Genomic DNA, 72,089 nt, shown 5'->3' on the forward strand with positions numbered 1-72,089 from the left:
GGGCGCTGGAGGGCTCCGTTAAATGCCGAGGTAAAAAGCAATGTTGTTGAGCAGACTGTCACGTGTGTATGTGTGTGCGTGTGTGTGTGTATTTTGTGTTTGTTTTTTTTCTAATTCATAGAATTTTGTTGTCTTCTTGGACTTGAATGGTTGAGAAAATCTGAAATACAGCGAGAGAGCAAAGAAGATATAACATTTCCCACCAAAGTGAAGCCAGAAGTGATATGAATTTTTGAAAATCTCTTTCAAATTGGTTCCATGTCAGCCCCGTAAATGACTAAATGGATCACAGCACCATCCCCACATGTTCTCCTCATCTGCGCTAATTGGCAGAGGAGAGGGATCATGTGAAGATGTGCTTTGGCAGCAGAGAATCCAGAGACCATGTTTATTTGATGAGCACTCGTAGCTCACCCACTCAGCTGTGGGCTCACCCGCAAGCTGTTTTTTTTGTTTTCATCTGTGTGATGAACACTGCAAAATTATCTATTAGGCAGGTTTCGAGGAGTCAGTCCCAAAACCTTTTCGCTCTCTTCCCGCTGATCGATAAAACAACTGTAAAGCAGGTTTAGCATACTCGCATGCTGTGAGGCCATCAAACTATTATTTCCTTCTCTTCTTCTCCAAAGATGAGGATGAATGTTTAACCGGGGCTCACCGGTGCAGCCGCCATGCTCGTTGCTTCAACACCGATGGTTCCTACACCTGTCTGTGTTTGGAGGGATTCTTCGGCAACGGACGCACCTGCCAACCCAGGAGAGCCCCGCAGTCCAAGGCTCTCATGTACTTCAACTACAAACTCAGCAAAAGGACCAGACTCCTGCCACCTGCATCTTAGCTCAACTTCCTGCAAACTACATGGGTCAAATAAAAAAGGGCATGCAACATTAAGGAATGATTTAATAAGCAAAAACAACAACATCACCAACAAAAAAACCACACGCACAACTGTAAAAATAGGCGGGAACACTTTGAGCCGACTTGTTTGTTTTTGTTAAGAATTTTCAGCTCAGCTGGAAACTTTTTTTGCATTTTCTTTTTTTTTTTTTGGAAAATATTCACAGCACCATCGGCTGCCTGTTTAGTATCAAGTAGACAAACCCTTCATTTAACAAGTGCACTGCAAAAGGACTGCAATGTGTATACTTTAATAGTATGTTTGAGCCCAAATAACCAGCAGGAGGCTTTAGTGCCGTGACTCATCTCAGAACCTCAGACACACGCCCCTGTTTGTACAACACAGCAAAGCAAAATCATTCATATATCGGGTCTGCATCACTAGTAATTTATAGATTTTTACCCCCTTTTAATGTAAATTTTCTCATGAAAAAAAGCGGTTTTGTGAGGCTTCAGATTTTGCTAATAAAAGGCTGACCTCTGGTGGATAGATAAGGGAAGATGCTGGATTTGTCCTACCTTCACTGTGAACTCTGAAGAATGCCAGTGAAACAAAATGCTACCAAAGGATGTGTACTTTGTAAGTCTACCATGTGATTATGGATTAATGCGATGTTATTTTTTTTTCTTAATTTCTAATTTAAAAAAAAACCTGTCCAAACAGATGGTATATAAACGTGATGGACTCGCTTTGGAAGCAGCTAAAGCACAGACTGATGTTTTCCTACCTCACTGTTTATCTTCTGCCCCTTTCCCTCTGTTATGCCACAGGGAATGTTTTTCAGACCCACTAAGTCACACGTGGGGCAGACTACCACACAGCAAGAGAGCACAGACAGGTCAGACCAACCAAATACCAGGAATCCTTGTCTGTCAGCAGCTGTCTGGAAACCTCTTCCTGCTTTCAGAGAGCGCACGAATGGAAATTGAAGTTTGCTTTTTGATGTTTTTCTCAGGTCAATTTCAAGTTTCCTTCCGAATGATTAAGATCGTGACCCTGGGAGAGGGGGTGGGCGGGAGGATTGCAATAGTTGAGGATAATAACTGTAATGATAGGAGATGGTGGTAGAGGGCACTGTGTGTTGTGTCAGGGCCCTCGGTTGTAGTCCCCGAGGCTTTGATGCTCACGGGGAGTCGGGTTTGTAGTGAGAACAAGCAGCTGCTGCCTGCTGAAGGGCCCTGCCACTGACCCTATTCATCCCAACAGCAGGTGTCACGTCGAGTCCCCGCCTCAGCCTCGCGCGCACACATTCACACATGTGCCTCCCCTGCGCACACGCGTACGCCCATGTGCAAAATCACAGAGCTTTGTGCGCATTTACGCACACACAGACGAGTGTGTGTGTGTGAGAGAGAGAGAGAGTGAGGGGGGGCCTGGAACTACTTACAGAGAACAAAGAGGGAAATCAGGAAAAAATGCAGCCTCTTAGAATAAATCTCACCACAATGCTGAGAAAAATCCCCAACCTCACCCCCAGAAACGCAAGAAAAACCTGGTTTCTCTCTTTCAAAGCACTCAAAAGTGTCTTACAAAAGCAGAAATAGAAAACATTTTAGATAAAAGGATCCAGGCCCCTTTTACTGAAAAGGACCTCACACCAAGTTGTGTGTAATTCCTACCAGAAACTGGTTTATTTACCAAAAAAATAATAAGATTTAATGCCAAGGCACTTAGGCTACAAATAAAGGACAACAAGTAGTGGGTACACTGAAAGGGGAGGGAGGTGAGGGGACGCCGGGGTGGAAATTTTCCTTTTTTCTCGTGCTTGTTATTTTCTGGTCCTCTGTTTACACGACACACAAGATTTCTCATGGAGGGGCAGCAAAAAAAAAAAGGGGGGGTGGGGGGGTGAGCCGTGCAGTATGACCTCGGTGAAATAAAAGGCAACAATAAACACGTCAGAGGAATTTGGACGTGTCTGCGGTGACACAAGCTCTCACAAAACGAGCCCGATTTCACGTACGACTCTGAGGAGCTGCTGCTTGCTGCCTGGCCTCGCCTTATATAAAGCAAAATCAACATTGTTGTCCCGAGAAAGTGAGCAATGATGCTGACAAGTGCACGGAGCCAATGACAATACATTAACGGAGATGCTAGGAACAACCGTGCCACCCAAGTTGCTGAAAGGCCTTTCAAACAGCACCACTGAAGTGTAAAACCACTAAAAACCCCTGTCCTTCCCCTTACTGTCCTTTTCACTTTCGTTTGGAACGAGCCAGTGTTTTCTTATTTTTTTCCTCCACAGCTAAAACTCGCATTGTGTTCCGATTGGACCCATCTCCTCTTACACACACTCGCTGTGAGGAAGAACATAAGGTGGCGTTTCCATGAATGAATTAAAGAACGAAATGCTGACCAATCCCACTCGGGGGTAGAACAAGCCAAAAAGCTTGAACCCTTGGCGTAAAATTATAAATCTTGTTAGGAAGACTTTTCTCGTTTCTTGCCTCTGCCTACAGAAATCCACCCCGGAGTGGAGAAAGTGTGACGGCTCACTGCCTGTGGTAACCTCCCCGGGTTTCTTTCTTTCTTTCTTTCTTTCTTTCTTTTTATGAATTTGACTGAAATGAGCTGAATATATATTGAGAAAAACGAACGGCTCATTTGTTTCAGTCACATCACAGCAGCCTAACTAACCCATTTAGCCCAGTTTTGACATGGTGATAATTAAAGCTTCCTGTTATCTTAAAGGCAGCAGTGTCCTCTCAGTCACTTTTAAATCACATTATGTGGAGTAAATACTCTCCACTGTGTGACCCCCAGAAGGGCTTTCTTGTCATTCCCATTCATACTAACACAGTCCTGATGAATGTTTTGCTATGTGGTGGGTAATGTGTGTGTGTTTGTGTGTGTGTGTGTGTGCATGTGAGGCTGAAGGAAAACCTGATGTGGAAATATCGCCAAGACCTCAAACGTCTTTTAAGTTAACTCCCAGGCACCCTTCATTCTGCACACACCCACACTTCCTCTTTTCTTTGAAATGGATGGAGCTGTAGTGTAACAGTGACCCTAATTCATGTTACAAATCCACATGATGACTTTGAACTCAGTTTTCCTCTCCTTTCTTCTGTCAGCTCCCATTCTCTCCACAGAGTATGTAGGAGAACTGAAACAGCCACATCATAACATTAAAGCAGTCTCAACCTGACCGGAATTCGCTGTGCCTAAATCATTCTTGATATGAGAGCCGAGCAGCCTTGTTCGGAGGATTATCCTCAGTAGAACAGGAAAGATTTCCAGCTAATCTATATTGGAATGCCCACTCTGGAGAAGGTGAGGGGAAGTGGCTGGGACCAGAGGTTTCTTGGAAGCCAACACACTGGGTAGCGAGTGCCCAGCCACTAAGGAAAGCAGTGTACTTCTGTTCAGCTGCAGCCTGCGTGTCCTCCAGCAGGAGGAAAGCGTTTGTTTTGTTCTGCTGCAGAAGTGATTTGCTCTAATTAATTTAATTATCAACAATTCTGACCATCGTTTAATTCTGTGTTATTCATCAAGCAAACATTGGCCGCTTCCAGCTGCTCATGTGGTATGATCCATTGCTCAACTCTCTTTTGCATCATTGCGATGGTCTGGGGAAAAAAATGTGAGGGTTTGTTTTTTATCATTTTATCACAGTTTGTTGGCTATGCTAGCTGTGTTAGCTCTTGACAACAAATATGTACAGATTAATCAGTCACAAAAATAATACTTTATTTTGTTTCACGTTTTCATTTCAATGAAAGCGCTCTGGTTTTAAAAGGTGGACCTAGTAACCACAGCGTTATCCATGTCATTCACTGGTTTGTGAACTAGCTTTGTCTTTAACAATGTGGTCATCACCATCTTGCTTTTAAAGCCAGAAGTAACCATATTGTGTTTTAACAAATATTTGGGGGGCCTTTATAATGAGCCTGTTGCTGTGTAGGGGAGCACAGAGCCACAGGCTCAAACCTCGACTGTTCCAATAGCCTTGTGGCACAAAGGGTCACCAGTTCAACCTGTACCCGAGTTGGACTTCTATAGATCAGCAAAGCTAGCTAGCTTGGTTAGCAGATGTGGTTAGCAGATAACTATATGAGTGGATCATGCACACACCTGATAAAAAACTGGAGCATAGTGTTTTTAAACATGCTGTCAGAGCAATTGACTACACGACAAGCTATTTTTAATTGCCATATATTTAAATTAAAGATGCCGCTAAAGCAGCAATTCCTAAAGTCAAGAGTGCTGCGGTCCGCTTAACAACCAATCCCAATGGGGCCCACACAATTGTAAATTTTCACTCTAATAAAAATACAAAAGAATGTGACATAACAAACCTTGATATTTTTATTCAAAAAGCATAAACAGCACAGGCTGTTGGCTGTAAATTGCTAATGCTACCCAATCATATGCTAAGTGTTAAGCCAAATGTGTGACCCGAAGACCATTGGGACACAAACTTCAATACAAGAGTGGTAAATTTAAGTCAAAGTAAAGAGTAATATATCTATAAGCTAACCACCTCTTGTTTCCAGATTTAATTCACTTCTTATGTAAATAAATAGATGCATATAAATGTGTAACTTTAGAGTAATTTCAAACTCAATTTCTGTTATTACTGCAGCCCTCCTGCAGTACCTTTGCAGCACACAAGGGGGCCCCCTGCCAACAGTTGGGAAATCACCGACCTAAAGGAAGCGATATCACAGTTGAGAAAATCCAGTTCTGCGATACATTTTGATCCAGAACTAATGATATTTGATGCAAATATGGCTAATACAAATATTTAATAATGTGGGTGTGGTCACAAAAAGGGTGTCTTCTTTCTTTTATATACAGTCTATCTTTTAACCTGGGGAACCAAAGGGATTAACTCATTTTGGGAGCAAGGAATGAAGAATTTTTCATCACTATTTTGTTTTGTTTTTATAACAGGCAAGTCTGACAAAACAGATACATAACTAACAATGACAGGAGAGAAAAACAGTGAAAGTAAAGTAGGAAGGATGACAAGTCACAATCGCATTAGACAAGTTTGATCCAGTACTGCAATACTCCTAATTTTTTAATCTTCTTCACGCTTTTTGTTTACCTTTTATATCCCACATCTTCCAGGCATGCTTTACTCTCAACTACAAACTTGAAACAAACTGGTAATATGCTGTGAGGGGGCAAAGACTGTGTAGATTTGGGGATGCCATATGAGTCTGAGAGAGCATTTTTCTGATTGCATGTGCCCTAAATGTATGTGTAAAACGAAAGTTCTGGCAAGCGGAGGGATGGGCACAGTTTTAATTAGTGCTGTGCTGGAAGGCTGAACAGTGGAATCGTTGTGAGAAAGGCCACAACAGCTGCAGTGGCTGTTTGCTGGCTATTGAACCGAGCTCTCTCCCCCACCGTGCTATCCCTGTTTTCTCCCCTGTTTTCCCCCCTCTTCTCCTGTGCTAGTTCAGGTGTCTGGGATAGCTAAGGAAGCTCTGTGTGGCACACACCCAGACTTGCCGAGCTGGCAGCGGCCACTCTGTTGAGAAATGCATGAGAGGGTAGCTGGCAAGCTCGCTGCCTGGCAGGTTGTCCCACTGGGGAATCACTCAGTGAGAGCAGACTGCAGCCAATTCCCTGTCAGTGGTCAATGATCTCACAAGGGCAGAAGTCGGGGAGCATAGATGTAGACGCGGAGACGGGCTCTAGTCACGCTGTGTAATACCTTCCCATTCATTGTGCTCGCAGTGACCCCACCCTGCCCACGGGGACGCACTCTAAATTTTCAGAGTTGAATTGGGAAATTGAAACAGCGTGTTCTGCGAAAAACTTCAATGGATGGAAATTGTTTTATTACCGCAGTGCTCAAATTGCATGTTTATACACTTGATTTGATGTCCAAATTAGCTGTTTTGACATGCAAAACCAGAGCACAGAACAGGGTGCTTTCTGTGTTTACACTACTTAGACACACGCAGCCCGTTTTTGATATGTTGTTAAGTGATGTCCTGTCCATCTTTTCACAATTTGAAATACTTGCATGGTGCTCAAGAAGTTCCCCCATTTCCTGCTCCATTTCTAAACCCATACAAATGAGAGCAAACCTCAATGTCCACTTAAGCTAAACTTGAGGTCGAACTGGCAAACCCCAAAAACCTCACCTCAGCCTGACCGCACTGCAACCACAGCTGGCAGTCGATCTGAGATGTTATAAACGATCGCTCGAGATATTGTTTTACTTTAGGCTTTACTCTGTCTATTTTGGCATCAAAGAAATCAACACTGGCCTCCATGCTAGCGCTATGAATTACTGGCAAACCATTTCAGTTTAAAAGGCTTCTCAAAAAAATGTAGTCTATTTTGACGGAAAAGTTTAAATAATTTGACGTGGAATGTTTCTTGAAGCCCGAGTTACAGTCTCATTTTCCATCCAAATGTTCCAGTGTTTAGCTGTGAGTCAGGTGCTGCCAAGAGACTCTCAAAGGCGCCTTTGAGGCAACACTTTGGGACACGCTAACCGTTAGTAGTACAACACTGACATCTCATGGATGACCAGAGGATGTGCATCCATAAATATCCCCATACAGACATGACACATAATGACATACACATACATATACTACATATAATTCAGGCTCTATTGTCTCTGTCCAAACAGAACAGAGGGGGGAAGAGCTATTAAAGCTAATAACTCACTGAGGGTGACTTTTGTGCTTCAGTTATTATAGCATCATACTTTATATGAAAAATAGTAAGAATAATTTAATTTACAAACTTTAATAGTACCAAACTGGACTTGCCTGATTCACAGAATGTGTCTTTTTTTAATACATATGAATGCCTCTCTAAATCTGCTTTAAACAGTCTCTCGTGTGTTTATGGGCAGTTTACAGTTATTTGCTTTATTGTGGGTTATAATATTCATCATCATTTGATTAAGCTGTTTTAAAGAAGTGTTGATTAAACTTCATGGCCACATCTCTGTGAGGAACACAATGATTCAGCCCAGGAATCTGACTCACGCCACTCACAGTTTACAAAGACTAAAAGCCTGCTCACTTTGAAGGCTAAGCCTGTGAGCCTGTGTTTACATGATTGTCCTGGCAAAAGAATCCACTTTAATTATATTATTGGATATTACAATAAAAAAAATGTAAACAACTAAAAAAAATTCCTTTTTTTAGGATATTTTCTAGGATACACTTGATCATTTTTATTGATACTAGTAGGTTTATAGAAGCTTTCCTAAGGTTGTCCCCTGTGTTAGTTTTACTGATTTATTTTGAGCCTTTGGCTGTGTGTTAGAATGACTGTTAGTCCAAAACATTTCATCCAATTTTTTTCTGTAAATCTCTTTCAGCCACATACATAACCACTGAGGTGGCTTACAGAGGCAAAACTACAAAAACATCAAAAATTGTGTCATTGTCCAACAAATTACCGACCTAGATGTATCTTCTTTTTTGAGGTGCACTCCCAGGGATCAAGGATTCTGGAGCTGGAGAGTCTGAGTTTTATCCTTCATTCCTTTTCTATTATATTCACCCCATGACATTTAGAAATGACAGGAAACCAGAAAATGTCTGTGGGTATAATAATAAACAGGCAAATGGGCCAAAACAGACACCACAACAGAAAGTAACAAACAAAGGCCAAACACATACATATGTACAGCAACTTTACACTAAGGAAAACACTGGAGAAGGCCAGGCAATTAATACAAAAACTATATTCAAAGAACTGGAATCAGAATACTTAATAAAACACACAAAAAACAAAGGTCAGCTAAGCAATAACAGTAAAAACTAAGACCATGAAAACAACAACAACAAAAAAAGAAGCTCTAATTAATCACAAAATCCAAAATAACCAACCAAGCAAATGCTTAAAAACCTTGAGACCACGACGCCGGGCTGTGTGCCTTTACCTCATTAGTATCACTGCTTTGTTTTTGATTGATTGATTCTTTTTTCTTTTTTTGCTTTTTAAATATCCTTAAAGGATGTTTTTTTAAATTGTAAACACATTTTGTGTGTTCATGTTTTTGAGCTACTCACCAGACACCTGAAAAGCTTTTTTTTTTCTTTTTTACTGACCACTCTTTACCACCAGGTGGTGCACTGAATCTACTTTTAGATGAATTGTTTGGCGTAGAGCTCTGTTTATAGGATACTTTCAAGTTAATTCTACTTATTTTATGGCTTTATTTATAAATAGAGCCATAAAATCAGGACTTTAACCCTCTTCATCTGGTCGCAGACTCACTTGTTGTGCAATTTGATGCTGGGTGAAATTTGTATTATGAAAATGTGTGTGTTGCCCCACTTTGGTTTATTTATTGGTGTATGTGGAGTATTGTGCATCTAATGATTAAAGGGGGTTTGTGTGAAAAATAAATGGGGACCTTAATAGGTGATTGAAGAAGATTGGTTTTCTATTTTTATCTGTGTAAATAAAGTAAAACTGATTTAAATTTGGCTTAGTGCTTTTGAATAAAATCATTATTCAAATGTTAACTATTTTGTGTATCTCCTGTTTAGATCATCACGTAAGCTTTAGTCTGATTTGATAAAAACAGAAAATGACGTAAGTGACTAAGTGCGGATACCATATTAAAGATTTATTGTGGCTTCATAAAGCACAGTAGTGGTAAAAACTGTTGCACTGGTGTCCTATAGCAAAACTGTTGTAAATGCCCCCTAACCCCCAAGGGTGAGCCAAGCCTTTAAACTGATGATAGGCGATGGAGAGAGAAGCTGGGTGGTGCACTTAGCCAGCTGAACACATGACACCTCACTACAGCCTCTGTGAGTTTACTCGGGAATGAGCTAAGTGAAAGTTGAGATGGAGGTTTATGTAATAACATTGTAAAGCCATTTTTTCTAGAAAGCCCTGATTATATTATATATGATTATGTATGATTATAATTTAATTTATGAAGCTGATTTAACATGGATATCCACATCTGTCTCAGTCACATGACAGCTGCAACCACAGGGATCAATTAAAGATTGGTGACATCATCTCAGTGTCTGGGTATGGTTTCTGTCTCAGGGTGCAAATGAAGAGTGAATTCCCACGTCGCCCGTGTCTGTATTTAGTTCACTCGTGGCTCCTTCACCCACTGTAGCTTGAGCTTCCAGTGTTAAACTCCACTGACATTTTTAGTTGAAATAAAGTGTCAGGATTCAATCACTATTGCTGTGACAATGCTTAAGAAGATGAAACGACCCAGTCACTTAGACAAGCTCATTATCCTATTCTTATGCAGATATCTTCATTCAGTAGGGAACTGGTGATTACAGCTGGGGGGGTTTAATAATCACATATTTCTAAATATTTCAACAAATACACAATGTTCAAAAGCGCGACCTAAATAAGCACGACCCAGCAGATTAAGACTAAGACTAAGAGCAGCTCTGTGAGGCTGTGACACAGCTGTCTTTACCCAACAATTTGTGTGCAGTGTGTACTCAAAATTTAGAGGAAACTGGACAAGTGTGGAAAAAGGAAGAAATGACAAGCCTAAAAAGTTGTCAGCAGCAGATGAACAGTACCTGAAAGTATGTTCTTGAGAAATGGGGGAAAAAATCAACAAAGACTTGACACAGGACGTGAGAGATGTATCTAGCCATTCAGTTGATCCATCTACTGTTTGCCAAAGATTCACTGGCAACAGTCTCGATGGAAATGTGGCTGTCACCACACAAAAAATGTACTGATAATCAGTGTCAACAGGGCTTATGGAGCCATGAATCCAAATTTGTTTTTTGCTTCAAATCATCATCAATATATATGAAGGGCCAGGAGAGAAGTACAACAGTGAGAACCTATAGTCATCCCTAAAACATGGTCATGAATTGACCTCCCCAGAGCTCACCGTTAATGAAGCAGTGTGGGATCATCTTGACTGAGAACAGAACAAAAGGCAGCAAAAGTCCAAAGAAGAGCTTTGAATGTCCTTCAAGAAATCCAAAGAAAGTTTGACTAAAAGAATTTAGGCTGGATTAAAGAATAAAGACAAATAATAACTTTCAAGCTCATTAGAATTGTACAAACTCTGTTGTACCTCTATTTATGTTTGAACACTGTGATTTTTGCTGAGATAGCTGACATGACTTTACCTGCTAGTTTATGACCTCACAATTAAGGTTTTGGCAACAACAATTTTGGTTTTCCTGGTGTCAGATGCCGCCATACTGGGTATGATTTTAGCTAAAGACTCTAGCTAGCTTATTTAGCTTGGCAGACTAGAAGGCGCTGCAAACATGGCTGCCTGTTAATTAGCACTATCATATGAATAACTAGAATTTCCACCAAGCTACATTTATACAACTTAAAGTTGTATAAAATCAGCACAGCAAGCCAGTGCTGCTATGTACAGCAGAGACACAGACAACTGCAAAAGCTACAAAAGCCATAGCTAAAGTCCAGACTTTTCTGAACCAGTGCCTACACCACATCCTCTTAATCCAGTTATGAGAAAAATGACAAAACTAGCGACTTCAACCTTTAGCAGCAGATGAGCAACTTCTGATACAAGAATAGATCTTAAAGGTGGGGATGGCTCAAGCAGACTCTGAGAAAGATGTCAAACAACAACACAAAATTGCTGAAACCCACAAAAAAGAAGAAACAGGGAACGGCAGCAAAACTCCTGCCACTGTGACCTTTTGTCGCGTATGTCATAGAACTAAGACTGGAATAGAAGCAGGTGATAAAGCCACCTCATGGTGGGCAGCATTGGTGGGAAGTGGGCCTATTCTCCAGGAGGGACAAAGGGCCTTTCTAGCAAACTAACGCATAAACGTCTTGGACTGGTTGCTAGCACAATTAACTGCATAGCAAGCCATTTTTAATGGATAATTCCACTAAAAAAATGCTCCAAATGGTGGGGAAAAAACACAAACATAACTTAAATGATGCCAAGCACAAAGAAAAACATCATCTGTTGCTCGAAATGGCCACAACACTAATCATGGATCACAGAAGTTTAAAAAAAAACCTGAGAAAAAAATCTCAGGTATGTTTAAAATAAGTTACTCTGCGTAGATGCCTACAGCATTTGCACCGTCCTAAGGAAAACTTCTCCTCTGTTTTACTTTTGATCCACTTGGCATTAAATAGATCTAACAGAATCTCATTATCCATTTATAGCACTTTGCTTTGCTCTTTGACATTTGACCTCATATCTCTTTGTTGTTTGCCCACTAGTGTAATGATTTTCTGTGAGCATTCAGTCATGATCTTTGTTTGAGGACCAGTCTATTTTTGCCCTGCAGATCTGTCTTCAGAGGCCAAATCAGGAAGAGGTGATGTCATGATGGCTATCGCTTACAATGCTTCAGCCATATCCAGATGTACCGACCTCCTCCTCTCCTGAGGTATGACCTCAGTGCGCGTGTTCACATGGAACATCTGCTTGATGATCTGGTTGGAAAGAATCAGGTTTGATCTGATGCAATACTTAACACTGGAGAGAAGTGTGTTGTATTACTGGAAATTACTGGATCAAATCAGTTAGGTTTGTGTGTGTCACTGTGTAATATTGTGTGCTGATGTATGACTACCCTCATATTTTTGGTGACTATTTTATCATTAGGAATATATTTTTGTTTCAGAAAATGTGGAAATTCCTTTGGCAGGAGTAAAGTTCAGGGTAAATCTAATAAATGTGTGTTGAGTTGTTAAATTATTTCATCCACTTATATTTTGTCTCACTCAAAGCAGCATGTTACTCAGGTACTTCAAAGATCAATCCATCTAGTCTACATCCATTATCATTCTCTTATCTGAAGTTGGGTTGCAGGAGCAGCAGGCTAAGTGGGGAAAGTGTTCTCCCCAGTAACACTTTCAAATTTCTCCTGGGGTGTCCCAGGCATTCTGAGGCCAGGTGAGACGTATAATCTCTCCAGTGAGCTCTGGGTCTACCTCAGGTACTCTTCCCACTTGGGAATGCCTCTGAAAACTTCCAACTGGAGGCGCCCAGGAGGCACCCTAACCAGAACCTAACCACCGCTCTACTCCAAAATCCCTCTGATCACCAAGCTCCTCAGCTTATCTCTAAGGCAAAGCTTAGCCACCATATGAAGGAAACTCACTGCGGTCACTTGTATTCACAACCTTATCCTCGTAGATTTTGCCCAGATATAATGACCAAGGGTAAGGAACTGAACATGGATCTAAAGAGCCTTCATCTTTGGTCTCAGCTCTCTCGTCACCATAACAACATTGCTCTGTTTTTTTTAGTAGAGAACCATGGCCGCAGACTTTGAGGTGCTGACTCTCATCACAGCTATTTCACACATAGCTGTGAATCATCCCAGTGCATGCTAAAGGTAACACCTGGCTGAAATCAGATTTTTTCTTTCTTTCTGATACATGATCAGATTTTTATAAAATGTGTAATGTGTAATTACTTATTTACTCATCAGTTGGTTGTGGCATTCCAAGTGTGCATGTTGCCAGCAGGGAAGTTGCAGGGCTAACACACAGAGACAGACAAATGCTGACACAGAAGCAGACGGAGGTTTAACAGAAAGCAAGCACTTTTGTTGAGGTTGTGAAACTGGTCCAAAACAAAGGCAAAAGTCCAAAACATAAACGGGAACTAACGAAAACCTGAACTGGGTATGACACAGAACAGGGAGATGCCAAGGTGGGCATCAGGGGACATGAACTAAACAGATAATGCATAATGGGAACATAACAGATGCTCTGACAGGGGACAGACGGAGACTCAGACAAATATACACAGGCAGGTGTTTAAAGTGGAGACACATGGGAACACAGCTGAACCGGATACGCTTAATGGAACAAGGGGAAGCAAAAAAGAACATGATGCACACAGGACAAGTGACTATCACAATACAACATGAAAAATGCAAAAAATGCAGACAGAGCCTGAGACACACAAACTTTACAAGAACCAAAACCTAGAACAGAATCTTAAACTCATATTATTGACTCATAAACGCTGGGTCACAGACCCAGGACCATGACATCTGGGGCCTTGCACTTAGTGTTTCTTCTTCACTCATTATGTCTCTATACACCTCTCTGCATTTAACCATTAGTTATTATTCATCTCTGGCTCTCGTCCACAGCTTGTCTTTGTCCTGTCTTCCTCCCCTCACCCCCAACTGGTCAATGACCGCCCTTACCTGAGCCCTGTTCTGCTGGCAGGTTTAAAAGGGAGTTTCTCGATGCTGCAGCAAGAGTACTGACAGGGACAAGAAAGAGAGAATACATTTCTCCTATATTGGCTTCATTGGCTCCCTGTTAAATCCATAATCAAATTTAAAATCCTGCTCCTCACATACAAGGTTGAATAATCAGGCCCCATCTTATCTTAATGACCTTATAGTACCATATCACCCCATTAGAGCACTTCGCTCTCGGACTGCAGGCTTAGAATAGGAGGCAGAGCCTTCAGTTTTCAGGCCCCTCTTTTGTGGAACCAGCTTCCAGTTTGGATTCAGGAGACAGACACTATCTCTACCTTTAAGATGAGGCTTAAAACTTCCCTTTTTGCTAAAGCATATAGTTAGTGCTGGACCAGGTGACCTTGAATCCTTCCTTAGTTACGGTGCAATCGGTAGAAGCTGCTGGGGGATTCCCATGATGCATTTAGTGTTTCTTCTTCAGTGTTTCTCACTCACTATGTGTTTATACACCTTGTAATTTGGTATTATTAATCTCTGCCTCTCTTCCACAGCATGTCTTTGTCCTGTCTTCATCCATTAACTGCCAACTGGTCTTGGCAGATGGCCGCCCCTCCCTGAGCCTGGTTCGGCTGGCGGTTTCTTCCTGTTAAATGGAGTTTTTCCCTCCCACTGTCGCCAAAGTGCTTGCTCACATGAGGTCATATGATTTTGGGGATTTTCTCTGTTTTCTTTGTATTATTGTAGGGTCTTTACCTTATAGTATAAAACGCCTTGAGTCATCTGTTGTTGTGATGTAGCACTATATAAATAAAATTGAATTGGACTGTATGTGAATCCATTTAAATCTCAAGCAGAAGGCAATTTAGCATCTCAAACTTACCTCGACTTTTACATCTTTCCAAATAGAAAGAAAACCTGTACATTTTTCCATAAAACATACATGATTAGTGCATAAAGGACCAAACTTCTGAGCACATCAAAGTGCCCAGCCCCAGATAAACTTGTGTCAGCAGCTGGGTGAAGTTCAACATGTCACCACCCAGTACAATGTGCTGCATCTGACAACTGTGCTATCAAGGGTTAACTGTCCCAGCTAACAAGTGACCGTGACAGCTGCTGTCAGACTCTGACACTTCGACTCAATAAACCAGGGCAGACCACCCTCCACACTGAGCCCAGGGAATCTCTTTGTCGTGGGTGAACAAAATTGGATGTGTGTGTGTGTGTGTGTGTGTGTGTGTATGTAAGTGTGAATGGTGAGGGTTGGGGGTTGCAGGAACAGTGTCATTTTACACAGTGGGTTTAGATTAGAACTACAGCATTGTCTGATGAAAGGACCAAAGATCAAACCTCTAAAAGACCTCTGAGTGTCAGATGAGGTACGTATCTGCTGAGCATGCTCATCGAAAAACCTCAGGGCATGTTAGAGGACATCTTGACCTTAAAATGAAAAGCTAGTAGGGCTTCGGGGAGTGCCACCCTCTGATTGGTGCACCCTCTGTCTCTGTGCAGTGAAGGTAGGAGAGGTAAGCTAAGTGCCCCTAGAGACAGCATTCAAATATTACCACCCTGGACATTATTTCTAGAAGGACTTGCAAAAAAGCTGCACCAGATGAGCCACCCGTTTGAAATGTGAGCTGGCCCGATGCACTGCTGCCATGCCTTACGTTACTGCAAAAAATTTGATGGGGCCTGCCAAGAGCCCTCGGATGGCAAAATGAATTTCATGTGTGAAGGAGTGTCATCTACGCCTGTGTGTCAGTCATCGTTAAGCCTTTTGACCACGCACTAATTCATGGAAGTCTGTGGAGCTAATGTTGTAATCAATCCTAACCCATGAATCCACTCTTCCTCCGCCTGGTTAGAGACAGGCAGCTCTCCAAGGTTTCTAAATGGCTCTGTGTGAACCCTGACCTAATACAGCCTACTACTAAGTGGTTTAAATGTTAATGTCCTGTCTACACATTTTAAAGGCAGCATGTTGGCCTTGTAGTTCTTGTCCTGTTTTGGCCTGAGGTAGCAGATGAACATTTGACTATTTCGAGAGCAAGAGCTCTTCTTTTAGACCCTTGTGATTTCTGCACCGGACAATAGAACTGAGCTTCAAAAGTGACGGGTTGAGAAATTTTATTTAAATAAATGCATGTAGGAAATGAGCCTACATGCAAGGGTAGAGAAGTTAAACCTCGCTATTGTTGCAGTTATGCGCCTAAAGAAATTATGTTTAAAGATCACATCTGATATTTGTCTTTTGTTTGTCTTTGTCAACATGTGGTTTTGCCATTGCATGTCCCCTCTGTTATCCCCTTTTTTCTCTTAGGCTTACGTTCACACTGTAGGCGCATCAAATCCGACTTTGTTGACCCTATGCGACCCATATCCGATCATGGTATGACGGTTTGAACAGCACAAATCCGATTTTTTCAAATCTGACCCAGGTCACTTTGGCTACGTTCACACTGCAGGTCTATCTATGCTGCTTGTGTACAGTTTTGTGAAAAAATTCTTGAGCCACCATTCATGTCTTTACATTTTGCTTCCAATAAGCAGAATTTTAAGAATTTTTTCAGTTGATGCAAGGGTGGCTGTCAAGAAGCCATTCTTATGCAAGGGAAACAAGAAGAAAAAGCTGAGGTATGCCACGTTACACAAGAATGTGACTGAAAATCAGAAGCAACAGGTCTCATGGAGTGATGAATCCAAATTTGAAAGTTTGCATGCATGTACAGAGGAGGTCAGGAGAGAGTACAACCATGAGTTTCTAAAGCAGGAGTCAGCAACCCTAGTGCCACAGTTGGCATGCAAAGGGTTAACTGATGGCACGACCATAGCTGGACTGGCCACCGGGCATTTGCTTGGTGGCCCGATGATTTTTATTTTTAATTTTTTGTAACAGTATAAACAATGAAAGGTGGTGGATTGGCCAGATGCTGGCTGGTGTGTAAAAATAACTCAGTTGTTTGGTCGTGGCTATGGTGGAGCTTCCACAGATTCAGTAACATTAACAAGTGGTGAAGGCCAGCAGGTGGATGAGGGAAAGGGGAGGCAGGAGGAGGAGAGACCCGAGGCGGTCCGAGTGTCAGGTGAACTGAACTTCAGGTAAGAAGTTATGACCTGCAGTCTATCTGGGTCAGATATAAACCAAGTTTAGGTGGAGTTTATTTTCGTTATGCTGACTTTTTACAGTCAGTTACAATAACTCGTACTGCGAACTAGCTAGCATGATGGAGTTTCTATACAGCTGGGGGGTGCTATGATGTTACTGATAGTGAACTTTATTTTATTCATAAGGTTAGTTAGTAGAGTTGCCAACCGTCCATAAAAAGACGGAATCGTCCGCATTCAGAGAAATTATTACCCCTTTCGTGTTGAGCTGAGAGGGGACGCAGTTTGTCCCGGACTTCAGCTAGAATGTAAAAAAAAAGGCACAAAGCTGGAGTTATTCTGTTGTTACTCCGCACAGCTGCCTCTTCTTCTCTCATTCTCTCCCCTCTCTCTCCTGTTGCTACATTAATCATGAAACTGATCAATGATCAGCTGATCGGCTTTTCTCTCTTGTTTGTTTATCGCCCACTTTGCGCCAGAAAGAGGAAACCATGTCGCGTTAAACAACAGCAGCACGTTTAAGCTTGATCAGCTGTTGTTAGAATTTATTTAATATTAATTTCTAGTATCAGCTGAGGTTTGCTTGGCTGATTTTTTGTCCCAGTCCAGCCCTGGGCACGACACGCAGTGAATTAATCTGAGAAGGTGCATCAAAAAATAAATGGCCGCGCCAGCGGTGCACATCGCAAATTGGGACTTTCAGGTATGGACCAATGTTTTATTTTCTGATCAAACCAGAAATCTTTAATGAGCAGCTAGATTTGTCTCGCATTAACTGGCTGAGTTAATGCTGGAATCCACAGCTGTGAGTGTTCATGGAGCTTGCATTTTCACCTGCTGGACATCACTACCAAGTTTAACTGTCTTCAGAACATTGCAGAGGCCTTATTGACAGTATTTGGCTCTACATGTCTGTGTGAGCAGATTTTCTCTCACATGACGAGGTGTCCTCAGGTAGCCGTCTGAATGCTGGACACTCGGAGACCTGTGTCTCTGAGTGGGAGACCAGAGATCACATTAACATGTGTGTCTCTGTATTAACAGACATGCCATATTGGCTTAGTTTAGTTTTCTTATCATTGTTGTGAGGAGACCATAAATAGCATTTGTTCTGTTGTACTGTTCATTTGCTGTTATGGAGTTCTTGTTATGGATAAAAAGTCTTTTTTTGTTTCAAAACAGCTGATAACTATTCGCTGATAGCTGCCAACATCTGCGAACAAATAAAATTCTATAAAGTGGTTCTATATAGTGTGTAACTGTTCATATAGAGTGTTATTAAATTTATTGCTAATGCAATCATATGGCACACTGACTTCTAGGACATTTTAAATGGCACTCGCCATCAGAAAGGTTGCCTACCCCTGTTCTAAAGGTATCTATAAACCATAATGGAGGCTATGTTGTGGTTTGGGTCTGCATGTCAGCCACTGGTGTTAGGGATCTTATCAACATTATGCAAATATGACCATATAAAAGTACTGTTAGATATTAACTCAACATTCAGCGCCGTCTTAAAACCACCTGGCTGACAATAGTGTCACTTTTCAGCATGAAAGTGATTCCACTCCCACTGTCAGTTAAGCAAAAGCATATCTCGATAGAAAAACACATAATGTCACACTATCAGTCATGGATTGGCCTCCCCGGAGCCTGGACCTGAACATTATTGAAGCATTGTGGGATCATCTTGACAGCAAACAGAACAAAAGGCAGACAACATCCAAAGAAGAGTTTTGAATGTCCTTTAAGCAGCCTGAAGAACTATTCCTGAAGAAAGCTTGTCTAAAAGAGTTCAGGGTACATTGAAAAATAAAGCTGGTCAAACACTTGACACTTTTAAGTCAGGTTAAAAGTTTTTTTCCCCTTACATACATTGTTATACTGTATTTTCATGTATGTTTGCCATTTTCACAGTAAAATATAAAGAAATAAGCGGTTGCTCGACATTTTTGCACAGTACTGTAGATTTTAACGAGCTAAATCTCCTTATCTAAACAATCACATGCAGCACAGTCATTTCACTAGGCGGCAGACCCTTTCTCATAATGCCAACAAGTTTATTTAGGTTAATAAGTAAACCATATGCTAAATATCAGCATAACAGACTTGGAGATAAATGACAAAAAAGTACTTCAATGAAAGTTGCTCTTTGCATTTATCTGCCCGCATCCTATTCTTATTCATCCATATTTATAGTCTCCATCTAAGGTGTCTGACCTCAAAGGAGCTCACAGTAGGTAAAATTCTCCTTCTCAGAGTCAGTTAGAACAAAAGAAAACCTGACCACGACAATGCAGCAAACATTTACAAACTCTTATCACCTTTGTGCCTCTTGAACACCAGTGGAGACTGGCAGGTCCATTATACCACAACAAAAGGTTGGTTTGTTATCCGTGAAGTGGCCACTTCATGTCTCCAAACTGCTGTGAACAGAGATCAAAGTCTGTTTGATGTTTTCAGATGCATTTTAAACACAGCTAAACTGAAGCAAGACCATTCACGGGGTTTTCATGAACATATACATCTCCTCCATGTCTGGTGGTGGATTTAGATTCATGGTTTGTTTATTCGTGCAAATTCAGCAGACCTAAGGCTGAATTCACATGCATGACAATCAAGAGAACTGGGAAAGGGCTGACCCCTCTGTTGCTCTTTCCTCGTCTCCATCCGCGGTTGGTGTCCTGCTGTGTGATGGCTCCACAATAGATATCATCTAATTTAATCCACGCTGAGTCCTTGCCACTACAGAGCCAGTGTAAGAACAGGAAACCGCTCTGTTCAGAATATGCATGAGCACTGTACGTCTCACATAAAAGGAAAAAGCAAAGTGAGTTGCAGCCATTACAGTATCTACTGTCATCATTACAATGATGAGGAACCCTCTGTATAAACATTTGGGTAGTTTCCTTGCCACTGATACAATAATAAGCACATAAGCACGGTAAATAAGCAACTGTAATTGATTTGTATTTTTATTGCTCACATAATCTTGTTTCCAGCGACTGCATGAGTGAATTTGTATGACCTGAAATGTAATTTGCTTCATGTTAGCCACCGCTCCAGAAATGCAAGTATTTGCATTTTTGCTGTATAAAAAAAGAAGATGGCCGATACTCGTCTGTTAAATAATTCAATTTGCCAGCAAATCTTTTGAGGATCTGTAACATCTTTTTTTTTCCCTTACCGTTGCATCCAGTGGGTGTTTTTAGATCACAGGCCAGTGACAAAGAAGATTATACTCCTATCAGTGTTGAAAAGGCTTTAAAATATTCTAACTTCTGAAATCTATACATTTATTTCAATTTCCAATTTCAATTTTATTTATATAGCGCCAAATCACAACAAAAGTCGCCTCAAGGCGCTTCATATTCATTTATAGACAATATCATTGCAATGCTAAAAAATATAAAGCAAAATATAGGCAGGTGTTGCTTAACCCTGTCCTAGCTGGCAGTTTTGTAGCTCTGGAGTACTGGAGTTGTCTATAATAGAGCATAAAACCCGTAAACTTTAAATGTGTTCTTTACATTGTTCATTTGTTTCTTTTTGTTAAGGTCGCTTGTCGAGGTGGAGATCCATTTGACCACATTAAGCTGTCTGGGAAGCTTGTAACAATGACTAATATTTTATGAGCTGAGCTGTCATGTGTAACAAAGTGGAATTGTTTCCACTTTTTGTTTCCACTCTCAGAGATATTATGAAGCAAGGTACTTTGGTTCAGGGCCCGCTTTACACCAGAGAGCAGAGCACTAGGAAGCAGCAGTGTAAAAATCTGAAAGCGTGATATGCGAATATAAAAGTTAAATTACCTTAATTGGAATATTAGAGGTTAAATTTTGCTCTTCTAATGAGATAAAATTCGATGAAGCCCCATAGAGTCTGTAAAAACTCAGTAGGCTTTTCTCCCTAATAGGACTATAAATGTATGAGGTCTAATGAATGTGCTGCTGCCCTGTGTGTGCGTGTGTGAGGGGAATCCTCTAGCAAATAAAACAAATTTTGGGGACCCTTCCTCCTATCCCTTCTCATTATCATCATCACGATCATCCTCGCCGTCCCTTCCTCCCTCCCTTACACCCCCCACCTCCACCCACCCTCCCCGCTCGCACTGTTTTCCCAGATTTATTCACGTGCGGCTCGCTCCCGCCTCGCTCAGACATTCTGTCGCCAGCGCCGTGACGTCACCTGCGCCAGAAGCCTCCTCCGCTCTGAACGTTTCCCTCCGCCTGTCTTCAAGATAATCTAGTCCTCCTCCCTCCTCCTTACTACACTTTTTTTAAATATAATGAAAAAAACAACAACAAAAATCTAAGCCCGTTTTCTGCCAGTGTTAAGTATATTTAAGCCGTCATTGTATGTTTGAGCAAATTATTAGAAGCCTGTGGTCACCCTTTGGACACTTTGTGGCGTTTTTCAACTTATATTTCATATTTTCGAGGATCTCTAATAACATCTACGAGCTCTGACTGTTTAAAAAAAAGACTGTTTAAAGTTTACTTATCATTCAGATAAGATATCGCGCTTTTGTCGCTTTTGTGACTTATTCAGATCTGATCAGATAATGGGTTACTTCCCGTTGGCCCTCATGGTCAATTCAGAGTCTGCGGCACAAGTATGCACAGATTGGGCTCATTCGTGTGCAAGAAACTTTCATGTCCTCTGCAGCTGCTGTCCTGCAGGAAGGCTGTGTTTTCATGTGTCATCGTGCAGTACTCAGTGGGACCCAAAAAAGCGTGCATCAGTGTCTGAGGAGGTGGAGATGGTGGCGTGTATGAGCATGTTCCTGTGCTTACTGTGCTCTTGGGACACGTTTGTTCTCCTGGCTGAACTGTGCTTATCATGTCACAGTCAAAGCGAGAGGGGAAACCGAGAGGTAGGCTTGAAGTTCAGGAGTTCACAGAGAAACCACAGAGATGTGTCACTTAAAAACAGCCTCTCGGAAATATTACTGCTATAGATAAAAGCGAGCTTTTTCAAAATACTTCCCCATTTAGTCCCGATTGATGTCTGTTGTATTGGGGGAGCCAACAGAGTGGTAAAGATTAAAGACCTATTACTTAGAGCCTCTCTTCCCGTCTCCCAAAAACCCCGACATTTCACCTATCTTAACAGACACGTTTTGCACTAAAGAAACCTCACACCTTTGCACTAAAACCGCACCGTTTCGCTATTACATAATCCACTTCCACGCTCTCGATGAAGATGTTAGATGTGCAAAAAGTAGGTCTGCCTCTTGCCGGTGGGGCCGCATCTCGCGGCGGTGTGATACTGGTGCTCGGGAGAGTGTGAGACGGCTCCGCGACTCACTGACGCCAGGCCGAGCAGACCCACAGTCAGGCGGCGAGAGCACACAGGAGGAGCCAGCGACACAGAAACAGAAAGCTACAGAGGAAGAAAAGGTGCGGTAAAGTTTTTCTTTCTTCACAGATTTGTAAATGAAAGCTGCCTTTAACTGTTTTATTTCGGTAACCATAGTGTGCTCGACTTTTTTTTTTTTTAAAGGAAGTAGATCCCAGCGGTTATCCGCTCATCACTGTCAGTTGGCAGCTTCAAACTTTTTTCCCCTCTTTTTGCGCACACTTTATCAGACAGCAGTGGAAATTTAGCCTCAAAGTTGTAAATGTCTTGTACAAATCTTTTACAAAAGGGGGGAAAGTGGGTAACTTAAGGAATTTAGCAGCAAAGGTTTCGCAGAAATGTTGTAGAAGCGAAGCTTTTCGTCTAAAAGCTAAACTCCCTTTAATTCCCCTTAAATCACCATAAAGAGTTCACCGGGACGAGGTCTTCCGTATTTAACTATGTAATCCATTTGCAGCTGGGAATGATGATTATTGTGCTATTTTTAAACTACCGCTTTTTCTTCTTTTTCTTTTTTTGCTTTGCTTTTTTTGGGTGGGGGTGGGGGGCGTGCATTATGCGGATAAACGGGTGGTCTTTCTGTGTCATATGTTGTTATTTTTCTTCATCAATTAGCTGTTTAGTCTGTAACATAAAAAAACAAATGGAAGAAATGGCCACCAGTCGCCCGAGGGCTTCATCTTGTTCAGTGTAGAAATTAGTTTACGGTGACATTGAACAGAAAAGGAGCCAAGCTTCTCCTCTTGAGAAGCAAGAAATTGGGGGTTTAGCAAGTGTTCTTTTCCCCGTGATAAACGACTGAAAATGCTTGATAAACTTATCAAGACTACTCTTTAAGATTCTGATGATCACCTAATTAATTAGCTAAATCTCTTGATTTAAAGCGTTACACACTTGAAATGTATCATATTTGGATGCCACTAAACGATATATCACTCTATAATCAGTAAACACGTATTACACCTTGCCATTTGAAGCTTTAAAAAAGTATATTGTTGTAGTGTTAATGTATGCGGACTTAACGTGGCTGTTCAGCTGGTGCACTTCAGAGGACAGTGTCCCCATGTGTTTACGAATTTCTGCCTGTGTGAGTGTGCATGTGAGGGAAGATTGCAGAGGGAGGCAGAGACCTACAACAACTAGAGCTCGCTCTCTTGACATTATTGAAGATGACATATCAGATTACTCAAAGGACAGGAATTTGTCCTTGTCTGTGATCGCATTCTCAGTATGTTGTGCTTTAACTTGTATTTACGCTTTTTTTCCAGCTTAAAAATAAGCATGAAGCCTCTTGAATGTGACTGTCATTATCAGAGGCTTTTATGAGCTTGATATCTGCATCAGTGAACGCAAAGCATGATATTTTCTATCATCCATTCACTATAACAGCTGCTGGTAACTAGTAAACTGCAAGGTCTCCATACGTTGCAGGTTTTCCTTTATGAGAGACTTAAACCAATATAAACTCTTTAGTTGACAGTTTTAGATAAGCACTGTTCTTCTTGGATAAATAGAAGAAGAAACATGACAGATTTAAACCTTAAGTCTTGTGTCCCTGTGTCACTGTATGGTTGGGATAACATGTCTGCTATGTGTTGGAGCGAAGTGTCCACCCTAACACAACACAAACCCAACGCTGAGTTCCGAACATGTTTGAAATAGCACCATGAAAACCCATGTGTTTGATAGTTATGTCTGCTGTGGTAGACTGACATGTCTGGGATGCAAAGAATCTGATCCCAGTTCAGTCTCGTCAGAGTCTGAACCATCCTGACACTTTTGGAGGTTTGCAGGTTTCTAGAGTTTTCTGTATCAGCATTGGAAGGATGCTGAGCAGTGGATGTGTTGGTGACTTTTAGGAGCCCCTCAGGTCAATGCCATGACTGTGATTACTTCGGGGTTTGCTCTTAGACTGTTGTGTTGATTGGTTCTAGGTCTAGCTGTTCGGTGTTAATTCTAGGGCTGCTCATTTATAAAGTCATTTCTCATGATTGCCATAATGGCTTTTAGGTCATGTTCTGCTTTTGTAAGATATGCAGTTTTTGAACTTCATTGAACTTAAAATTATTTTTAGAGAATGACAAAAGTATTGTAAGTGGGACTGAAAGCCAAATTGTTAGTGCAGCACAATAACTCTTGTTTTAAATATAGTTTGAAGCCAAAATTGTAATTAAAATTTGATTAATTGTACATGTCCACCTAATGTTGTTTGCAACCAACTGAAGTAGTTATTAGGGAGCCTGGAAAAACGAACTCATCATATTTTACAGCAGATATATTACTTTATGTTAGCCACAAGGTGCACAATGCAGTTATGCAAAGATATGCTGCTTTTGCAAGACTGTACAACAAGGAAAGTTTGACAGGTTAATTATATATATTCTTCATGTAAAATGTCCTGTTCTATATTTATTTATTTATTTATTGCATAAAATTGCTAAACTGGGCAGCTTTTTTTGTTTGGCTGAGAGTCCAAAGATATTTAGCTTGCAATAATATGAAACTGATAATTGTAGGACATCTGACTAAGAAACTGGAACCAGAGATATTTTAGCTCTTTCTTTTCTTTTTCTTTTTTTTTAACGACATGATTTAAATGACAAGTACTTTAAGTATTTTTCTGAGTACTAATGTTGATTTCTCAAAAGGATGTTAAAAATGACAGCTGGTCTCCTGTTTTTAAAAGCGATTTGTTGGCTCATTAAAAAAAAAAAAATCCTAGCCTCGTTGTTAGAAATGGTATTCGTAAAGTAGCCTGTAGTGCATCCTTGTAGTGTCACGATTCACATAGTAATGCCCCTTGAAGGCTCTTGATGTTGAAGTACTAGCTGAAGAGACCAGATATGTGAGTGTTCTTCATATCTCTTCCTCCCCAAACACTCAGCCTGTCGTAGATCTCAGGCTTCACCATCACTCTCACTTTTTTCCTTCTGTCTCTGCATCATTCCTCCTTTCTTCCTCTCGCTTTATCTATCACTCTCTTCTTTCCTGCACTCCACGGTTTATAGCCAGTGAGTCCATTGAGCGGGGGTTAATGGAGGCCCTATCCAGGACCCTGCTGATAAATAATGTAGCTTCTTTATAATGCTCCATCCCCAGGGAGGGTCCAGAGAGCATCATTACTGCCTGCTCATCCTACACAGCCCAGGCCTAAATTGATTAACAGACACTGGAGCAGTGCAAAATGATCCATGGGACTAGTGTAGTGGCGAACAGCTCGCACCAGGTGGGTCAAAGCCTTCCCCTGTCAGTGTCGCATCATCCCACTCTGTGCTCCCATTAGCCTCAGTTTCTGTCCAGTGGGCTAACTGATGGCCATAACAAGCTACCGCTAACACAATAGTGAGAGAGCATTGCTCAGACTTGGCTATAGGTAATGTTTTTATGGAGCTGTTTAAATGATAGTATCCGTTTCCATTTTCATAGAGGAGAGAGCAACGGCCAAGGCCACTGCAGGCATCTTTCTTTAATGCCTGTGTCACAGATTAGAGATGATGCTCAAAGTTTGATGGTTACATAGAAATTTGAAGTATGGATCATGTGTGGATTGAGTTAATTTAATAATTTATTTGGTTAAAATGTGTTTGAAATATTAACCTGAATGTGAAATCCTATGACATTCTCCCCATCTGCTTGCTAAGTGATGATGTAACAATCATATTTAATTTAATTTTTTTTTCCTGCATTGCATTAATTTGCGCTTAAAAACATTCCTGCAGCATGTTCCCAAATAAAGCCTGGTGGGTTCTCCATGTATGGCTTATTTACACAATAGTTGTAGTACAGATTATACTGTATGTTCTACTACTGTTTACACTCACCACTGCAATTTTGAATTGCAAAGTCAGGTTTGGTGTGACTTCTCCAACTGAAGTCAAACTTCAGGAGGCACTTCAGCTAATAATTCATTTAATAATAATAATAATAATAATAATAATAATAATAATGAGATGAAGAAGAATCTGGAGATGTTCATTCTATCAGCAAAATGCCAGAGTTTTTGGATGAGATCTTTATTATAATATCAGTGACATACCTGTAAAGTTTTATTTGCACGTAGATAGGCACATGTATACTCACCAAATTACTCAACATCACCTATGTTATAGTTCCTGGTACAGTAGAGTTTTCCAGGACCACATAAAACCACACATACATGACAAAAACAATACCAGATATACTGTTGCTGCAGGTCATAAATACTTTTCAGACACTTATTTGGAAAGTTGGTTCACAGAAAGGCCGTTATGTCATACAGGCATCCTAGTCCATACATAGATATAGGAGGAGGGGTGCATTGGCGCCTTTTTGTTTTGACTGCCTCACAGAAAACTCCAAACTAGCATTGTCCAAAGAAGAAACACAGTGCCATATCAGGGCCTTTAAATAAGCATGTGGTCAGGCTAGCAGTCGGATGTTATTGACTGCCAGGTCTGGAAAAATCTCAGAGACATAGCCTCCATCTGCAGCTGAATGACAGTACAGGATTGTTAGGTTTGCTCCAGATGTTACTCTACAAAGCTTTGTGGAATCCTCCATCTGAAATGCATTAAAGTTAGTCTTTGTGCAGTTAGTCCTGAGCTTGTACTAATAGCACTGGTTGTTACTGAGAGACCATCAAAGACGCTCTGTGGCTGGATATGAATCAGAATAACTTCTTATATGTCTGGGTGGTGACCCTGACAGAAATAAGATGATGCTGATGTTTACCTTTTGAACAGTGTGGGGTTTTGTTTTTTGTTTTTTGTTTTTGACACAGCATCCTCAGCTCTCGCGTAAATGTTTTAATTTTTTTGAAAATGTGCTCAGTCAGATTTGCTTTAGACAAGGCCAGCATAGAGATATAGTGCATGTCAGCTTTTAGAGATTTTTAATTTGTATTGATAGTTATGTGAACGGATGAGGTTATGCTACAACAGCAGCAGGCAGCCAGTAACAGCAAAGGTTTTTTTCCCCATTTTTTTTATTTCAGTTTTTTTAGACCAAGAGAAATGCGTCATACGTTTTAGGTTTAAAACAAGCAAGACAAGTGTCAGAAGTTTGGTCATATGTATGTTCTTTTTACTTGGTGTTTGATTAACAAAACATGTGTAGACCTGGGGGTGGGGGTGGGGGGGTGTAAATTAAGAGTTGGTTTTGATTATATTCAAATATAAACTATTTATAGAAACCTTTTTTTCTTCCTTTTCCTTTTTCTCTGATTTATTTTATTTATTATATCATTTATTATATTTACCTTAAGCAAGCCACTAGTTAATGTAGGGTGCAGTCGGTGTGGATTACTTAAAAGACCCCCAGGACAGTTGATGATGTCACCTTAATCTCATTTTGTAAGCAAAACAATTATTTGAATAAGTCAGTTTAAAAAAAAAAAAAAAAATCCTGTTATTAGTGGTAGTAAGAATTTTAGCTGAATTCCCAAGTTTTGATAAGAATTGTACTTGTCATTGTATATATATTTTTTATTGTCATTTTAATTTCTTTTTAAAATAATTTTTTAATTTTCATGTTTGCATGCAAGGAGGGAGGGCTACTGGGGCTAGTCCTGCTAATGTTAGCCACACAGAAAACTAGTCTGACATTGTGTGTGTTTAAAAATGCAGTGGTCCTCATTTCAGTGACATTTAACCTAATTTTAGTAGTATAATTTGTTTTGGGATTTTTTTTTAAAGGTGGTAGTTTTATTCTGTGTGTAATTATTATCAAGGCAACATTAGGAAAGGCACAAGACCAGCAGAAAAACTTTCGATAGATGAGTATATTCAATATATTGCCCACCCCTAGCTACCAGTGTACATTAAATTATAGTCAGTTATTTGTTTGTTTTTCCTTGTTTAAAAAAGCAAGTAAAATAGTAACTAGGATTATTACTAGTTATAATTTGGTGGTATTTTTCAGGGGCAGAAGTTCAGAATAGTTATGAAAATACAGGTATCCGTAGAATTTACTAAAACCTTCAATGCCAAAGCCTCCTGATGCTTGTTGTGTAAATAAAGTTGACCCCCTTGACAAAACTAAGATATTGTGAGTACACAATGCCATCCACTTTACTCAAATGTTAATTTTAATTACCTAAAAAAAATTCACACCTAGTTTTTGCTTTTATGTAACTGTAACAGTCTTGGTATTAATACGTGTTCCTCATAAATAGAAGAGTTAGTTTGCAAATGAAATTAGGGGTAACATGACAGAAATCTAATTTGACTTCAGTGAGAAGAGAGGCCACACCCAAGGATTTTCTTTTACCCCTCCTTAACTGTTTCACTACAATGAAAAGATGTTCATTGTGAAAGAGCCTGAGGGGAAAAAACGAGTCAGGGATGGTCAATTCAGGAAACATTTTTTGTTTTCCATCCTGCACCTGTGGAAAAGCCTGCAAGTCTCAGCAGAAGGAAGTGATGTCACTGTTGTTCAGGCGATGACACATAAGAAGATAAAACTCCACAGCTTGTTTCCTGTTTCTGTTAAGGTGGCGAGTCTTTTGTCAATATAAAGGTGTAGTTTTCCCACCATATGTCCCGTCCTTTCAATGATTGTAGCTTTGTATTACTTTTTAGATGAGCCAATTATATTCAAGTTAATTTTAGTTGTAACTTGCAGCTTTCCAGTCAGTGTGGTTGGCAGTAGTAAGTGTCCACGGCCTCCACAACACATGCACACAAACACACACACTTTGTAAACAGCACCTGTTCGTATCAAACGTCCCAGCCCAGATGCCAGTATGAGGTAGCTTACATAGGCAGTAGTTGTCAAAGATAGAAATCACTATTCATCCCATAATCTGAAGGGCCAGGAATAACTACAGAGCAGTCTTAATGATGTATTTGTTCCTGCTCTTAGGAAATCCAATATACTGCAGGCTTTACTGTCAGAGTGATGCACACTCGCCCACGATCGGTTACAGATAAACGCTGGTGGATTCCTGACACGCTGTTTATTTGATTCAAGGATCACATTTGAACATTCATCCTCAGCCAAACCTCAACCATAACTCTGTTTTATCTGCCTAATTGCATTCAGGCATAACTAGAAAAGAAGGTGGAACGAGGAGTGCTGAATGTGCTCTTGTTTTCCCTTTCAAAAGCCAAAATGTGTGTACCTTCTGACTACTGAATTGCTCCCGTGGGACCCCAGTGAATAGGCACATTTATACTGGGGTTCACATGCACTTCCTTTTTATTGTCCTACGCATGGCCAGATTCCTGCCCAGAACCGGTGTGCAGTGTTGAAGCTTTTTTTTGATTGCTCGCCTCAGCAGGTTACTCATTAGAGGTTTCCTTCCTCTGAAATCTGAAAGACAGCCTTTTAAAACTCATATTGGATTTTATCAAGCACACACTATTTTACCTAGCAAGTTGTCTTTGCACTGTTGAATCATAAAATCTCATAGTATGTACACAATATGTTTAATCGTCTCTGAAAATTAAGCTGAGAAACAAGATGAGAATAAGAGATAAGAAAGAAAATAATTCTAAAAGCCTTGATCATATCGGTGTGAATCAATATGCTGTCATATTGCACTTCCACAGACACACAAACATTTATTTGTTTGGTTATCTAACAAGCACAGTCTCGATAGTCTCTGGGTAGGTCAGAGTAAAATATACAAATGGCCTTCAGAAAAGCAACATAATACACTAAAAACGCATGATAATAAGTTTACCTGGAAACCTGGAATTAAATAGTTTTTAATCTTTGATTTGCCAACCCCTGACTGTATTACATGATGCAGCTGTTTCTGTTGAAGTTGCACACTTTAAATAAAGTTCTTGACTAAATATGACCTTCATGTTTGTTTGGGAAAAAGTGTATTTAGTAGTCGATGAGTCTAATCACGAAAGTAATTGACATTAATTTCAAAATCTGATTTTGTTTGAAAATATTTAATATAATTTTAATATTGACAGAACTTGCTGGCTTTTACCTCTCTGATATATGGATATTCTTTAATTTCTGCTATTATTGACTGAATATAATCATTTGTTCCACAAAGATTTAGGCAGCACTATAATGTAATAAAATACCTTCTCCAGGTGTTTTGCCATATTGCACGGCGGCTTCTCTCTGTGGGATGTGCTAACTTTGCACATATAAGAAGTGTTCTCCTGTAAATGACATCAGTAATTGGTGGTAATGTGACAAGACAGGACAGGAAGCTATTGGGAGAATGTCTGGTTAGGGCTGATGATCAGAGGAGGGTGTCCTCTGTGACTCTCCAGCCCTTTTCCCAGAACCCATGACTGATATGACCAGACCAGCTGTATGGGTGAAATCATTGTTTGCTTCATTGCTTACACGAGCAGGTCTGTTAGTGCCGTTAAAGAGGAGGAGGAGATTTATGTTCATGTTTTGTAGTTGCAGCAGCTTTGTGAAACGGGCAGGCAGTGACGTGTACATCTTTTTGTGAAGGACTTTAACTTACACTTATGTAAGTTATGCTTATACTTCTTAACTTACACTTCTTTTTCTTTTTTTCTAGTGACTCTGAAGAGGACCTTGTCTTGCATCTTGGAAGCCAAGGATTCTAACATAAGAAAACAAACAAATAATATTTAAATCTTTGTGTTCAGAGACTGGACAGTGTCCAACGACTGGTTGCGCTTCCTTTAGGACTGGGGAGGAGGGCGGCTTGGCCAACATGAATGTCACTTCGCTCTTCTCCTTCACCAGCCCAGCCGTGAAACGGCTGCTGGGTTGGAAGCAGGGAGATGAGGAAGAGAAATGGGCGGAAAAGGCAGTGGATGCTCTGGTTAAGAAACTGAAAAAGAAAAAGGGAGCCATGGAGGAGCTGGAGCGGGCTCTCAGCTGCCCGGGTCAGCCCAGTAACTGTGTGACAATCCCCCGCTCACTGGATGGACGGCTGCAGGTGTCTCACAGGAAAGGCCTGCCCCATGTCATCTATTGTCGGGTGTGGCGCTGGCCTGACTTGCAGTCCCACCATGAGCTGAAAGCGCTGGAATGCTGCGAGTACCCCTTTGGCTCCAAACAGAAGGATGTGTGCATCAATCCCTACCACTACAAACGAGTGGACAGTCCAGGTGAGTGAAATCCCGAGGTAACTTGAACGGCATGCCTCTACACTGACCTTAATACCTGTTTAAGATGTGCAGACTCTTTGACAGTGTTGTTATAAATTTTACATTTCACTCTTAAAGGTACTCAAAACTCGGATACTTTGCAATTTAAGTATAGATGACGGCATGAATCAAGGTAGAGGAATTGCTTTCATGAGAGAAAAGATTGAAAGTATAATACAAGTATTTTAACTGTAAAATGAACAAAAAATCTACACATTTTTAAATTCAAGGACACTTGGGCCTAGTGGTTTGGATTAATGGTGATTTCCTGGTTTGGTTTTCCTGGCCATCTCATATTTATCATGACAAAATAACTATTTAAAACTTTTAGGATCCTCAAGTTTCTATATTTTCCTTTCATCAGTTCCTTTAACCAGTTCTGTATATTTTTTGTATGTTGTTTTAGTTACCTTCCTGTTTTCTGACAGATTTTGTCCCTAACCAGAATGTCCACACAACTTTTTATTTACATGGATGATCATAGAGAGATGACATTTTTTTTATTATTATTATTATTATTATTATTATTATTATTAAGGAGAAGTTCAGGAGGCTGGCCACATGGAAAGCGGCAGGGCACACACAATTAGATTTAACATATATATAGTTAAAAAAAAACCAAAACAATAAAAATGACTTTACAAAGAATAAAAATAAAGATCTCAGGTAAAAAAAATAAACTCAGGATAATGTCTTTTTGTACTACCCGAGTTTGAGTTATTTCCTTGCCTAGGTTTGTCCACTGCTTTGGGGTTCTACCTGCAAAAATAAGACAAATCAAACACAAACTGGCCTTTTACTAAACACAAAATGAAAGTCAGCTGACAAGATAAAAACAGCTGTCTGCATGGTGCTGTGTGGGTGTGTATGTATGTAGCAGAAAATTCCATCTGGGCAGAATGAGGGCTTTGTTTTGGGCATGCTCAGTACTGCAGGTTCTTTTTTTTTTTTTCTTTTTTTTTTTCTTCCCCCTTTTTCTTGAACACATGTAGACATAAAGGCAGACACACTCTCAAACTTGGACGCATGTCACAAAAATTAGAACGCGCACGCACACACACGTATGACTGCAGGCAGTTTCTCCGACGATGGCTGGAACAGGAAGATACTTAGTCTCTCACAATAGGAGGAAAGAGTTATTGGCTGCCATACAGACACTTTGTTTTCACAGCGGGTGGAAGAAAGGGCTAAGGTGATTTAACCCCACAGCACCTGTCTGGCCACACGACTCCCCCCCACAACAAACACCACAACAAACACCACAACACACCCTATTTTTCCTCTATTAACCCAGCCCACCTACTCAAACACATCCTGCCAATTTCCCTTCAACCTTATACATGAAAGCACAGCTGTCTGACTGCTCCACAAATAGCCTGTAAAATAAACATTTATTTATATATTGATCCATTGGCATATTGCAGCACATTCAGGCTACCTGCAGGAATATAGACAGCAACCCGAGTCTCATCTAAAGTTTCACCACTAGCTTTATTTATCTGCAGAGGTATTTATAGACACAAGTGGAGTGTATATCTGTGGTTTCTACTGCACCTGAACAGCCTTCAGCCAGGATATTTACCCCAAGTGATGAATTCCACAAGAACAGCTTGCTTCAAAATGTCTTTTTAGTGCAGAAACCTGAGAGTCTGGGCCAATACTGCTGGCTAAGACTTACTGCCTGGAAGCTGACATTTGAAATACGTAGCGACATCTGTGCGCAGAATGTTGAGTCATGGAAAGTGCCAGAAACAGATTTCCTTTGTTGTGCTGGCATCAAATAACTTATTGAGTTCAGATGTATCTTTTTCTACGTGGGTAGAGCTTGATATGATGAGCGCTTAAAGTAATTATCTTTCTTTGTTTTTGTTTTTTTGTTTTTTAAGATTGGGATTAATGAAGAATTTACCTCAGTGGGTAATTGTGGTGTTAGATAAATCATAACCTCGCTCCTTCTTACCTTTCTGACCTGTTAACCACCACCTGTTCTGCCCGTTCACTTCGTTCTTCTTCTTCTATCCAGCTTACTGTACCTTCCTTCCGCCTCACCACCATGGGAAGCAGAGCTTTCAGCTGCTCTGCTCCCAGGCTGTGGAACTCTCTGCCCCCTGAAATAAGAAATATTGGTTCTCTCCCCCAGTTTTAAATCCCAACTCAAAACTCATCTGTTCAAATCTGCATATTCACTGTGAATCCACTGTTTGTTCATTTTATCATGTGCTTTTATTTTATTGTTCTTATTTTGCCATTGTTTTACTAAGTGTTTTATTTTATTGTAAAGTGTCCTTGGGTGACTTGAAAGGCGCTCATAAATAAAATTTATTATTATTATTATTATTATTATTATTATTATTATCAGCAAAAAAAAGACAAAGCATACGTGCATTTCAACATAAATATGTTTTGGAACATCAGAAAATAAACTAAAATAATTTGCCACATGCTTGTTTAATTGTCCCAGACCTCCTTTGGGCCCTACACAATGAGGAATTTTGTAAGAAATAAAAACATTTTTTAGACATAAGCTACATCTACAAGTTACCTTATGAATGTTCTTACGCTACGGTTATGTTAGCCAATTGATCTTTGAGCAGTTCTGCACCAAAATGAAGCCTGTACAAAATATTTACCATTGATTTACCTTGTACATTGTTCTTGGATCACGGTGATGGATTATTTGTAGCAGTTTGTTGCTGGGTTTCAAAAATAGTGGGTTTGATTCTTGTAAAGGAGTCTCTCTCAGGGCTCATCCCATGACTTTACCCTAGCCAATCATTGGCAAGCAGCCTGACGCCACATTTTCTGCTCAACTCGGCTCTCTTGGAACCTTGGTCGAGTAGATATTGAAAGAGCAGTCAAAGGCACTTCTAAATTTGTTTGTACGAGTAAATTGATTTGTGCATGAAAGGTTTGTAAGTACGATTTATGTACTCATTTGTGTTTACATACTGTTAGTAAATGAGGCTGAATGACTGCTGTCGCAGCTGTTTTGGCTGGCAGATTTTACATCTCCCAGTTTATATAAATATGTCATTTTCATCCACCTCTGATCTGAAGCATGGGAGAAAAAAAAATCTCCTACCTTCTTTATAGATGATTAACTATGGGGGGGGGATTGTAATTTGCAAGAGCTTTAGTGTCACATAATACGACTTTCTAACGGGTGGAGTCCAATTTAACTCGACTCGGTATATTCTCTCTGAACACCATTTGTTTGTTTCTTCCTCTACAGTGCTGCCACCTGTCTTGGTACCAAGGAACAGCGAGTTTAATGCCAAGCATACGATGTTGCCTCGCTTTCGCAACCCCTTACAACAGAACGAGCCACACATGCCCCAAAATGCCACCTTCCCAGAATCCTTTGGTCAGGCAAACACCTTGCCTTTCCCACATTCACCTGGGAACAGTTACCCAAACTCACCTGGAAGTGGCAGCAGCGTCACCTTTCCTCATTCACCATCTAGCTCTGACCCCGGCAGTCCATTCCAGATGCCAGGTAGTAATTATTCTTCTGTTTTCTTTCTTCTCCTACACTTTTCCTCCACTTTAAAGCTCACTTGACTTTGCTCTATCTCCTTCCTCATGCAGAGACTCCCCCTCCTGCCTACATGCCCCCAGAGGAGCAGATGAGCCAGGATTGCCCTCAGCCAATGGACACCAACCTCATGGCTCCACCATTGCCCCTGGAGAGTAACAACCGGGCAGGTAACCATGGTAGTTGCTGTCTTGCTTGCGCGCGCGCGCACACACACACACACACACACACACACACACACACACACACACGTTTTGTGTGATATCTGCAAAACACTGTCTGTACCTGCTCACCTTTTTTCTTTATACCTCTTTTTTTGGGGGGGGGTCACATGGAAATGCACAAAGTGAGAGGAAAACTTCAGTGAGGCCACTGTTCTTTATCCTGTCAGATAAAACGGCGTGTGGGCAGGGCATGCTAGTTTACAGTAGGCTTTGTCTGTGGGTGCAAGCTCAAGGGAAGCTCAAAGCCTCAGCAAATTAAGACAGGCCTCAAAGCCGTTTTATGGGGACTATAAAAGCTTAGGCTTATGTCATCTTTGCGGCTGGTAATGACTTAAAACTTGTTAACGATAAGGTTCACTAATTGCCTCCTACTTTTAAATCTAAAATGCGGTGCAGTAATTGCTGCTATCTTGACTTTGTGTTGTATACTTTATTGTGCTAGACAGACAGCAACTGAGCACTGCATTCATAAATGCGTAACAGACTAAGCAGTGGACATGTATTGGACTCCAAAGCCCTTTGATTCAGATTTTATATTTTATAGCAGTAATCATTTCAATCAGTAATCCAAAGACCTGGATTACAGCTGTAAAGAAGTTTGATGGTAGATGATGAGAGGTTTTAAATAAACCTTCAGACTACCCAAATATAGAGGGAACAAAGGTAAATTGTAGGGATTATGCGCTACTAGTCAACTAATTGTTGCTATTGTCACTAGTCTGTACCAAATCTACTAGTTTAATCTGTTTTACATTTTAATTGATAACCAATCCTGGTCCTTATGACTCGACTCAAGATAAGTGGAAGAAAATGGATAATTTAGTGTTTTCTCATTTTAAATTTTAACTTTTAATGATGTGGTTGTCATGAATTTTCGAATAGTGTGCATCATTCATAATGCACGGCACAATGCAACACACTGGTCTAAGGTATCAGCTGATGTGATCAGGTGATACTCTGGGACTGAACTTGATTTTGACCCTTTTTTAAAAAAAATATTTACTGTTTAAAGTTAAACTCGTAAATGGCTGCACTCTGCAGTTATCTGCTGGTGCAAACGCTGATAAAGCTCTGACTGCTGCCGGAACTTTTGTGTCATTAAAGCTTAGAGATTCTGCCCATGCATGCTGACAGCAGAGCTGTTAAAAGTATTCCTGGCAGTTGGAGTTTGGGGATTTTTTTCCAGTTCTCTTCCACAAGCTGCATCCTGTACAGGGGAGCAGGTTTCTATTGTAGGCCAGTTCTGGGAAAAGGACAGACAAAACACACCTGCTAGCCAGTGCCACGCTACAGAGGAAGTTTGGGAGAAGTATGCACTTAAATAAACATGATTTATTCCCCTTACAGAGAGAGGGTGAGGCCAGCTGGCACCAGCTTACCCTGAGATACCAGGCTCAGCGAGCATGCTCACGTCCCGTCTTTTGACTGTTTGCCTGCTCAATAAACCCTGGCATGCAGACCACAGTTGGCCGTGACACTTTAGAATACACTGATTTGGGTCAGAATAAATGTATGGAAATGTGCTTGTTTATTTATGGTTATAGGCAACATGGAATAATTTGAATGAAAGAAGAGTCTGAAAGAATTTGATTAAATATTTGGTTTCCTGTCATCAGCTTCTCTGCACACGACTCTTAAATGCGCCTCACAATTGTGCCTGGTGTGAGGCATGTACCGTGTACTCTACTCACTCTAGTGACTTGTTAATGTGTTTCCTGTGCAGATGTGCAGCCTGTGGCCTATGAAGAACCCAAGCACTGGTGCTCTATTGTTTACTACGAGCTCAATAATCGTGTTGGAGAGGCCTTCCAGGCTTCCTCCACCAGTGTGCTCGTCGATGGCTTCACAGATCCCTCCAACAACCGCAACCGATTCTGCCTCGGCCTGCTCTCAAACGTCAACCGCAACTCTACTATTGAGAATACCAGGAGGCACATTGGCAAAGGTACAACATGGAAAACCTGTCGGTGACCAAAATGAAGCAATTGTCGCCAGACTAGCCTAAATCAATTCATGTTGTCAGCAGGAACTGAGATGTGGCGTAAAACGCAACGACAGATTGACTAAACATTCCAGTCTGTTGATTTCAGGTTGACCACACGGATGTTTGTCTTCTTTTGATAAAAGAGACTCATCCACCCTGTTAATACTGTACTACTCTCTATTAGGCGTCCATCTGTATTACGTTGGAGGGGAGGTGTATGCAGAATGTCTGAGTGACAGCAGTATCTTCGTCCAGAGTCGTAACTGCAATTATCATCACGGCTTCCATCCCACGACTGTTTGCAAGATTCCCAGCGGCTGCAGCCTAAAGATTTTCAACAACCAGGAGTTCGCTGAGCTGCTGGCTCAGTCCGTCAACCACGGCTTTGAGGCCGTTTATGAGCTCACCAAGATGTGCACTATCCGCATGAGCTTTGTTAAGGTAGTCTGGTTTGAATTTTCCTTCTAAAAAATTAACGTTTTTGGACGATAGATGTTTAGCTGCTTTTAATCAGTTTTTACCTTTTAAAAAAGGTTTATATGGCTCAGCAGTTGTACAAACAGCTGAGCAGCCACACACACAGTATTTGTTTGATGCTGTGTAACATAATTACAGTTAAGCATGTAACTATGTGCCTGTCTCTATTTTGTGGTTACGCTGTATAATTTTACATTGTTATAAATTAAATTCTCATAAAACTACAATAAATGCACATTAATGTTTACAGATAATCTGTAATTTTAATGTCAGCTGATGGTCTTTCACAGCTGACAGGAGATTTATTATACCATGAAATTTCAGTCAAGCCACACTTAAACTGTGCCCTGTTTTTAAAACTCTGCATTGGAGGGTTTTTTTTTTTTTAAAGGCACTTTTTTAAGCTGAAAATTAATTTAAAGTGGTAAAATATCTGGAATGAGACAGTCCAAAAATAATTAGCATTTTCCATTTTATTTTAAATCACCACCAAATTGTAAGGAAATAAAACCCGTGTTTTTGTGCTTTTCAGGGCTGGGGTGCAGAGTACCACCGCCAAGATGTGACCAGCACACCCTGCTGGATTGAGATTCACCTGCACGGCCCCCTGCAGTGGTTGGATAAGGTGCTGACTCAGATGGGCTCCCCTCACAACCCCATATCCTCCGTCTCCTAGGCTTCACTGTGCTCGGCACTGTGGATGTCCATACCCCAGCATTTTGATTTAAGTAGCAGGAACAGGGGTTAGCTGGTGCCAGACTGGTTTGTGTTTGTGTCAGACTGAAGTTTTGACTGAAACACAAACTGATCCGGGACTTTGAGGTTAGGCGGGTTGTTAAATGGGTTTGTTCTCTACTTGAAGGATGTCTGAATTGGGCACATTTACAGACTGGGAGAGGAGTTAGCAAGGTGAGCGTGATGCAACTGGAAGATACTTGATCTCTGTGACCAACTGTAATAATTAGACCATCATACTCATATTGATGCAAGTATCCTCTTTGATCTTGCTCCCGCAACATTTTTTTCCCATCTTTCTACTATTCTGACTCATAACTAGTTTGCATCTAATTCTTCCCTCGGAAATCCTGATATACACATGTAGTCACAATAATTATGGGACATTCCAGGTCACCGAAATGCAGTTGGTTTCTGTTTTCTGTCCAACTGCAGTCAGGTTGGCATGAAATGTGCTTCTGAAATGTAAAGCAGGAAAATTTTCATCTCCCGATATCTAAAGAAGTGTGCTGGGTTGTCAAAATGTTTCTTAGATTATAATAAGTGAGAGCAGTTAAAGTTATCTGTATAACAGCAACATAAAATCCACTATTACAAGTAGAAGAATAATATGAGGGCAAAATTTAGGGCCATTTGAGCATTTAGTGTAGGATTTAGTGTGGTGCATGGCACTCAAAGGGCATTTCAGACATAAACAGTTTAAAGTGTTGCTCATCTTGTGTTTCAAATGAATTTTAAGAGGAAAAAACAGATAGTGTTTAGATATATTCACTATTAGATTATGTGCTGTGCAGTCTGGTTTTGCAAAGCCTAGTTTGGTTAGTGTAGTGTTACACATTTAAGACTGGTAGCTGAACATGAATTGAAGCGGAGGCAAACACAAGTACAGTGTAGTTTGTCCCCTGCTGTATTCTCTGCAGCTGAATCTGATGTGTCATGCAGAGTCGAGTCGCATTGAGGACATTAATATTTCAGTGACTGCGCCTCATCATCTTATTACATTGAGCAAAACGTGTTAAATGACTGTTATGGGAAAAAGTTGAGTATTCAGATTTTAATCATGACTGAGCAAAAGGGTGTCACCTACTGACTTCCCCAAATCATTTTCTTTTAATAAAATGCAGATTTTTGCCATTCAGTTATTTTTATGCTTTGAGCAATCCTGTTTGCTGTAAAACTATTGTACTCTTTACATTCTTTTTGTATTTTTTGAACATTTTTAGTTTTGTTTGCACTTTCACATGTTGCCTCTTTGTTTTGGTTTTATTTTGTTTTCGCTTCCTCTGTCTGGTTTGCTCAGTAAAAACTCCCAGAAAAGCAGTTTTATTCCATGAATATCAAGTCTCTACTGGAAGAGTCAATAAATTTGTTTCATTACTTGCAATATTTCTGTCTCTTTCATGACCACTGTCTCTGCATGTTTGTCTTTGTGTGACTTGGTTTAATTACAGGCCACCCATGCTAAGAAAATACACATCATGTATTGTTGGGGACTTTCTGTGTGCGTGTGTGTGTGTTCAAGGTTCTTTATTTGTCACATGCATAGTTATACAAGTATAACACACAGTGAAATGTAGCCTGACATGCTTCTCGACATGTGCAAAAATGGGGGGGTAGAGGAAGATAGATAGATATAGATATATATAGATAGATATATAGACACACACACTGGGTGAATGTGCAGTAGTAGCAGCAAGCAGGTGAATTCTGTACATTAATATGAATAGACATCGGACTATTTTACAGGATAGACAATATAAACATATTTAAAATTAAAGGAATTGAAATGTACATTGTGCCTTGGTTTAGTGTCTGGAAGAGTCCTGACTCAGTCAATTATAGATGATGTGAGAGGGTGGGTGTGTGTTTAGGGCCCGGATGGCTTGGGGATAGAAGCTCCTCTTGAGTCTCTCTGTCCTTGCCCGGAAGATGCGGAACCTTCTACCAGATTGCAGAAGTTGGAACAGTTTGTTGCCAGGATGGGACGGGTCCTTCAGTATCTGCGCTGCTCTAGTCCGGCATCTCCTGGTGTAGGTGTCCTGAAGCGGGGGGAGAGCAATCCTGCAGCAGCGTTCTGCTGTACGGATCACTCTCTGGAGAGCTTTTTGGTCCTTCACACAGCTGTTCCCAAACCACGATGTCATGTTCTGTGTGAGGATGCTCTCCACAGCGCCTGTATAGAAAATCCTGAGGATCTTTGGAGAGACCCTGAGCTTCCTCAGTTGTAGGTGATACAGGCGCTGCCTAGCCTTTTTGGTCTGGACCTGAATGTGGGCAGACCATGTCAGGTCTGAGGAGATGTGGACACCGAGATACTTGAAGGACTGCACCCTCTCCACTGGAGCTCCATTGATGATAATGGGCTTGTAGTCTCTGTGCTGACTCCTTCTGAAGTCCACCACCAGCTCCTTGGTCTTGCTGACGTTCAGCTGGAGGTGATTGTCCTGGCACCACGATGCCAGATTCTTCACTTCATCCTGTACTTCACACAAGTACACCGTGTGCCTGTACTTGTGTAGGGACATAAATTGTTGCACCCAGTCAGATTCTGGGGACAAACTGCAATTCCCCTCATTAATTAGGTTTTTAATGAGTAGACTTGGTTTAAGGTAAGAGTCAAGTGGGAAATGAATGCAAGTCACTGTAATGCCCTCTGAAGTGATGGAAGAGCTCCTCCTGTGTTTGTATGTATATTTGGAAGTAGACCTTCAATTAGAAACGCACAATTACAAGAGCATGCCAAAGCCAACTGCACCAGTGTTAAGCATAATTGCATTTTCAAGTAAATTGCATGGAAATGCATAAAATACCCCCCCAACACACACAAACACACTTTAAAAAAAAAAAAAAAAAAGACATGTTGTGATGGCACTGTAACAACCTTCAAAGGTCTTCTGGAAGTTGGTGAGTGGATGGTTTGAGTGTAGCAGTTTCATTTGACTTTGTGATGTGGGTGGCATGGTTGCAGTGTGGTTAGTGCTGCCGCCTCCCACAAGGCTGCATGTTTCCCGTAGGCTGCTCAGACGAGCATGTCAGGTGGAATAATCCCAGTGTTTTACTAGCCTGACTGTCTCAGGCCTGCAGTGTACTCAGAATAAAACTGAGTCTATTCCTCATGTGATTGACATACAGCATACATACAACACTGTTTACAAAACTGAATTTAAAGCACCACAACATACAGGCCATAAATGGCATTGTATAAATTATTATTGCTATATTTGAGCCAAACAGGAAAACTTGTTTTACTGTAGACCTCAAAAAACAGCAGGGATAAAATAATAGTTGTTTGTTTATTATAAGATATATTTTTATAGATTATTTTCTCTGTAATTGTTGTTTTGTTTCTCACTGGTCTCCAGCTCCTGTTACTGTGCTACATGTTTCCAAGTATTCAACACATCTTAGTTGTTTTAAGGCTTTTTGAACCAGCTTCTCCAGTCCCCCTTTAATTGATTCTTTTTACCAGTAAAATGATAACAAATTGCTGTTTGTGATCAAATCAATTTAAAAAGGGACTTTTTTAAATGAGTTGTCATTACTTTCACGTATGGTCCACTATTCAAGCTCCAGCAGCACAGTGAAGCATTCTAATGAGGTTCATACTGAATTCAGCTAGTTCTTTCCAGAGTACAATAAGTACAATCTTTGCACAACTTTAATAATGGTGGAAGCCCCATATTCACCATCCTTTGTCAAGTGTTTCCACTATCTCTTCTCTGCACATGTCCAAAACATCTCAGCCTTGCTTCCCAAAATTTCCTCCCAAGATCCATAGCTACCAGTTAGGTGATCCCTGTTTAATAAGGGAGTTGTTTAAAATTAAATGAATAAATGATTGGACAATCTAAATAAAGCCAAGCTGAAAATAAGTTTAGTACTTTTTGCTGTAAGGGAAAAAATGGTGGTGTTGCTCACACCCTGAAGCAGACTGCTCCAAAGCCTGGGCCACAGTAATTAAAGACTCGATCCATGCCAGAAATACTGACTAATTTAAAGTGGCACAGGACGCGGAACACATGCATGTATTATCAAGTTTGATTTTTTTAGTTTTTTTTTTTTTTTTAAGGAAATTAACCCTGAAGTTGATAAGATGTGAAGGTTAACATCTGCTGCCACCTGCTGGCTAAAATGGCCAACTGCCATATTTAAATGTTCATTTAACTACTTTCGTCTGTTATTAAAAAACACACACACAAAGAAAAAAAGTAACGAATCGCACATTTAAACTTCTGTGGCAGATTTTAGATGTATTTGGGAAACGTTTTACTTTCCAAATAAACCGACGGAAATACTGCGGTGGGCGGTGTCAGACGTCAACGGAAACGGAAGTGAATGAATGAAACGATGGCGATAGGTAACCTGTAACGTCTCCGTGCAACTGGGACGAGGTCAGAGTGAGTTTAGTTTTCACACTTTGTGGCTATTTTGTCCAAACTACGTCTTTAACAACTGCCTTCAACGAGTACATTACGTGCTGACGTTAGAAAGAATACACATTAGCCTGACGGTGACTATTATAACTGCTGTAACGGTGACGTTTGTAAGCACCTCAGCTGGAAGTACCGCTGGATAACTGTAAGCCTGTACGCCCTCCCAGACCCCCCTACCTTTGACACACAATGAGACAGTTTAGCCTCGCTCTCCTCCGCCACATCTCCTCATCCACTGCCCCCGCACTCACCGGGACGTGCCGCCTTCACAGTTGGCACTGCTTCACTGCTTCACGCCCTCAGTACCGGAGCATCGTCCCGCCTCACAGCTGCCAGCACACACGGACTGAAAGCGCAGCAGCCAGCCAGCACATACAGGACCTGAGTGGGCCTGAGCAGAGACTGCTGAATAAACTTTATGACGGGCTGATCGGAGGACAGCGGGCGTCTTTGGCAGAGTGCATCACTTTGGTGGAGACCCAGCATCCCAGAAAGAAAGAGCTGGCCCAGGTGCTGCTGCAGAGGGTCCTGGCTTACAGGAGGGAGCAGGAGAGCCGCAATGGAGGGAAGCCAGTGGCCTTCAGAGTAGGTGTGTAGGCTTAAGTCTGTGGCGGTTGTCTGAACTCAGTTTTTCTTGTCTCTAAGTGTCTTTGAACCTAAAATGTATTAAAATAAGTACATTTAAACTAAGGCTACTGCCATTGTATCCGCATTATAACCTACAGATCACAGTGGAGCTATAAGACACGAAACCTTCATATGAAGACTATTTTACAACTGCTGTTGTAAAATAGTTTCTCATAAAATAGTTTCTCATTTCACACTTCTTTTACGATAAAAAACAAAGTCACAGCCAGTAAATATGTCCTAATGCTGAAATCCCCACCACAAGGATAGTGGTGCAATTTCCGGGGGGGATGAATTCTCTGAAATTTTCAGGCTTTGCAAAGATTGCAGTGGGCTTATTTGGACCCTTTTGTGTTTTAGTTCGGCCCCCAGGGCCTTATGTTTAACACACCTTGTAGTATAAACACGTCACCTCTGCCATGAATCCTTCATCAGACGGTTTCTGCAGCAGTGGCTCCGATGTTCTATGTGGTGCAAAGAAACAGTCACATAAATTTGCATTCAGATTTCTTCAGACTTGACCCCAAAGTGAAGTGTGTTTAACAAAAAAAAAAAAAAGAGTTTAACATTTTTACATTTTAAACTCTGAGCTTTAAAAGCAGAAAGTAGAAACAATATTGTGTAGTTACTTTAGCACATAAATTTAAATTAGGTTAGTAGAAATCAGCTCTTGGAGCTGTTTGGTGCCATCCATTACAGTTTAACCTCCCTCCCACAAGAATCATGACTACCGTTTTTATGCAGATGATCCACAGTTGTACTTGTAACTTTCCTCTAATGATCTAACCTCTGTTCACAAACTAATAAGCTGCATTAATGACCTTAACTGGTGGATGTCTTAAAACCTTTTAAACTGAGCAGAGACGAGACAGAAATACTTGTCCAAAAAAGTCAGAGACAAAAAAACCTGTTCATATTTATCATTCATTTCTCTTCACACAGTGAACAAGTCAGGCATCATTTTGGACAGTGATCTCACTTTTGATAACCAGATCAATAAGGTTACCTGTCACTTAAAAGTATATCTAAGGTTAGAAATTACAATTTCAGACTGACTCCGTGCATTCATATCACAAAGGTTAGATTATTTTAACACTCAAATCATCAATGGGCCGTCTTCAGCTTATCCAAAACACAGCAGCCAGAATCCTTACAGGTACATGGAAATTTGACCACATTATCCCAGTATTGAAGACCACTTCATTGGCTCTCATTACCATATAAAATCACTTCTGTATGTTCACAAAGTTCTCAATGGTTTGGCCTTCCAGTACATATCTGACAACCAAGTCAGACCTCTTAGGTCATCAGGTTCTTTTAACTGGTTCCACAATCAGATCCAAGTAACCTGAAGGGTTCAGTTACTGTGCTCTGCGTCTTTGGAACAAGCTGCGTGCTCACTTGAGATCAATTACATCTGTGCGTACATTCAATAACCGACTGATGTAATGGAATGTGCTACGTAAATAAGTGTCATCGTCACTGTTTGTTGCAAACTGATGAGATCTCTTTGATTTCTCAGGTCTGTCTGGACCCCCCGGAGCAGGAAAGTCCTCCTTCATCGAGGTGGTGGGGAAGATGCTTACAGGACGTGGACATAAAGTTGCAGTGCTGGCTGTCGACCCATCCTCCTGCACCACTGGGGGTAACCGCTGACACGTTCATCATCTGCTTTTACTGTGATACAGATGAACTATTATTATTTTGAGCTTTACAGCGCACAGGGAAATTTTATGTAATGTTTAAAGATGCTGGATTTAGGTTCAGGGAATATTGTGCTGTTTATGTTTGGCTGTATTAAAGTGCTTTTCCTGATTTGTGTAGAAACATACGATGACGGAGATAAATGTTCATATCGGTCAAAGTTTCAAATAACGAGGTATGTTGACTGTTCCTTTCTGCTCTTGGTGTAAAGTCACTGAGCAGGGATCTCTTTATCACGACCATTTCAGGTGCAGAGCCCCGCCCACCTGCTGTTCAAAATTGTTTGCAAAGGGCAGCAGAAAGTTGTCTACCACAGGTGGTGGCCTTAAAGAGAGAGAAGTTAAAACTGCTTGCTTTAAACCATTTATTTTCCATAAATGAATCAGGCTATTTTTATTTGAGAGAATATAAAATATAGAGCAGGAAACAAGCAGAATAGGTCCCCTTTGAATAGGCTGAAATCACTGAGTAATTACAAGCAGCACTGCACAGTAAAACTGCTGCCAAGTGACTCATCCCTCTTGCTGCAGGGTCTCTGATGGGCGATAAGACTCGTATGACTGAGCTCTCAAGAGACATGAACGCCTTCATCAGGCCATCGCCGACCTCGGGAACACTCGGAGGTGTCACCAGAACAACCAACGAGGCCATTGTTCTCTGCGAGGGAGCAGGTTACGACATCGTCCTTGTGGAGACTGTAGGTAAGATGCTGTGACGCGAACCCTCGGAGTAAGCGTGTTAAAGCCATAATCTCAGCAAGTATTTGTTCTTCTGCTTGTACTAAGATTTTTTTTGTTTTTAATGCAAACATAATTTGTTCAATTTGTTCAGTGTGATGTCTGATAGCAGCGCCAGTCATCAGGCACCTGCTCTGCATCTCCAGGCTAAAATGTATTCACTGTGAGCGCTCTGAAGTTTGTGAAAGCTCATGATTATTCATCAGCTTTCATGATGTTTGAATGACTGAGCAAGTCCTCACCAGGACCAGCTTTCCTTTAAATTCTTTAGATTTTCAGACAACGCAAACGCAGGCAAATATTTAGTGTGACTGTTGGATGTATCGTTTGAAAAGCTTTAGTTTCAGATGAGAGGATACTGTGTCGTATCAAACTTTGTCGTGTTATCAGTCAGCAGTGATCGTTAAACTAGTCCTCTGTTTTGTCATCTTTCTGCTTTTTTTGTTTTTCCTCCAGGAGTCGGCCAGTCAGAGTTCGCAGTGGCAGACATGGTTGACATGTTTGTGTTGCTGATTCCACCAGCAGGGGGCGATGAACTCCAGGTCAGTGAAAACAAGCGTGCTTCAGCTCATCTGTGGAGCTGGAACAAAGTAATCGACCAGTAAAATTTAGTCATTGTTAATTTCGTGCTAATGTGTAGGGGAATAAAACCAGTTTTTGATTGAGCTGCTGTCATTTATCAGCCGCTGATTATCTGATATCAACGATCTTTAAATTCATCAGAATTATAAAACCTAAACTAAATTACCTGATGAATATATTTATGAAGCACTGTTTATAAGCAAAAGCAGATTGTGTGTCCACGTTTTTTTTGTAAAGATAAACATGCTCACAATAAGTATATGCTCGCCACTTAATTAATTAGGAAAATTATTCACTTCATTAGCCTTCCTCATGATGATTAATGCTACAGGGATTATGGTGGGACAGTAGGTAGCTGAAGTGGCATTTGTTTTAATTATAATAACTAGGGATGGGTATCGTTTAGGTTTTATCCGATACCAGTGCCAAATCGGTACTTTTGAAACGGTGCCGGTGCTTAAACGGTGCTCGAACCGGTGCTTAAAGAATGGAGAACACAAAATTGGTCCAAAAACCTCTCATGTTCAGCTGGTTCACCAGGCCATCAGACTGCTGAACACGTCATAGACACCTCAGCTTCACTACTGGAACTTTAACATTATGCACTCCATACTGTACAGTAATGCCACTGTTTTGCACATGTCTCAACTCTGTATATTTTATATATTTTATTTATTGTTTACTCTATTTAATTTGTAAAATATGTGTACACACACACACACACACACGTAGGAAAATATTTACTATACACATCCAGAAATGCATATACTATTATATATTGTATATATATTTATTAGTTTCAGATGTAGCCATTCTTGTATTTTGCTTGTTTACATTATTGTATTTTGCACAACTCTGTTGCTTGTGAAGCTCGCACACAAGAATTTCACTCACATGTGCTGTACCAATGTACCTGCACATGTGATGTGACAATAAAAGTGATTTGATTTGGTTTTTGTAAAAAGATAACAATGTTAGCCTTTTCTGCAGCTATGGGGCATATATGGTATCACTCTTGGCTGGAAGCAGTGCTTAATCAATGGAAAAAACACAAACTTTGTCCAAAACCTCTCATGTTTAGCTGTTTCCCTCTTTTTCTTTGGTCATTTGAGCCTTTTTGGCCAGGGTGAAGGGAGCATCTGCCATCAAACAAGAAGACAGCCGCATGTAGCTATGATGATGTTTGCTAGTTCACCTTACATGCATTAATGTAATAACGTGGTTAGCCTACTCAATGTAAACTACTCACGCAGAGAAGAACGGCTGCTGCTGCCTTCATCATCCGTCATCATTTCTGCTACACTGGCAGGGCTAGGGGCCAGGACTCTCCTCTTCGTATTTTTGGGTATGTTGCTAACTCCGGGTCCGATAACAGGCACCACACCGCAGTAGATGCGCTCGGTGTGAGGTCTCGCAGCAAGCTATCAAATACGGCGCATTTCTTGGTTTTTGGAGAAAAAAAAACGCTATGCGTCGCCAGGTGTTTCATCGGATTTGAGGTGTTACCTCCTTTGACAGTATCACAGTATCAGCTTAAAGCACTTGTTGCTGCTGAGTTTGCATCTTTTGCTGTGAAGTACAGCCAGACTTTTGACCGCTTCGCCTTGGACATTTTTAATCTGTAGCTCTGCATAAAAGAACGTACGTACCTGGCCCCGCCTACTATCCTCGGAAACGTAAAATGATTGGCTAGAATCTAAAGTGTATCACAGCTCAGGGAAAAAAAGCACCGAAATAAAGCACCGAAATGTGCGCTGCTTTTCGGTCTGGTTACTACCGTTTATGTCAGATGGCACCGGACACCGGTACCCATCCCTAATAATAACTATTGGTAATGTGGAAACACTCGGACATGAACACATGAGGAAAGCAGCACGCTTGAAAATTCATTCCAGTAAATTAGTGCTTAATAATCAACCTGTGTTACTCAGAGTCAAAATGTACAGTTAGCTCATGGTCTACACATACCACCGTATATTTTTATATGGGATTATTTGAGCTAATCATAGAAAACCTAACTATATCAGAGGTGTTGTAATGTGCAAAGGTCTCATTTCTTTAAGTGGTCATGAGCAATATTTCTCCAGGCTTTCTGAAGGACTTTCAAAGTTTTCCTTTGCTTTTTCAGTCCAGTTCTCATACCTGGGGTTAGGGTTAAGGGTCGGCCATTTACTTTAGCACAGTTCTGTACAGAAAGAAAATATTTCTACAATTCGATTCCATCTATCTTTGGATATCGACTGCAAAAATCAGCCATGTTGAATGGAAAGAAAGTCTTAAGACTTTTAAAGTCTCAGGCTTGAAAACACTTGACCGCAGCTCCGTGCAGGAGCCTTGAGGAGCTCAGGCATCAGGCAGCGTTTTCATCGTTTAATCATCCTCCTCTCTAATGACAAAATCTCTGTTCAGGGCATCAAGAGGGGCATAATCGAAAGGGCCGAGTTGGTCGTGGTGACAAAGTCAGACGGAGACCTGGTGGTGCCGGCCAGGAGGATCCAGGCTGAATACACCAGCGCACTCAAACTGCTCAGGAGACAGTCCAAATCCTGGAACCCTAAGGTGTGTGTGTGTAGTGATGTAATGATGCAAGAAGTCGGTAACAAGGATTTGGTGGTGTTTGGTGTTTGCTCTGCTGGGCAGCTGCAGCACATGGACCCAACAAGATATCCCACAGAGAGGTCAGCTGACCCAGGAGGAGGAGGAGTGTGGGGGTGGGTCATCATAACATCACGGCATTAGTGCTGCAGTGTCCCACCTCACCCGCTCGCCTGGCTAGCCCTGTCCCTTTGTTTTCCCAGCCCAGTGCTGCATCTGCCCACCGGGCAAGCAGCCAGGAAGCACCCCCACCTACTAGTCCTTATTACCCCCACCCCCCGCTCCCAATGCACTGGATACTCGGCTGCTGCGTCATGCATTTCACTGATTAGAAAAGTGCTTGTTCTCATAAAATCTGATAGGCTTCTCTTACAGCTCCTCTCTCTTTATGCTTCACGCTCGGCTTTGTTGTGCATATTCGTGTCTGTTTCCCGACTGTATGGCAGAGATGTAGTCTCTTGCTCTGCTTTGCAAAAGGTAAATGGTCCCAGAGTTGAGAAGCACGACGGGGCGTCTTTAAATTTAATCTTTGTTGTCCATCCAACAACCCAAAACCCCCAAAGACTGATTACACTGATGTCAGAAAAAAAATGGCAGATTTTGGACAGTGAAACTAGAAAAGGGTTTTAGACATGTTGCTTAAAAAACGATTACATTCATATACACAGTGCATGCACATCATGAATTAACTGTGATTAATCACATTTTTGGAAACCTGTGCTTAGTTTTACTAGTCACACCCAGCGCTGGTTATTCCCAGACTGGCTGCATCAAGAAATCACTTAAACAGACTCTGTATGATAAAGTGAAGCCGGCTAAAAGATCTCAAAGAGCAACACAATCTAAAGAAACTAAAAACAGCTGAGAGATAAATTCGTTGATATCTATTAGTCTGGAAAGAGTTACAAAACTGTTTATAAGGCTTCAGGACTTATAACCACAGTGAGAGCCATTATTCACAAATGGAGAAAACTTGGAACAGTGGTGAACCTTTCCAGGAGTGACCAAAATCACTCCAAGAGCTCATCGAGGACTCAGCCAGGAGGTCACAGAACAACATTCGGAGAACCGCAGGCCTCACGTCTCAGTTCATGTCAGAGTTCATGATTCAACATGAGTCTGGGCAAAAAAGGCAACCATGAGAGAGTTCAAGGTGAAAACCACTGCTGACACAAAAAGAACACAACGTCTCACATCGCTGCATTGTCGAAGTCTCAAATCCAAGTGAGATTCTTTGGCGTGACCTTAAAAAGGCTCAAAAACCCTGCAATGTGTCTGAATTAAAACAACACTGCAAATAAGAGTGAGACGAAATTCCTCCACAGCGATGTGAAAGACTCATCGCCAGTTATTACAAACACTTGATTGCGGCTCTTACTACCAAGCCAGGATCAACCAGTTATCAGGTTTAGGGGGCAAATAGTTTATCACATAGGGCCGCACAGGTTTGGACTTTTTTCCCATCTAATAAACAAAATCATCGCTTACAAACTGCATATTGTATTTACTCAGGTTATCCTCGTCTAATAATAAAATGTGTTTTATGATCTAAATAATGCAGGTTTGACAAATATACAAAAAAAATTAGAAATCAGGAACACTATGATTTTATGTCTCTGATTTTATTTTGGTGCTTTTAGATTTAAATGTTGTTTCAGATGAGCTTTTTGTAACTTCACAGCACTTCTAATATTGGGTTTGTAAGATTAGATAAATTAATCTTGATTTCAGTTTGAGCTTCAAGGCTACTTTATTGTAAATCCAGGAGACGGACAGACCGACGTCTTTGAATGGCATTTCCAAGACATGTTGGGTTAACACAAATCTATTTTAGATGTCATGAAAGCCGTAGGGTCATTGAAGCTTTCTTTGTTCCCTGGTGTTTTAGAAATGCAATACAAAATTCCTCAAGTGCCTCTTTAAGAGCTGTTACATCCAGATTACAAGAAGCTTGTTTTCCCTCTCAGCTTTTAGTGGCTTCTTGATGATTTCTTACGGAGGAACAGTGAGAGCGGCTTTAAAGCTTTCAATGTTGCGGCCAGCGGAAACAAAACCAATGTGACGGCGGAGAGACGAATATTAGAAAGATTTGTGTAACACCTGAAAACCTGGAGAACTACAAGCATTTGTGTAACTAGATACCAGCAGAGGTAAGGCGGTCTGTGAATGTATTAAGTAGTTTTAAAAAGATCATTTATATGAGAGAATATGCTGTAAGTACAGTAAGTCACATGATCTTTCTTCTTCTCACCTTAACGTTGTAACTGGAACGTGTGTAAGTGGATTTTGATCACAGCTGCCATTTATATTCTGAGCTGTTTAAGTGACTCAAATTTGATTGTCAGCTGGTGTTTAATAGAAGACGGCAAAGAAAGGATCTGCACATCTGAATGGAGCTTTGTGTCTTCCTGTAAACCTGGAGCCCGCTTTCAACAAACTCAATGTTACTCTGAATTTCATCATGCGCTCGCGGATCTGCATTAAGCTTTGAGGAGAGACGTGCAGTCGAAGTACTAAACACATAAGTGACATTTATCCCCGGATTGCCTGCGTGAACAAGGTGTTAAGGACAGACGAATGCTTGATATTTGCGTAGTGACTTGACAGCTTCTTGTAGGCTGGAGGTGCACTGAAAGGAAAAAACCTTAAATGCAGAACTCCCAGACTCTGATGCATTTACCGCATCCAAAATGTTCTCTTAATGATCGCGGGGGGGAAGCTTAAAGCCCGTCTTCGGTTAAACCTTTATTTTTAATAATAACCTCTACATTTATTGTGTATTGTAGGAAGCTCAGGTTGGCTTTTCCCAAGAAGACTTCCTGTTCAGCAGTCTGTACTGGTGAACCGGTAACCTGCTCAGGATTTAATCATCACTGGCATTTGAAAAACATCAATGTAAATGTGCCACGGTTGGCTCAGCAGTGCATGTTGCACTTGTAGTTAAAAAATAAAACATTAAAGCTGAAGTCGACAGGAAAAAATGAGACATTTTAAAACATAAAAACACACATCGGTATATCAAAGTGAACCTATAAAGTTAAAAGCACATATCTGTTGGTCGCATGGGGTCGAGCTCTGGTTTGTTTTCCCACCCCGGCGTGGTTTGTTTGGGGAGACGTGGTGGTGGTCCCCCATCCAAGCTCAGTCAGACCCAACAGGTGTATGCAAAAGACCTTCCTGTAGCCAGTTGTGCAGGTATGCACGCATGCAGAGAAGACAAAGTGCAGCAACTGTCGGTAAAACTAATGGAAATCCTGCAACGGGCTGACTTTTTTCATGTGAACTATCTAATAATTTTCATTTCATTTTGACTTTATTTTGACTTCAGTTTAGTTGCAGTTAGTTTTCAGAGAAGTATTTCTTACTACACTTTGAAAATATTTTGTTTTTGTTTAGTTTTTATTAGTTTCAGTCTTTTATTATTTTAAGGAAAGTGTTTGTCAAAAAAAAAAAAAAAAAAACAGAACGAGAGAAACAAAACTTTTCAAAAGCTGTTGTCTCACAGTCTTGTAGACGCCCTGAGTTTCAGTAAACACATTCATCAATGCCTCGGCATTTTCACCAACTAACAGATGCTGAAGCTAAAAATAGTTCCTCTGTTTTTATTTTAGTTCACAAAATTGTTTCAGTTCATTTCTTGGGGCGATCGTGGCTCAAGAGTTGGCAGTTCGTCTTGTAATCGGAAGGTTGCCTGTTCGATCCCCGGCTCTGACGGTCTAGGTCGTTGTGTCCTTGGGCAAGACGCTTCACCCGTTGCCTACTGGTGGTGGTCAGAGGGCCCGGTGGCGCCAGTGTCCGGCAGCCTCGCCTCTGTCAGTGCGCCCCAGGGCGGCTGTGGCTACAATGTAGCTTACCATCACCAGTGTGTGAATGTGTGGATGACTGAATGTAGTGTAAAGCGCTATAAAAGTACAGGCCATTTACCATTTTAAAGGCCATTTCATTTTTTTTACAAACAGCTCACATCTTACCAGCATCCAGATCTGTTGATTTGTCTTAAAAATTAAAAAACAAAATCCTCCACTGTTCAGCTGTCATGAAGACAGGAAACCGCCATAGAAGTCTAAAGTATATGGAGCTGTAAATGTGCTTTTTGATACTGTTTAACATTGGATTCAATGGGGATTGTTTCAGTTTTGGGGTCAGCCTCAAGTGGCCATTAGTGGAACTGCGGCTTTTCTTAAACATACTCTTCCAGAGATCTGAACTTACCTCTGGCAGCTGCCGTCATTTTCGTGCTACTGACATGACCTTGAAATGAAAATGATGATTTGCTTTAAAGACTTCATGACCTACAGGAGGCATAAAAATCCATTAACAATATAAAACTTTCTCTGTTCTGTATATTTTGCTGTGACTGTGAAACGCTCATTTCGAACAGCTGAATCATGAATCTTCCCACCCCTCACCTTCTCCACCCGCAGGTGGTGCGGGCTTCCTCGCAAACCTTCGAGGGCATCCCAGAGGTCTGGGCCAAGATGGAGGCATACCGGGAGGCCGCGCTGGCCAGCGGTGAGCTGCAGGGCAGGCGGACGGCCCAGCAGAAGGTGTGGATGTGGAGTCTGATCCAGGAGAGCGTCCTGTGCCATTTCCAAAATCACCCCGGTGTCAGAGAAGCTCTACCCCACCTCGAGGAGAGGGTCACCAAAGGAGCCATCTCTCCAGGACTGGCTGCTGACCTGCTTCTCAGAGCCTTTTCTTCATCCTCTTCATCACAGTAATCACTGGGACTGCACTGTCAGATAAGGAACAGATCACTCACTGAAAAGGAGAGCGAGAAAATGACCTTGGCTCTGCGGTTTGCACAAAAAGACTCGATCTCTGCTCTTTTAACACACGATTTAAAAATTTAAATACGTGAGTGTCACCCCCCGTCTACAGAGGCTTCGCTTTCTGATTGCTTTCATCCAAGTCACAAGAGCAGGAAGAGCGCTGAAAGTCGTCATTTCTCGTCAGCGGCTCCGAGACGCACTCGCGTTTGGCAAAAATGAGATGCGTTGAGAGTCCGAGATGTGAAACGCGGAAGCGACCGTCTCTTTTGGACACTACGGACAAGTTTTAACGAGATCAGTGAAGGAGGATTCAAAGGTCGTGTGGTTGCAGTTGAAGAATAGTTTGAGCGGTATCTTTCACTATCATGAACGGCGTGTTACAGTAAAGCTGTGGCTCGTTCCTCACGATCAGTAATATCAGTAATAACAGCCTATTTGCGAGCCACAAAGCGTCAATGAAAGGATCGGGCTTGGGTAGAATCGATTTAGTTGGAGCTCCGTGTTTCTGCTGCTGAACTACTGAAGATGTTGCTCTAATAACAGGTTTTCCTCAGGAAAGCGTCGAGGCTTTGAATCTGTGTTTTTCTGTTTTTTGTTTGTTTTTTAATCCACTGTTTGGTTTCTATTAAAGAACAATTTGAATCTTAAGTGGACAAGTGAATTACATTAAATCTGCCGGCGCAGTTGGCCGAGCTCTTCTACCGCTGCGTGTTTGCTCACGATATGAAAAAGGGCCGAGTGATTAATGTTACCTCTACGAATATTAGCCCTGAGATTTGTCAGAGATTTAATGACATTTCTTTTCGGCTCTCCGGAGCCAGAAATGTCAGCGCTGGGCTTCGTCTGAATGACTCAGCTGTACGGTTGCTTCGAATTCAGGCAAAACACACTTTAATATTTCCAGAATTAAGTTCATACTGCGCTGCGCTCCCAGACACCACCGGAGGACTGAACACAAAGAGAAGTCACGCACTCATAACGCCGGTGCAGCTACTTTATTACTTTATTATTTAAAGAGGCTGCTGCAGCTGCTTTATTCAGGGACCCCGCAGCAGACGCCGGTGTCAGCGGCATATTCTTATACAGTCTAATCTATACACAGGGTATTTCCCACCTATTATGTACTCGTAGGCTGCACCTGTTATTTTTAGTGTCTGTTAATCCGTCAGCTATTTTTTTTCAATATATAAACTTATGTAAACGTACACATCATAATTTCCAGACTCCAAACTGACATCTGAAGACTGAAGGAAAGCCTGGCTGTGGCCTCCAGGTTTAGTCCAGGAGTCCTGTAGGGTTGTAAGTGTTCTTTAAACCAGAAGAAAATACGAGGTCACATAAAGTTCAAATCCAGTTTGTTGATTCGATTTTCTGAATTCGCACACTGGAGTATTGTCTTCAACTCACCGGGCGAGCAGGTGGCGTGGACGTCCAAGTGTGTGAATGCGATGACTCGATTTTCAAATTGATGCCATAAGTGCATCTACTAAAAATCTCAGATGTGTTCAAATCCCGGTGACCTCGATCTAAAGGTCAAGGTCAGAGGTCAAGTTTTCTGAAAGTCTAAAGAATCCCCTTTGTAACATTCTTGTCCCAGGTTGCCCTGTCTCCTTATCCTCTCTTTCTTCTTCTCTTCCTCTCCATCGCTACCCACCGGTTGTGGCAGATGGCTGCCTGTCCCTGAGCCTGCTTCTGTCAGATGTTTCCTCGCTCACGGGGAGTCGTGTGATTGTTGCGGTTTTTTCTCTAATACTGTAGAATCGTTAACTTACAGTGTAAAACCCCCTGAGCTCACTGAAAATGCCAATAAATGCTAAAACAAAAATATATCGATGAGATAGAAAAGGCTGTTTGGTTTCTGTAACATCATAGTCCAACAGTCGAGGCTGTCAGCACAATGATGTTGAAGAACTCCCTTGTGTTTGTCCCGTTGGTCTAATTATGAGATTGTGTACACGTGGCATTAAATTTGTGTAAACTTGCTGGTACTTCTGACACACAGTAAGTCACTTAAACTGGTATTGAGAGCTTATTACCTTTTGCATTGTGGGCTGGTTCTTAAATAGCACTTTTCTACTTGAGCACTAAAAGCAGTTTTTACAACACAAGCATTTTTTAGTACATCCAAGTCCTTTCTATCCAACATTCACACTCCGATGAACGCATCGGGATCATCATCTTGGCACGCAGACCTGGAGCAGCCAGGAGTTGAACCCCCGACCTTTCAATTAGTAGATGTCCTGCTCGACCTCCTGAACCACAGCCACTCTAAGCTCACAGCACCTGGTATTCCCAGGCGGTGCATCCGAGTACTAACCGGGCCCGACCCTTGCTCAGTGTCCGAGATCAGGTGTGCTCAAGGAGGTAGGATTGTAATCCTGCTGGAACAAGGTCCTGGGTTCAGATCCAACAGTTTTTCAGTGTGGAGTGTGGATGTTCCTCTCCGTGCCTGAGGGAGGTCTTTCCAGGTAATCAGGCTTCTTTTCCCAAAAAAGACAAGCATACGGAAGCTTGTTTCTGCCACTGGGCAGATAAAACAGGTCATCTATTAGTCAAAATTTCAACTCACCCAGAAGTTTGACTCATTAAGTCAACATTTTGCAATAATAACTTGAAATTTTCACTCAACTTTTTGTGGGAGAAACAAGACCCTGAATTGAATAAGTGATAAAAAAAAAAAGTGGTTAATTTGTTTAAACTTGTAGTTATTTCTTACTTACAGGATCAATAGAGGAGAAACGCTACAGGTGACTACAGAGAGAAAACTGTTTAGATCACCATGAAAATTTCCGGTCTGTCTAATGCTCTGTATTGCAAGTTTTATGAAAGTGTATTTTTGATGAGGCATTGTCACCCCTGTTATTGGCATAGTTTTGCAGATCATAAATCGAATTGGACAATGACTAAAGCCAAGGTCATTAGAGTCTTTATAAAATCTGTTTTTATCATTTGATAAACCAGAAAAATATGAATAAATGTTCATAAATCAGTGTCTGAATGCTGTATAAATAAAATCCATCTGTTTAAAAAAGGCAGCTTTAGAAATATAAACGAAGTTTCATGTAAGAGCTGAGTTGGAGATTTCTTGCTTGGAATAAACACAATTACTCTGAATGTGGCCTTTCAAGCTTGTAATGTCACGTCACTGAAAAACTAATATTTATGGTTTTCAAATAAAACGTATCACCATGGATATCATATGCAAATGAGATGTTCTCATTAAATATGCACACATTTGCATAAATGAGAAAAAGTACAATAAGCTCCTGAATTTGTATTTTAGATATTGTCTTTCTGCTAGTGTGGAAGAATCACTGTTATGTAACCAAAATGGCACATCTGACTTACTTATGCCTGAAATATCTCACCTTTAAAAGCCGGCTGGTGTAGTTTGAAGCAGTCACAAGATCAAGAAGGCGTGATTCATTTCCTCCAGGTCACTAAGAACTGGATTTGCTTTTATACACTATGTAAATAATCTTTATCGTACCATCAGTGCTCTGTAAATGTAAGTTTGTGCTTTCTTCAGCCACTAGAGGTCTCCCAAATCCCACTCAGCTGTGGGTTCATTATCCTAATGACTGAACCCTCAGTGCCAACCGCCCTCCCTTTCTTAGCGCCCCCGCCTCCTGCCCTCCATCCATTCTTCATCGAGGTTGCCTAGGGTGCCGGGTCACTCAGAGGTGAGGACATCAACAGCTGCCACTCTCCTCGAGGTCGAGCTCGAGGTACTGTAGACCCAGCTCTCTGTACACAACCATCCTCTGCTTTTTTTTCCCCTCTCTCTCTCAATCCTCACTGAAAAGCAGAAAGGAGCCAAGCTTGGTACAGTACAGAGCAGGAGGGCTGAGTGTGTGATTGTACAGCTTTCTCAACCTCCTCAAAGGAAAAAAACAGGGTGAATTCAGTGCTAATCTGTGCTTGTACTTTCTAGTCTGCTTTGGAAATACTGCGAAAGCCCCCACCAACCGCTGGACGGGCTCCCAGGTCGCTGCTCGTTTGCTCCCGCCTGCGTGTGAGAGGAAGAATGCCCCTTGAATGCAGATGGATTCATTAGGTCTGAGTAACACCCATCTCCTCCATCATGCTGACACAAACACATACACACTGTAACTGCTCTGGCTTTGCAAAAGGGAACAGTGAGTTCTGCAGCTCTGGACTCCCTCCACGCGCACACACACACACACACACATCCATGCATATACACACAGTTGTCTCCAGTGTAAACAACACCATGCGGTTTCACTAAGGAAGATTAACTCAAATGCTGCCGGATCATGTTCAGCCATCTTAGCCCAAACACAGGGCCCGTCCACATGTGTTTAGCATTTTGCCGGATCTCTTGAATGTAAGCAGAGGACAGAGACAGGCTCTTTGATGAGGTTTTCTTTTACTGGTTGTTTTTTTCATGTTTAATAGAGGAGGGGGGGCTTACATTCACAGCGTTTCATTGTGTCAGCAGTCTGAAGTCAAAATGCCTTCCTTGGTTAAAGAGCAAACTAAGAACTGTTGTGATTGTTGCCTAAAAACTCAGCTTAACCCCCTCCAAGAAAAAACCTCAGAGCCCGAATGCTGAAAAATGAGGCTACAACACATGTCAGTAAACAGAGCGGGTGTACTGTAGCGCAGAGAGGCACACATGTTTCTCCTCTTGTAGGATGCATCAGCGTAGTAGTTTGTTTTCTGCTCAGATCAGAGCGTGAGGGAAGCCTGACAGAGGGAAATGTCAGCCCTGCTACCAGCCACATTTTTGGAGATGTGTGTGTGTGTGTCTATGTGTAGTGTGACAGCCGGTCATGGGCTGCTGATCCACAAAGCCTCAGCCATCTCTTCTATGTTTGCTCTCCTCCTCACACACGAGCACATAACATCACACTCGCCCACCTTCCTCCTCCTCCCCCTCTCCATTCTCTCTTGTTTTATTTTTTTGTTTTCTTTTCTTCCCCTTCTTACACACACGAACATCCGTCCGGCTCACCGCTTACACATCTTGTACATACATACGAGCCATCCATCCATCCCCTGTCGCACACACTCGAGCTGACTGCCTCGTTGCCAACCCGGCCGCTCTGACTCGCCTGGCTGCACTGCTGTCCCTCTGTAGTGACAGATGAGTGTGTGTGAGAGAGAGAAAGAGAAGCATTTCCTCCAGGCTCGGGACTCGACTTTTGAGACAGCCACAAAAACGATGCGAGGAGCCCCCTCGCTTCCCCCGCTTTGCTTGCAGATGTAGCACCCCACTCATTATGCTGCTCCGGTGGGTCACTGTGCAGCCTCTTCATAAGAAGACCCTCATGGCGACACGTCTTATTATATCAGCTGCTGAGATGGATGTTAATGCTGGGCTGCGCTGGGCGTGCTCTCCAGCCTGTGGAGTGATGAGACGTGGTGGTTTGGTATTCAAAGTGCATCTCATTGCATGGGCTAATTCTATTTAACCTGGTGAAGTCTGCCGGCTGGCACGGTCAGAATGCCCCAGGGAGAGACCACTGTGTACCTCTGCTTTATTACGCACCTGAGGAGGCTCGCTCTCCCACACGCTCCTCTGTTTGCTATGTGTAATTTACTGGGCAGCCTGTGGGCTAAGGCCTTCATCTGCAGGAAGGCGCGAATAGAGCCTTGGCGCCAGTAATTGGACTTTAGAACTGATTGGGGAACTTGATTGACCCCCGGTAATGGATTTGAGTGAATAATTATTTGTAGTTATGGTTGGAAGATGATATCAGGGAGAGAGAGACCAATCCCACCAGTGTGACTCACCCCTGCCGCCAGAGCAGAACGCTGCCAGCACTCAATTAATGAAATCCAGCTGCTCAGGCTCCCCATGTGTAGTGGCTGATCAAAAAACCCACACAGGGGTCTGGTCAGAAAAAAGGGTTATCTTCATCCAACCTTTCCCTTTTGCACAACTGGCAGCCTGTGGCCCATCACAATAGTGATTATAAAATCTTCCCCACTCCAGGTACAAGACATTAAGGTTGATAATGTCTCCATTATTTTTTAACTGCCTGTGGCAGTGCTCAGCACAGCCTACGGCAGCCATGTTAATGAGACCTCTCAAGACGGCAGGCAGCGCCTCCTCAGGACACAAAATGCAATCACTCTTAATCCGGCACTTTAATTGCTGGCCAAAGCCTGCCTAAGTGAATTCAGCTGTTCCATCTCTGCAGGCGAGTGGCTGCACCTCGAGAATATCATACTCGCGAAGATAAACTGGCTTCCAAAACAAATGAGAAGCGAGGCGAGGCGTGGACCGGCTTCTCATAAGCGAGGCTTATTTTTCTTGTTTGGGTGGGTGGGGGGTGGGAGAGGGCGACTGTCACCGCCTTCACACGTGATTTTTTTAACTCTCCACAGAGGCGGTGTGGAGCGAGAACAGTAGCCGCCCCCCTCGCCTTCCTCTCTTTTGTCCTCTTCTCCGCTACTTGATTGACCCGCTTTCCCCCCCCCCCCGCCGCATCATTATCCTTACCAATCCTCCTCGCTGGAGTAAATTCTTCTTCACTCCATCCTTCTCTCTCGCTCTCCTGCCTTCATGCTTCTGCAAGTCCTCCTGTCATATGTCCCTGTCCTTCCCCTCCGCCCACCGCCACCACCTCCTCCCCCCGTCTGTGTGACCCCTCATTGCCCTCTTGCCAGTCTCTATTATTTCTGGCTGCCCAGTGGCCTGGTCAGGCTGGTGTTCCGGGGCTCGAGGCAGCCCATGTTATGACAGGTAACACTGGGCCACACACTCTCTCTGGCAACACGTGGAGGTCAGCCCTGTCATACCTGTCCACAGCTTCACCGCGCACAAGCACGCACACACGCGCACACACTGAACGGCATGATTCACTGTGTATGGATAACTGCCAGACAGCCCCGGCTGTAACCTTAGATTCAGCACAAGTGAGCGATGAGGCACAGTGCCGTAGAAATACACCTTTTCCCGCTCTGTTCCTTTGTGCTTTCCAAACAATGTCTTTTTTTTTCTAAAGGTCTTACATGATGTGCTGCTTTTTCAGACTTGGCAGCCAGTAGGAAGGCTGCAGTTGCTCATGTTTAGCACGGAGAAAGAGGATTTAACTGGATAGTGGTTGTTAACTACTTCTAGCCTCCCCTCTCTGCTGGCATGGACTGCTCCCCGTGTTAATGACCACTCACAGTTGCTGCCCTGAGGGGGCTGCGGGACAGAGTCAGCCAACATCAGACCCTCGCAGCACCTCCAAGACCATCTGCTTGAACAACGGAGAACATGTTCTGCGTGTTATTCCTCTCCATCCTTTGTCTTTTGCTTGTAAAAGAAAAAAGAAAAGGAAAAAAAAGGAGATGCCAAGTCACAAATGGGTTTTATTCATAACGGTTTTTAAAGGAATGGTTTGCCTCCTTTCCTTCCAGCTGCCCTCTTTCAGCCGAGGAAACGCCAGGTTTTACAAGGTTCAGGGCCCATAATGAGAACAGCCATCCTGAGCAAACTCGATCCACACTGGACAAGATGGTAGCGCCCCGGCAGTCGATCAGCAGTTGTTGTTACCTTGGCATGTTTCTGGCTCCCTGCTTGATCCAGGGCAGCGCCCCACCAACACTACCAGGCCTACGAGGGCCAAGGGGACGGCATGGGTTTGTTACGCCAGGTTGACATTTCAGGGAGCTTTGCCAGGACAACGTAGTACATTTTGTCCTCCTGGACAAGTGGTGTGGGAGCGAACGTGTCAACTCAGGCAGATGGGCAGGCGTCAGTGCCAGGAGCACTGGACTGTACCGGACCACTGGCCTGGCAACTGTCAGCCAGCTAGCCACACAAAGCTTTTCCTGGCACACGGTGGTGGGGGAGGTGTCTCTGGAACACGTGTCTGTTTTTGAAATTCGGAGTCAGAAAATAAGATCAAACCATAAATTAAAAAACAAAAACACACAAAAATGAAATCACTCCTGTCACAGCGCTGGCGTGCCAGTACAGCAATGAAATCTAGTTAAAAACACAAAGAAACAGCTTACTGAAAAACATCTCACCTGCATGTGTGACAGGTGCCTCAGAGGCCAGCACGGCTCATACTGCTGACACATTCATTCACAGTGTTTTAGCCCACGGAGTCTCCGGCAGGTCTGCAGATGAGCAGTAGTTTCTTAAAAATGTATGGATACAGCCAACAGCAGCTACAATAGGAGAGCTTACAGTTTTAAAATGCACAGTATGCTGGAGAAAAAGGTATTTGTCCCCTTGATTGTCACACGTATCAAGAGCATTTTAATGTTCAGATAAAGATCAGCTAAGAAAATGTAAAATGCAGTTTAAATAATGATTACAATTATTAAGGGAAAGAAAGCTATCCAAACCTACCGTGGCCTAAGTAGAAAAGTAATTGCCCCCAAAATCCAAGAACTGGTGGTGCCACCCTTGACTGAAGGAGGTGCAATAACTGACTCCAGCTTCAGGGCATGAACCGATGGCCGGACATCATCCTTCAGGATTTTCTGGTAGAGCAGAATTCACGGTTCAATCAGTTACGCCAGTGAATCTGAGGCAGCAGAACAGCCCCAGACCATCACACTAACACCACCGTGTTTGACTGTTGCTATAAAAATGTTCTTTTTATGAAATACTGTGTTAGTTTTAAGGCGTACTGTAACAGGACTTAAAGCTTCCTAAAAGTTAAACCTTTGTCTCATCAGTCCACAGAATATTTTCCCAAAAGTCTTTTGGTAAATGTGAGACGAGCCTTTGTGTTCTTTTTGGTCAGCAGTGGTTTTCTCCTTGAACTCTCACGGAGGCCATTTTTGTCCAGACTCTTTCTTATTGTTAAATCATGAACTCTGACCTTAACTGAGACATGTGAGCCCTGCAGTTCTTAAAGATGTTGTTCTGGATTCCTCTCTGACCTCCTGGATGAATCATCAGTGCGTTCTTGGAGTAATTTTGGTAGGCCGGTCACTCCCGTTCACCACTGCTCCATTTGACGATGATGGCTCTCACTGTGCTTCACTGCAGTCCTGAAGCCTTAGAAATAGCCTTTCCAGACTGATAAATGTCACTGATTTTACTTCACATCTCTTTCTTTCAATCTTGGCCCCATGTTTTGCTTTTTTAATTTCTTTAAGCTCACTTTGTCAGACTGCTTCTCTGGTTTTCAAGATTCAGCTTTGCATCGATTGCAAAATATTTTTAAAAAATAAGTATATTTTAATACAATACATATTTATATGTTGCAGTGATATGCTTTTGAATACATAAAAGCATCCAACATTAATTGCTTTGTTATTGTTTTTGCAATATTTTTAAAACTAGAAAGGTAAATATGATTATATACGAGTTAAAATAACAATTCTTTAAATAATTAGATTTATTTTGGCAGTTCTGGACTCTTTAGTGGATGTCTACTGTTATCATTTTCAAATGCGACGTAGGTCAAAAAACCCCAGATTGGATCAGAGTGGTCATGGATTTGTGACTTTTCGTGCATATGTGTATAAATATATACAGATCTCCAGTACACCAGTGCTGGCATACACCTGTGCATCTGCAGCGGTGAAGTCTGTGTTGTGCTGCGCATCTCAGCCAGGCCTGCTTGGTGGGAGGACCATTAATCTTAGCTAAATCAAATAAATCAAGTGCACTTTAGAAAAGAGCTGTCAGTGTAATTGTAGAGATAGCCATTCCCCTGCTACCCCAGGGGGAGCGCTATTGAAAATCGTGCCAGGGAATGTGCGCTGCCATCCAAAAGGACAAAAAAAAAAGAAAAAAAAGAAGAAGCTAAGACTCTGAGGAAAGACGTACTCGAGGCTTCCCTCTGAATGAAGACATCTGAAGCCTCCCAGTAACATGATGCTGATGGGGACGTTTGGGGCCGTGGTTCTGCCGCAGACTTCATCATGGTGGGATTCCCACGCAAGGCCGCTGCAGTCTAGCAGGCCTCCGTTTGTGTTTGATCTTCCCCGATGTTAAACGTGACCAAAACACTCCCCAATGCTCTGCTCTCTGCAGTTGGCACTGCTGTTAAATGATTTTTCTTTTTTCCTGAAGAGCGAGCCGCCATGACGATAAAACATCAAACCTAATCTGCAGCACCATCCCGCGCGTCTGCGCAGAAAGAGCACCGTTTGGTATTTTCATTTTAAAAGAATGCAAAAGCCTTTCAAGGAAACCAAAGGTCGCAGGGATGAGACAGAGGAGATAATGGGGATGGAAAGAGCAGCATGTGAAAAGGCTGCTGCTGCCCTTGGCTTCCCTCTCAACCAATGAGGGTTAAATGACTATCTGGGCACCTTGGCAACCATTTCTATGCTTCTTCTTCTTCTACTTCTACTTCTAATTTAGCTGCAAGCATTCATCAATCAAAGTTTTCTGGCAAAAAGTAGCAGGTATGCAATTAAGATGTCAAAAAACAAAAAAAGGAACAGGAAGAAATTCTCCCCCCACCTCCACACCTGCTTTTTATTGTTATTGTCACAAATAAGCATGATTTCTTCTCCATGTTTCTCAGGGTTCCAGCAGATGGTGCCAAAAAGTGTGGGCGTCTTTGTGCGGTCAGGAACGTTCCTGAGAGGCGAAGAAGGCCGCTGTCACTCCACTCACCTTCACATTAGGCAACACAACAGCCAGCAGAGTGGAGCGGGACAAAGAGGTTCTCGGATGAAAGGCGATGGTGTATTTCTTCAGGGTTTCGCAGCAGAACACGTTTACAAGAGCAGCGTTTGTTTGTTGGCAGGAGCCTCCTGCCAGTGCCTATTAATAGTTAGTTATTTATAGTTTAAGTTAAACCACACTTAAACCGACTAAAAGCGGTGGTTAGAAGTAGGAGAGAGGTGGGGGGAAAGAGACATGGATGGATGCAAACTCTGTTAATTGTCTGACCCGCTCTCTCGCCTCAAATGAGAATGGATGGAGGGATTCCCAGTGTCCTGATTGGAAGATGGATGAGCGCGCAGCTTTGGCTTTAATTGATTGAAGACAGGAATTCAGTTAGGGGTAATTGAATCATGGAAATCATTAAAAAAGCTCAAGTGCAGGAGATAATTAGGAGAGCTAACCAGGTTGTAATCAACCCTGGTCTTCAGAGAGGGGGGGAGAAAAAGAAGCTTCTTACCCTGCAAGATTTAAGTTTCCCTGACAGTCTGTAAGACATCAAGCCCTTCTTTGAGCTTTGAAGCTGCTTTTGTGTCTGTGTGTGTGTGTGAGTGTGTGAGTCTGGGATTATATTTATTAAAAAATGAATGCCGTGCTTTAATATTTCCGTTTACTTTTGCCTAATTGGTCTCCAGGCCAGTTTGCTGCTACAGATTCCCAGGGTCAGCCAGGGGTCAGCGTTCTACTTCATTACTTCATCCAGGGAAATGAGGAGCCTGATTAGTTTGGGCTCGACCTTGGACTATTCTGTTAAGCTCTCTCCTCACTTTAGATCTCAGCAGACCACCCCCACCCCCAAAATCATTGAAATCATCATGGTAAAGAGAGGGGGGGAAAACAACCGGGGTGCGTGTGGATGTTTTGAATGATGCAGGGGAGGCTTTCTTTCTTTCTTGTGAGCTGCTGAGATTCGGTGGGCGATATCTGTAGGTTCAGTGTCACGGTGGATGTGAAGTGCAGCACGGACTGTTACCCATAGAAACTAAGTAACCTATGGCTGGTGACTGTCATAGAATGCCATGGTAACAGCAGAGCCTGGCTTGTTTCCTATCTATTTCAAACACACGATCATACTTAAGTAGAGCTGCTCTCCCTCTGCCCATTACCACCACCCTCCTCCTCCTCCACCACCTCCTCCCTCGTTCTCCCTTCTATAATGTGTTTGTCATCCAGTTGGAGTGGCCAAGCATTAGCTTTATATTTGAGGCAGCAGCCAGCAGGGGGTTATGATCTGTCCCCCTCCTGCTGATTCAGGCTGCCCTAACTCTGGATATGCCAAGCCCAAAGACTTGTGGGTAATCCCCCCACTCGCCCACACCTACCTCCGCTCCCCAGTTTTCCTTCAACCCACCCGCCACCCCCCTCCTCCCCTGCAGTGCTTCCTGAATCAGATTGCTGCTGACCCCCGCCGAGTGATGTCTCACCCTGGAGGACGGGGGAGCGGGCGCAGCAGGGGGAGCAGGCAGGCAGTGATGCTATGCCCCCTGGGCCGGGCACCAAAACCTGCATTATAAATCCACGTCCCCACCATGCGTGTCCAAATCAAGAGCATCCCAGTGAAGTGACCCTCCAGGCGATCCCGCAAAGATGATCTGAAGCGTGCATCAGGTGCTGACTGCCCCTCTTTCTTGTTCTTTCTTTCTTTCCTTTTTTTTTTTTTTTGGAACATGTGACATCATCGGCTGGCTCTTCTGCGTAAAATCAGCTGCTCTTCCAGTAGCTGGCAACCAAAACTTGCACAACTTCTGCAGGCGTTAAGTGCTCGAATCAACATGGAGCTTCACATTTTTACCACTTCATTTCTGTGCCTAATTTTTTGTCAGAGATGAATAGATTTACAAATCAACAAGCAGCCTCAGCGGAGCCTCGCCGCGCAGTTTTAGCCTTGGCTTCAACCCATGCCAAATCGATTCCAGAGGTCATTTTCCCTTTCCTTTTTCTCTCTTTCCCCTCCTGCACCACTGGTCCTGCTCTGCAGACCCCACCCCACCACCACCACCACCACTGTACTGAAGTCTGTCTAAGACTTTGTGTGTTTATTTTCTCCTTTGGAAGGAAAAAAAATCAGATCTGTCTGCACTTAGCAAAGCCTCGCCTTCTTCACAAGCTCGACAGTGGAAGGATGGGGGAGTAGGAGGAGGAGGAGGGGGGAGTCTCAGAAGTATTGATGTGGAGTGAGGAATGCATGAAGTTTGCTGCGAGATGAAATAAACGGTGAGGATATATGAGATGAGCGTGAGGGGTAAAAAGGAGAGATGGTGCTATAAAGTAAGGAGAGGGGGGAAAAAACAGAGTGAGGTGGATGTATTGAGGAAAAAACAGAGAGATGGAGAGAGAGGCCAGGCAGCTGGGAGCTCCCACAGACACGCACTTCTGTCTAAGCAGCTTTCCTCTCAGGGCAGGGTCGCGGCGGGTCATGGCGGGATTACACTTTTGGCAAACAAGAGGGAGCTCCTTTCTCACAAAGCCGCGCACGACTCCCCCGTGACTCTCGGCAGCTGTAATAAAGCCAAGGCAGCCCTGAACCTACAAACAAAAAAGCTAACACGCTATCGATCCACAGCGGCCAACTTTCACGAGGTGGTGTCGAGAGGTCGACACCGTGCAGACAGCTCGGGCTGGGGGTGAAGGGCTATTATTGGGATGAGGGAAAACTCTGGCGTTTGGTCTTATCGCAGAAAATTCCTCACTTAAGTTGGGCAATTTTCACCAAACTGTCAGCGCAGGGGATTGAGTTATTGTTATTCAGAAGATCAGTTATATATATTTATATTAAAAAAATTGCAGTCTGATATTCCAATCACCACAATCCAAATGAGTTTTTTCCCCCCTCTCTCTCTATCCTTTCAATCAATAGCCATCCCCTGCAGTGCCTCCATGTCTCTTTACCTCCTAATCAACACTTCCACTCATAGGGAGGTCAGCCGAGCAGGCGCACAGTGCCCCGAGCGCTGCTTTGAACTTAATTAAGCAGCTTTAAACACAGCCGAAAAAGATTCATTAATACACAGGCAAGATGAGCAGCTAAGATGAGAACATGACCCCCTCCCTCCCCTCAGCAGAGGCGATTCGGCTCCGGATGGCTGTTGAACCCACAAAGGGTCAACATTGGGAGGCGAACAGCTATGAAGGTCCCGCAAGGACTCCCAAATCCTTTAGATTTGATAAAGGTTCCATAAAAACTCTCTTTTTTGGCTTATAAAACCTATATAAACCTTGTGTATTTGCACAGAAGTAAAACAACAACAACACCTATATAAATATATATATATCTGTGTGAAGCACAAAGAACGAAGGGGAAAAGAGAGGTAAAGATGGAGGTGTGCATGCGCCTGGAAGGCTGCAGTGTGCCACCGGGGTGCTGTGAGGCAGGGCCTGTTAAAGGAGAGCTCCAGACCAAGGTGTTCTATAGCTCGGGGGCTAACGGTGATAAATGAGTCCCTTAATGTCGGCAAACACTTTATCTCTGCTTCATCTGTTTTCATTAGGCAGGGCCAACCTTTGGCTGGGAGAGAACGTGCTGTAACTTTCATTACTACAACACAGAAAGGAGAGGCGCAGAGACTTCCCATCGGTCTAATAAAAACACCAGCTAGACCCCATGACAGATCCTATTCCTTATTATTACGATGGCATGGCGCTGTTATAAATTTCGAGAATGCCACGTCCCTCAAAGATGATCGGTGCTTCTCCTTAACTCGCTGCTCATGATTTCTGCTCCTGTGGGTCTGAGACAAACTTGTAATCTTTCTCACTTCTTATTTCATCTTCTTATTATTCACATTTGTCGCAGCATTGCTGAATAGCCACCACAGCGCTTGCGTTCATAATCAAGATGGCGATGGAGGAATTAGGGCTTGGTTTGTTGTTGCAGAGAAAAACAATCTCACTGCATGCTTCATTTAGTGGCTGTTCTGTTCTTTCCCATCATGCACAGAACACAGCTTTCATTAGCAGATTGTGTTTGCTCGGTTACAAATGTAAATGTTTCAATTTAAGTATTTCATTTTTCAGTCACTCATTTTCATCTTTTTCACCCTGAACTGTTAAGATGACAGCCTCGTCACATTTGGAATCACACTCTTTGTAAGCTGACGCACACACTTCATTAGGTACGTATTACTGCACATTTCTAATCGGCCAAACACATGGCAGCAGCTCGTCATGTAGACATGGTCAATATGACCTGCTGAAGTTTGAACTGAGCATCAGAATGGGGAAGAAAGGTGATTTAAATTACTTGGCGTGGTTGCTTGCATTTCAGAAACAGCTGGGATTTTCCCACACAATCATCTCTATGGTTGGAAAGAGAAAATAACCAGTGAGCTGGAGTTCTCTCTGGAGGTCACAGAAGAATAATCAGCCTACTTTGAGTTAATGGGAGGGAAAAGTAACTCAAATAAACATTTATTACAGCAAAGGTTTACAGAAGAGCATCACTGAATGTACAACATGAAGCAGATGGGCGACAGCAGCAGAAGACCACTCCGGGTCGTCACTCCTGTCAGGTAAGAACAGGAAACTGAGGCGACAGTTCACGCAAGCTCCCTAAAACTGGACAACAGAAGCTTGGAATATGTTGCTTAATCCGGCGAGTCTCAGTTTCTCCAGCAATTTTCAGATGGTAGGGTCGGAACAGTGCATGGAATGGGCTTCCATGGGCAAACAACTGCATCCAAGCTTTGCAACGCCAAGCTCAATGCAAGTGTCGAATGCAGAGGTGTAAAGCACGCCACCACTGGACTCTAGAGCAGTGGAGACATGCTCTGTGGAGTAATAAATCACGCTTCTCTGTCTGGCAATCCAGTGCCCAGTCTGGGTTTGGTGGTTTCCAGGAGAACGGTACTTGTCTGACTGCATCTGATGGGTGTAAAGTTTGGTGGCGGGGGGATTATTGTGTGGGGATTTTTTTCAGGAGCTGGGCTCGGCCCCTTGGCTCCAGTGAAAGGAGCTCTTCATGCTTCAGCATACCAAGATATTTTGGATAATTTCATGCTCCAACCTTTGTGGGAGCAGTTTGGGGACAAGTGCTTCCTGTTCCTACATGACAGTGCACCAGTGCACAAAGCAAGGTCCATAAAGTCATGGATGAGCAAGTTTGGTGTGGAAGAACTTGACTGGTCTGCACAGAGTCCTGACCTCAACCCCTCTTATCTTTGGGATGAATAAGAGCCGAGACTGTGAAGCAGGCCTTCAGGTCCAACATTAGTGCAATTGTGAAAGAAGGGTCAAACATTCCCATAAACACATTCCTAAACCTTGTGGAACGTCTTCCTAGAAGACTCGAAGTTGTTATAGCTGCAAAGGGTGAGGAGACATCATATTAAACCCTATTGATTAGGAATGGGATGTCACTCAATTTCACGTGTTTCAATGCAGATGAGTGAATACTTTTGGCAATATAGTCCATTTTCTTGGCTCCTTAGTACCAACTGAGCAACATTTAAACAGCACAGCCTTCCTGAATCTTTTTGCTGGCCATCTCCATCCTTTTATGACCACAGTGTGCTTATTTTCTGATGGCAGCTTCCAGCAGGACAACACACCATGTCACACAGCTCACATCATCTCAAACTAGCTTCTTGAACATGAGAATGTATTGAAATGACCTCTACTGTGGGCACGGTGATTAATTATTCTGCCTTTGTCATGTTGTAATTCAGCAAACTCATCTCAAGTCCACTTCACTTACTACCTTCTGCTGTATAAAATGAAAATAAACGCAGAATGGAAGCCATGTGACACCTCTATTTAAATGAAAATGGTCAAAGATAACAGCAAATGTTGAAATGGAGAAATTTCATCCACTGAAAAATGTGTTGTCACTTTGAATTCGATAACATCTTTCAAAAAAAAGTTGGGACAACAAAAGAGCATCCCTGAGAGGCCGAGTAATTCACAAATAAAAACAGGCAGGGGTTCACCACACGAAAAAAAAAAAAACTTTTCGGCCTAAAATTTGAAAAGAATTTGTGGATCTCATCATCTGTGGTACATAATGTCATTTAATGATTCAGAAAACTGGAAGAAAAAAGAGACAAGAATAGAAAGCAGTGCTGAATAGCTAAGATCTTCAGGCCCGGGGGGGCGCTGCATTGAAAACAGAAATGTATCCGTTGTGAGCTTCAGAAAGCCATTATCAGTGAACACAGTGTGTCCCTGCATCCCACAAATGCAATCTAAAACCCTGACATGCAAAGACTAAATAAAAAAACTGACTAGATCCAGATCCTCCACTTCTGAGCCTCAAGTCTCTCTGGAAACCGTGGGCTGTGTGTTCCCCGGCCCTAACAGGAGACAGACCAGCTGGTCGGGAACAGAGTTCGCATCAGTGATGGTTCAGAGAATTACTAAATTAGTGCCCACGACATGGGCAACATCTGGTAACATCTGGGAACATACGCTGCCATCCGGATGACGTCTTTTTCGGGGAAGGCGTTGCTTATTTCAGCAAGATGATGCCAAATCACATTAAGTACATATTACAGCAGGATTGCTCCACAGTGTAGGCTGACAGGTGTCCGTTCCACATCTGTCACCTGTATAAAACCCAGCTACCCACTCACATAACACAAAAATACCACAAATGAGACGCCAAACTGTTGGGAGGCTAAAATCCTAAGTTGGACAAGAATGGGAAAACAAAATGTTACACAGAGGACACGAGAAAGCCATTCAGAATAATTTAGTTCGAAACCACAGAGTTTCTTTTGAATGAACACAAAGGATTCGTTTTATTAAATATATCTTTGATGGGTTTTTTTTTCTCCCTGAAGAAAACTTTTTGAAGAACTTTAAGGAGCAGTTTGCTGTTGGTTTGAATTTTATCACTTGGTTTTGTTCTATATTAAAAAATAAATAAATAAAATTAAGCTAAAAGGGGAAAAACATTTCATTTTTAGAACTATAGCAATCATTCTCTTCCCAAATGAACCAAAAGATGAAGTAATGCAGCACTGTGGTAATCTTCTCCCAATCTTTTTTCCCTTTTAGAAATACTGTTGCTGTGAAATTTGAAATGAGAACCCCCCCCCCCACACACACACACACACACACACCACATGCTGAAACAAAGTCTGTGTTATTTTTATGCTATTCAAAATTAAATAATGGTTTAAATGGGATGGCACAGCGGTTATTCGGATCTCCTCACAGCAAGGAGGTCCTGGGTTTGAATCTGAGCCTTATTCCAAAATGGATTCAATTCATTTTACACCCCAATCTTTTTTCCAGACAAAAACTCCGTGATGACAAAGCAGAAAAGGTGTGCTTGAAATTCTTGCAAAGTCATTAAAAATAAAAAACAAAAATACAACATGTACAGAAGTGTTCACAGCCTTTGCCATGACACTCAGATTCATCCTGTTTCCACTGAAGTTCCTACAGCTTAAATTGGAGTCCACCTGTGATAAATTCAGTTGATTCGACATGATTTGGAAAGGTGCACACCTGGCTATAAAAAGGTCCCATAGTCTACAGTGCATGTCAGAGCACAAAACAAGCCATGAAGTCCAAGGAACTGTCTGTAGAC

General features: G+C 42.1%; 3 protein-coding genes across 4 annotated transcripts in view; all 3 read left to right on the forward strand.

Annotated features, from left to right (window-relative positions):
* The window catches only part of LOC102193445 (nephronectin), a 10,784-nt gene extending 9,409 nt beyond the window's left edge, over positions 1-1,375 (forward strand). For both annotated transcript variants that reach the window (XM_005726943.2, XM_005726944.2), the window contains exons 6-7: positions 1-30; positions 630-1,375. The exon at positions 1-30 is cut by the window's left edge and continues 99 nt beyond it. In XM_005726943.2, the coding sequence (XP_005727000.1) occupies positions 1-30; positions 630-838 (239 nt within the window). In that variant the 3' untranslated portion in view covers positions 839-1,375. The remainder of the gene's footprint in view (positions 31-629) is intronic.
* A 20,351-nt stretch (positions 1,376-21,726) lies between these two features.
* Positions 21,727-39,889, forward strand: smad1 (SMAD family member 1). The gene is made up of 7 exons (XM_005726945.2): positions 21,727-22,514; positions 30,953-31,511; positions 34,783-35,046; positions 35,139-35,255; positions 37,033-37,254; positions 37,478-37,734; positions 38,303-39,889. Exons 2-7 carry the CDS (start codon positions 31,112-31,114, stop codon positions 38,444-38,446), a joined length of 1,404 nt encoding a protein of 467 aa, XP_005727002.1. The 5' UTR covers positions 21,727-22,514; positions 30,953-31,111; the 3' UTR covers positions 38,447-39,889.
* Positions 39,890-42,790: 2,901 nt separating this feature from the next.
* On the forward strand, positions 42,791-54,656 carry mmaa (metabolism of cobalamin associated A). Its single transcript, XM_005726947.1, has 6 exons — positions 42,791-43,527; positions 45,088-45,210; positions 45,800-45,970; positions 46,463-46,548; positions 48,998-49,147; positions 53,608-54,656. Exons 1-6 carry the CDS (start codon positions 43,128-43,130, stop codon positions 53,902-53,904), a joined length of 1,227 nt encoding a protein of 408 aa, XP_005727004.1. The 5' UTR covers positions 42,791-43,127; the 3' UTR covers positions 53,905-54,656.
* Positions 54,657-72,089: the final 17,433 nt, after the last annotated feature.

The sequence above is a fragment of the Pundamilia nyererei genome, unplaced genomic scaffold, assembly GCF_000239375.1.
Source record: "Pundamilia nyererei isolate P.nyererei 1_Seehausen unplaced genomic scaffold, PunNye1.0 scaffold00022, whole genome shotgun sequence".
Lineage (NCBI taxonomy): Eukaryota > Metazoa > Chordata > Actinopteri > Cichliformes > Cichlidae > Pundamilia > Pundamilia nyererei.

Coding starts and splice junctions, on each gene's coding strand:
- smad1 (XM_005726945.2), top strand. CDS start 31,112: ATGAATGTCACTTCGCTCTTCTCCTTCACCAGCCCAGCCGTGAAACGG. Junction 35,047..35,138: donor CAGTCCATTCCAGATGCCAG/GTAGTAATTATT, acceptor TTCCTCATGCAG/AGACTCCCCCTCCTGCCTAC. Junction 35,256..37,032: donor GGAGAGTAACAACCGGGCAG/GTAACCATGGTA, acceptor TTTCCTGTGCAG/ATGTGCAGCCTGTGGCCTAT.
- mmaa (XM_005726947.1), top strand. CDS start 43,128: ATGAGACAGTTTAGCCTCGCTCTCCTCCGCCACATCTCCTCATCCACT. Junction 45,211..45,799: donor ATCCTCCTGCACCACTGGGG/GTAACCGCTGAC, acceptor CTCTTGCTGCAG/GGTCTCTGATGGGCGATAAG. Junction 45,971..46,462: donor CGTCCTTGTGGAGACTGTAG/GTAAGATGCTGT, acceptor TTTTTCCTCCAG/GAGTCGGCCAGTCAGAGTTC.